Consider the following 72,089-nt stretch of genomic DNA (forward strand, 5'->3'; position numbering starts at 1 on the left):
AAAATACTTTTGTCAAAAAAAAAAAAAAAAAAAAAACTTCATTAGAAAAATATTTCATTTTTCATTTGCCCCATGAAAAAAATTTTTCCACTTTCTTTTGAAGGCTCAAAATTAGTGCCAAAAATAAAAAATAATGTTTCAATGAAAGTTTTGTCCCAAAATACAATGATTTTCCTTTTTGTACTGTAATTTTCAAATCAAATATCCAATTTGTTCAGTTTGAAAAAGCTCACTCGTCTTAGGCATTTCACTTCTCCCCACATTCCCCTACTACTGAATAACTACACCATTGAAATAGTTTTATAATCGATACACATAAAAGACAAATCATAAATTCAAAAGCTGAGTATTAGAAGGATCAACAGTCGAGGCCCATTCCTTTTGAATAATCTAGGAACCCGGTAAAATTTGAATGTACCCCGAATTCAGGCAGCGAAAACGCTACCTGCATTTGTCGCAAGCTGTGTCGCATGCAAGCAGCCTGCGATACGATCCCGAACTGACAGCATGGAGACTGGCTGTTGATATGGTGGATTTTGATTGTTGTCATGTATTTTGTGACCCTCCCAAGGATAAGACAAATCAATTGACGTAAGAATCATCAAAATTGTCTAAAGCGCTTAGCTTCTACAACGCCACATAGGAACATACATGCATACATACAGTCAAACACATTACTCTCATTTGCGTCGCGCACGCGCAGTCGGGAAAAATAAATGAAGTACGGGAAATACATCAATAGTAGGAATTCTACCAAAATTATAAATTGTCAGTATACCCTCAAATTTACTAATTATTTTTAACAGACATTTGAAACTATTAATTAATCCGTACTTTAATTAAGATAGCCCAATATTATGTTCCCACTAATCATTAAAATAACTGATTGTTTACACAATTAACAAAATTATAAATTTGATACTAAATTGTCCTCGATTTTTAAATATATATATATTTTTTAAATTTCCGTGAACAAGATTATATATATATATATATATATATATATATATATATATATATATATATATATATATATATATATATATATATATATATATGAGTAAAATAGTTGGAACTTAGCTGGGCCATTGTTTATGGTTACTTCTATTAGGCAACACTTTCATGTAAGAATGGAAAAAAAAAGAAAGAAAACAAAAGGTTTAAAAAGAAAAATATTTGCGTTCTAAATTTACGTTTTCTATGGTCCTTATATAAAAAAATAATAATATACCCAACATAATGTTTCTTTTTCTTTTCCTTATATAAGTCCGAACGAATTTGAAGTCATTTTTTTTCTTGAGAAGATGACAAAGTACTTAATTTAAAAAAAAAAACAAATACTGTTGAACCGAAGTATTTTTAAAGTTGCAGCTGAATTATTAACTAATTAAAAGCGTATTTTTGACATTAAACAATTTTTCTATAAGTAGGGCTTGCCAGATTTCTGAAATGCTAAACCGGGACACCGGAATTTCTCCCTCACCCACCCCCTCCGCCACAGTGTCGAGAGTATTCATTTTTGGCTGGTTTTTAGAATGTAGTTTTTTCTCAATGCTATTAAAAAATGGTCCTAATATTGAACTTACATTAGGAAATCATAAATGACACGAGCATATAAATTTAAACATTAATTTTTCGGACGACAATATTTACAAATTACTTAAACAAGAAAATGCAATTAAAATGAGGGGGGGGAATATCAATATTTACAAGTATTTTTCATTGGATACAACTTTTTTCAGAAATTGTTTCTTTCTTTTTTTTTTTTTAATTTACTCTTATTGTAAAAATCGACCCAATCCAATCCGATAGTATATTTACATGTCATTATGCCTTGAACCGTACATTCCTTCATGAAACCTCTATGATCAGACCATGCGTTGTTTATAAAAGAAAATACTCTCTCAACTGGTGCAGCCTTTTTTTATCTCTATCATAAACGACTGACGCCGAGACATGCGTTCTCATTTTTTATACAGTGCAACGAAAAAATATAAAGTAATTATTCCAAATAATCCTTCTTAGTTATTATTTTTTTTAATTTTAGTCGTATATAATCAGATAATTTTTTCCAGGACGCCAAGTAAACCGAACGGGACACAGATATTTTGTCTGAATTCCTGGACTGTCCCGGTCAAACGGGGACGTCTGGCAGGCCTGTCTATGAGGTATTTGCCCAAACATCACATGTAAAAATTTAGGTCGCGTTAGTATTAAACGAAAACCATTACAACTAAATGATGCGTTATTTTCATTCTTAGCAACATTAATGATTTTCTTTTGAGATATTTTGTATGCACGTTATCAAAATCATTAAATAAACTGTAAAGAGCATTGTGCAGGATCAATTTATTTTTTAAAGCCAAGAAGAAAACATAGCTTTTTTTCGAAGAGAGCAGATTAAAAAAAAAGGAATTTTTATGCTGTTAAATGCTGATGAAATGTTTCTCAAAGCAAAATGTAAAATTCAAAAATATGTATGTTATAAATGCCAATGTTAACAATGCATTTCCTCAGACCTCTTAAAGTAATTGAGAAAATATAACTCGATTATTGTTCTAAAAGAAATTTTAGAGGAAAACATATTACACTGCTTGCAGTTGAATATAATAAAACTATTAAATGAAAAGTTTCGCATATCTTATCTGTAAAATATTCCTAACAATTTAATTGTAAAATAATTCTTTTATAAAGTAACCTTGTACAAATGAATAAACTGCTATTGACGTAATAAAAAAAAAAGAACTTTTAAGAATTGTTATTAAAGAAGAGTCTTACAAAATACTTGAAGTTTTAATCTGAGTTTCAAAACAAACTTGAATTTAATTTACGGTTCACGTAAACGTAAGTACAGCTATATTCTCTAAAATACTATTTTCAAATACTATAATAGTAATTTCTTTCCTTTGCGTTTTTGGTCATTTCTAAGCATTTTGAAAAAAAAAAAAAAAAAAACTCTTAAAAACTTGCATTTTAAATCATTACATCAAGTTGACTCAACCGTGATTTATCAACTTGACCCAATCGTGATTTATCAACTTGACCCAAGCAATGCCATTGCTTGAATCAACGCCATTACATTCAAAAACCGTTTAACTTCAGCTTCGCATATAAGAAGCTTTTCATTAGGCAAAATCATCGTTTTTATTTCAGGATCATACTAGTATCTTTTCTAATATGATATAATGATTTAAGCATCCTATACGACAGTCCAAAGTTTTTTTTTTTTTTTGGTTTTTTTTGAACAAAAACATAGTTTTGGGAATAACTATCAAAAAAAAAAAAAAAAAAACGCATGCGTTGGTCAAAGCACAAAAGTCAGTTGCTCACACGCAGGTGAAAATTAAAGCAATTGTATTAACTTAATCCTGTATCAACGGTACTCTGCCTACCCTAATATTAAAGGAGAGGATTAAGTAAGTTATAAGGTAAGGAATACGTCTTTAGAAATTAATGTTTAAATACGCTTTTGTTACCTATGGAAAGTTTTTAAATTCTGTATTTTTCCCTTACACCAAGTTCTTCCAGTAGCAATTCTCGTATACGCATAATACCATGCCTGCTTGGGAAAACTGTATGATTTAATCAGAGGAAAAAATGTTGTCATCCCAGAGAGGTCTGAATTACTATTAAAATAATTTTTAACAAATGGGGAGAGAGATCGTACGCTGTACTGTTATTCCTAATGAAATCCTCTAGACCAGCAACATAGAAGTAGTATCTTGTCACATTTATGACTAATACAATTTAAGTTACAAAAGGTTGCTTATGTTTTTTGAACGCTTCTTAAACCGTAATTTTAAGTTAAAATGTTTTAAAATTATATATATATATATATATATATATATATATATATATATATATATATATATATATATATATATATATATACGTGTTCTTTTTACAAAGTACTATTACAAGTTTTTTTTTCTTTTTTGCTTTTTGCAGTTATTGATTTTTATTGTGCAAAATTGTTCAAGGTAGTTGGATTTTCTATTTTTAGAAAATTAATTAGAAAGAATGCATCGCATTCAGAAGAACCTCGAATGATGCTTAGGTATTACGATGTATGAAAGTATTTTTTTTTTTTAGTTTTGTTTCTCAAACTGTTTTTCGAGAATATTAATTGCAAGAATTAACAACTGAAGAAACACCGTGAAAATAATTACAAAAAAAAAATATTATGGCTCATGAATTAAAAGGACAAAGTTAGCGAGTCTTTCACTAAATCCCCTAACAAAGACGTGTTTAGTGTACTATATAATTATATTTGCATTTGTTAGCAGCACATGCATATGAATTTTGTCCTTAAATATTTCTATTAAAATTCTAGAATCTTTTGTACTAAATTCTTTCTCCACAGTTTTTGCTGAAATGGTCAAAAAATTTCGAATTTTGAATCCAAATTGTAACCTAAACCTAATTTTGATTTAGGCACAAATTCAAGTTCGCACCCTCTATCCTTATGCTGATTACGCACATCTTTCAATAGTAAATATAACTACCACATGTCACCCAAGTTTTATCATGCGTTTAAAGCTTCTATTTTAGCATATATTACTGCCTTAAAGTTTAATTTTTAACCCAGTAAAAGATCGTTTTTAAAAAAAATGTGCATAATTTGTTTGTCAAAATTTCCTAACCTGTTTTTTACTCTATCTATTAACGTGGGTGTGACATATGTGCGCATAAATTTGCTATTTCAAGCGTTAGCTTTAATTATTTTGATTCATTGTATCATCCAACTAAGTAGTATCCCGAATCTAACTTCCTATAAAGAAAAAAGTTTGAAAAACAATAATGCTCGTGTTTTAAGTGTGAAGCAGAAATTCACACCAGTAACAAGCACAAATTAACAATTTTAAAAAGAAATGTTTGATTGTTTATTTTCTGAAATATAAAGAATTCTTCATCTTTCAATATATAAAATAAACATTTCTTTAAGAGCAATTATAATAAGTTTCATACCCACAGCAAAGGATTCAATATTCAATAAACGTGTTTACTCAGCACATAAGATCGCATGTTCCTTTTTGGATGCATTTTGGGTTTCAATGATACTGAAGAAATGTTTTTAATAAAACATTTTTTTCTTTCAAATTGACGAAAACAAAATTAAGAAAATAACTAAAATACATTAATTCAATTCAGGATGAGATAATTTTTGATTAACGAATTAGCTACACCAGTGCTTATAAATTAAATTCGATTTTGTTCAAGATCTATCCAAACCTAATTCGTAAAAGTACATTTCTCAAAATTGATATTGTTTAGCCGAATGCCCACAATTAACTGCTTGTTTAAATATATATTTTACGTGTCAAAATTGTACCTCTATCATTGCTATATTCAGTAAATGACAACTAAAATCCCATTATTTATTTTATAGACACACATTCAGCAGTAGAAAAGAAAACAATTGAATAAGTTTTGAATTCTAAAACTTTTCTTGAAGGATTTTATACAAAGAGGGAGAAATATTTGATCCATAGATCAATAAATACGAGTTATGCAAATCCGTCTTTCAAACCCGCCCTAAAGGCAAAATCAATAACCCATCACTACCCGCCTACTTGTCTTTAATCATTGCCAATAGCTGACACATTTACCACCTGCTATCTGCTGCAGAACGTCAAGTAATGAAAAATTTATTATATTCTGAGGATGACGAAGAATAACGGAAAGTGAGTGGATTTTTTTTTTCGAGCATGTATTTCAACCAATCATGTGTCCTCCCCTTTAAGAATATTTTAGTGTTTTTTGGAGAAACTTGGTACGAATCCATTAGATGTATATTCCTTGTTTCCTAAATCTAAAATTAAACTCTACTATTCGTCCTTTGGAAAATAAAAATACATATAAATTTTTTAATAATTAATCGTTATATGTCATTCAGGGTAGTTTAAGTTTCAATTTCTCTATTTTTAATATCCCCATTCATATTTTGTTGGTTTTATTTCCCTTATTGGCATCATCTCGGGAAAAAATTACAAAAATATCTTATTAGATTAGTATAAACTAAAGTTTTAAATTAATTATACAATCTGTATAATACGCACCATTAACGTGGTTCACAGTTAAACCCAGTTTCTCTATTTTTAGCTGTCGCACTCATATTTTGATAGTTTTATCTGCCCTATTGGCAAAAACTGAAAAAACAAACGCCAAACGTATTGTAATCTGAAATTAAAAATGGTGTATATTAAAATAGTTGGATTCGCACTATTACCCCGGATTCATGAATATAGTGCACGGTTTCCTTTTTAAAAACTTTTAATATCGTTAAGAAATGTAGAATTATACTGATACACGTAATCATCTTAGTGAACATGCGTGACTTTTTACGGTTCTGCGTCAGGATTTTTTGGAAGTTGAAATGAAACAACTGCATCAAACCAGTGAATGAACCTATGCCTATATATCTCAGAAAAAGAGTTTTGAATTTTTTTTTTAAATAGCAAAAGTGTTGTTTATTTCAGGGGGTATTTATTCACTTATCATATATATATATATATATATATGCTAATCGACATTGAAAATGCAACACCAAGAAGGAGTGGTCAGAAAGTGATGAAATTTGGAAAAAAAGAGAGACAGCAAGGAATAATAAATAATCTTAATTTCAAAATGATATGCAGAATACAGAGCGAGAACGGCGTCGGCTCAGTAGTAGGTAGGACCAGCGATACACGAAGAAACACCTCTAGGCATAGAGTCAATAATGGTGCGGATGGTGTCCAGAGGGAAGGCTCTCCATTCCATTGCCACAGTTCGTCTTCTGAACGAGGCAGGGACAGAGTCTGCAAATGGCGTCCAATCACATCCCACACATGTTCGATTGGTGACAGGTCAGAAGAGTATGGTGGCCAGGGAAGCATTTGTGTGCCTTGGAGAGCATGTTGGCAGATGCGAGCACTGTGTGGTCAACGTTAATCTGCTGAAAAATTGCATTAGGTACTCCTTGAAGGTAAGGGATTGCCACTGGCCGCAGCACATTATTCAAGTATTGTTGGGCCGTCATAGTACCCTGAATACGCACTAGAGGCAATATGGAATTGTACGCAATTGCGCCCCAAACCATTATGCCACGGTGTCGTGCGGTGGGACATTCCACAGTTACTGCCGGATTAGATCTGTCTCCACGTTGACGTCACACACGTATGCGGCGACTATCACTGGATAAACAGAAGCGGGATTCAACTGAGAACACGACATTTTGCCATTCTGTCATCCACGTGTCTCTAAAGGCAAAATCAATAACCCATCACAACCGGCCTACTTGTCTTAATTCATTGCCAATAGCTGACTCCGGCACCATACTAAACGTTGCTGGCTACGTTGTGGGGTCAATGGCAGTCTTCTTAGCGGACGCCGTGATTGCAGATCACGTGCTACCAAACAACGGGAAATTGTTCTGGTTGAGACGGGAACATTCAGGGTATTTTGCACCTGTTACAGAATCAAAGAACAAGTGACTTGTGGGTCTGCTACAGCTTGTCGGTGCATGCGTCGATCCACGCGTTCTGACGTCACTCTGGCTGCCCCTGCACCCCTCAATCTTGCCACATTTCGTTGTTCCAACCATCTTCGGCACATCCGATGCACCGTGCTCGCATCCATGTAGGTATGAGCTGCGATTTGACGTACGGACCAACCTCCCTTCTCAGTCCGATCACCATACCCCTCGTAAAATCGCCTATCTGCTGGAAGTGCCTTCGTTGACGGCTGCCTGGCATTCTCTCAAGTTACACTTATCCACCAAGACAAAAACAAAATTTCTTTGATAATTTTCCAGTCAGAAATAACGACACGAATATTGCCCATTCTGCAAGTTCCTTCCATTATATATTACTTCACGTGCGTCGGAGAGCTGCGCATTTCACATCATTTACATAACTCAGTGATGTACGTCTACTCTAAAATGTGCATAAATTTCTGAATACTCCTTCTTGGTGTTGCATTTTCAATGTCGAGCAGTATATATATATATATATATATATATTATTATTATTATTATTATTGCCTCCAAGAATTAAGGTACGACCTGTTTTTTGCGTCTAATTTACCAATAAATGAATGTATAGAAACATCGAAATTTCAGGAAATGCGCATTAAATTGATATTTATTGAATATTCTATGATTCACAATAGAAAACACACGGTTTTTAAAAGTACTGAGTTGGAATTTAAAAACAAAAATGAACAAGTAAAAGATAGCGTGTTCGCCTTGTGCAAATAATTATTGTTAAGAAATCATTTCGAAAGATGCTCTTGGGGTAAAAAGGACACAGTCACCCAGCTAAAAATAATCTTCAGAAAAATTTGCTGTATTTTTCAAGATCTCTGCAGATTTTTAAAAGACAAAAAAAATCAGCATTTTGTCTACATTATAATCTGCAGAAAATAAGCACAAAAGGTTTTCTTTTTAGTTTTCTATTCTAAAGATTTTTTGAAAATAAAAAAAATCTGTAAATTGTCTTCAGGTAGATCTGCAGAAAATCTTCAAAAAAAATTATCTTACAGTTTTCTCTAAATAGTTTGCAGATATTTTATGGTCATCAAAAAAAAAATCTGTATTTCAATTTAAATTGTTTTTAAAATTTTAATTACACAGCATAAAAGTTGACTGTTCTATTTTTTTTTTTTTCAATATTGAAACTGATATTTTTTATCTGTATTTCCTCTTTAAGAACATGTTTTACAACATTCTCTCATTACAGCTTTTTTTTAATGGATGTGAAAGAAAACTAGTTACTTAACAAGAAGAAATTCATTCTCATGCTGTGTATAACAATATTTATTTATTATTTATTTATTTAATTATTTATTTTCATTTCTTTACTTTAAAAAATGTAGGTATATGTGGATAAACGTGTTCGTAAGGTAAGAAAATCATACTAATAAATGGAAAAATTAAAGTTCAACAGATTAAAAATATTAATTTTTGTCTCGATTAATTTTTACTGCTTCAATATTTTTTCACAATTTACATTTTTTTAAAAACATTTTCAGAGTTTACAGAAAAATTAAAGAAATTGCTTTGTTTTTCTAATTTAAATCAGTAATAAATAACTTAAACTTTTTTTTCCAGGAAATTTGATTTATATTCTGATAACTTAAATTAAAATTTAAAAGCATTTCAACACGTCTAAAACATTTAAGAAATAAAAAATGTCTGTTTATTGTATTATACAAATAATATGACATGAAAATAAATTTTAATATAAGTGAATGATTCAAATCAAAAGAAAGTGAAATAACAATACAGCATTATTTTGTTGAAAACAAAACGATATTGAATAACGCAAGTTATTACATGGTATGAAAGGGTTTCAAAAATGTCAATTTCAAGAAGGATACGGATCTGAAAAGAGTCAAATTTGTCTCATTTGGAAAAAAATCAGGAAATTGAAATTAAATAGGAACAAATATGACTTGAACTAATGTTCGCGAACGGCATTCCGCCTAGTACAAACGCACCGAACGCCAATCCTCTTACCATCCGTTCCACACTATGCGGGTGCCACAGGGCTACGAGAGCAGATGACCGCTCGACCAGGTGACGCGCATTGTTTTTGCTCCTTTACGGAAACAAATAAGTAGGGCAATTTCACGTTTCATCATTAGAAACCAATGAAAAAATATTGGATTCATGCCCCGGTTTACAAAAAGGTAAGACACTTTAAAATTCAACACTTATTATTTGATTAAATTAACTTTTACTTAATAAGTGTATAGTAGTTTAGGGTTAGTTTGAAAAATTTATACCTAATCAGAGGTTTTTAATTTTTGAAATATTTACTTTTTCACCGATTGACTTAACATTTTGAACAAACATTTACGTTGTCAATATCTATTAATAAAAAAAATGTGTTACGATGCCTCAATAATAACCAGCCTAATTAACTTAATTACTTTCCACCACGTGGTCGATTTAGGAGAATTTTGCGAAATTTTTAATTCTTACAAATAGTTCTATTTATTATTTCGTCTTGAAACTTCATACTAATTTTACAATCATAGCGATGTATTTTTGTGACAATTTTGGTTTGATTATTTCAATTTGCATAAGCTCAAAATTAATAAATTTAAATTTTCATTTCGGAGGAGTAGTCCAAGTTTTAATGATATTTTTTTATTAAACGCACATGAAACACCACTCTGTAGTGAATTTACTCAGTTTTATTAAAGAAATGTCGAAACTTAAAATTAAAAATGTTTTCGGATTTTTATTGCATTACTTTTATTTGTTATTAGTTATCTACTAGTTTTAATTTGCTGGGTACATTTTTTGCAGTTTATTTACAGATTTTCTGCAGAATATTTTCAAAAAGCATATGCGGAAAATTTGAACATATTTTAAGAGTTCTTTCTTTAGAAAATCTGCAGATACAGATCTGCAGAATATTTAAGTATATTTGAAACATACTTTCTTCACAAAATCTGCAGGAAAAAATCTGCAGAGAATTTGAGCATATTTGGAACATTCTTTCTGCAAAAAATCTACAGATAAAAACTGCAGATTTTCTTTAGAAAGCATGTTCCAAATATGCTTAAATTTTCTGCAGATTTTTTAAAAGATTTTCTGCAGATTTTTTTAGCTGGGCACTGTCGCTTCTTGTACCATTTTTAAAAACAACAATATCATGATTAATAGTAGCACCTTTTACTACATTAGAGAATGTTATTTTTTGAATGTGTCCAGCCTATTTGACATTTTTTTTCATCATAAAATCAACCTATCTAGAAGAAAGACAAATAAACGAATACAGTAAACAAGTCTAGATAGCAATAATACGTTGATGGGGATGTCAAACTCCAAATATTTTAAATAAGCAGCAAAAAGCTTTTTTAATCCCTCACATAGAATGCAATGTTTGTTTTTGATAATTTTCTTCAAAGTGTGAAAAAAGAAATGAACACAAAAGCTCAAAAGAGTACAAAAACTTCAACTGTTTTTCTATTAAAATGTCATAGTTTCCTACGGCAAAAGGTAGTTCTCTTTGGCTCTAGCTATAACAGAACTCTACTGAAATAAATGAAAAGAGGCATAAAGGCAGTTTCAAAGAATAAACATCCAAATATTAACAATAGAATCATGAAAGTTTTTTAAATTCAGTATATAAAATGCATGTACTGGATTTATCTAAAATCTGTTTTTCATCAAACATTTTCTTATTATGGTTAATATATTGCATAGTGGGGGAAAAGTGGGTACAGTGAGAGAGGGAGAGTTTTCTATTTGGGTATTTCCACCATCGTAAAACTTTTGAAAAGTCAGGTAGACATACTATAAAAAATATCATTAAAACGAGTAAAATATCTCCATTCTTTGTTTTATTGTTTCTAAATTGTTAGATACACTTTACAGACTGGTGTTCTTAATCTTACATTAGCCCATTAACTAAGGGGCAGTTTAGCAGTAGAATGATGTCGGTTATTTTGCTTGTCTGAGACTACCAGCTATTGAGTTTATATTTTGCAATGAGAGAAGACTGAGACAGGAACAGTGAGACACCATTTATTCATTGCTCTCTGCTCCCATGGCACTTTTACGTTAAAAGTGGAGAAATAATACATAGAATTAAACTTAATTACAACTAGCCTGTTTATGTAAATAATAATAATAAAATAAGTTTGAAAGCCCTGCACCAACAAAATACGGATGCTTGATTGAAATTACGACTTTATAGCTATACAATACCACATAAAATTTTCCATTTCGTACATATTCTATTTACATTATTTTTTATTGTTTCATTACAATATGATAAATGTAATACCTAATATTTTTCCACATTTCAAAATTTCAACATGCCTAGAAAATCAGGAAGGCATATGAGCTATTTTGAAGATTTCCTGAAACAGACAAGAAATATGCTGTTATACTAGTAATAGAAAAAGGCTATACTGAAAGCGCTCCTTCCTTTCTAATGCAACATCACAAGATGACACTTTAGGTGAATTTACTAATTTAGGATCATTTGAATTATTATATCTTAGTCCCAAACAAATGCGTGGTAGATGTCGCTACTGTGTATTAAGATGACATGAAATTTCCTTTTCCAAAGGCAATAGCTCATACTAGAGACCCTACATATACCAGGCCGAACTGTCCGCCATTTTGGATCAAAAGTCGGAGAAATATTACCACACTAGATGTGTTTTCGCTTCCTTTCAGCTTCATTTTATGTTAGCGTAATGCATTCGTTTTTGTCCCAGATTGACATTAGAACAACAGTGTCATATTTTGAAAAAAATAAACAAACCAGAAAACGTAAGAGTGAAGGCTTTCACGGCCGGTGTCAATATTATGAAAGGATTCCGGGCTGTTGTGCCGTGGTCTGAGTGTATATTCTCCAAACGTTTCGGCTGCATCTGCGGCAGCCATCCTCAGTGGTTCCGAGTTCGTAACTTCCAGGGAAGAGACTTCTTGGCAACTGATGCAAGTGTCGAAGTGCTGTCAACATTTATAGGGCATGGGTCCTCTTGGTTCTGGACTGGGATTGGCTGGTGAACGTCTGTCTTCATCGCTTCCTGATTGGAGCTTAGGCTCTCCTTTTCCTGCTCGGGGATTGGCTGCTGGGGATTCAGCTGAAGGTCCATCCTTGTTTCTGATTGGCTGGAGGTTCTTGTTGTTTTGATCCTTTTCAGTATGGGATGCCAGAGCTTGTTCATCTTTATTCCTTCTTCTTTTTTGTTGCAATTATTTGGATGTTTGAATATCTCGATGGCTTCTCTGTTCAATCTCGCATAATAATGGCAAGTCCTTGAAAGTATTTTTGTCTCTTTGAATTTGATGTCATGGTTCCCCTCACTAAAAGAGTGTTCTGCGACTGCTGACTTCTGAGTGTGGCCTAGTCGGCAATTTCTTTGATGTTCTTTGATTCTAGTGTTGACGCTTCTCTTAGTAGTTCCAATATAGGTAGATCCGCAGGAACAGGGAATCTTGTGAACACCTGCGACGGACAAGGGATCTCTTGCATCTTTCACAGATCGTAATAAGTCGCTGGTTCGGTGGGTGGGTTTGAAAACAGTCTTGATATTGTGGCGTCGCAGAAGTCTTTCGATTCTATCAGTGACGTCCTCAACGTAGGGAAGGTAGGCTGTGGACTTGATCGGATCTTCTTTAAGTGGCTGTTTTTTTATTTTGGGGTGGAAGGCTCTTTTGATCTCTTGCTTTGAAAAACCGTTGGCTTGGAAAACATTTGTGAGGTGGGAAATTTCATGCTCGATAGCAGTCGGTTCGCAGATTCTGTTGGCTCTCACGAATAAAGTTTTCATTACACCTCTCTTCTGTCGAGGATGGTGATTAGAGTCCTTGTGTAGATAGCGATCAGTATGTGTAGGTTTGCGATAAACACGATGGCCTAGGGATCCGTCATCTCTGCGACTGACCAAGACATCCAGGAAAGGCAACTTCCCGTCGTTTTCGGTTTCCATCGTAAATTGGACATTCTCATGTTGGTTGTTTATGTGAGTCAAGAATCGGTGAAGTTCGTCTTTTCCATGGCTCCATATCACGAAAGTGTCGTCGACGTATCTGAGCCAGCAAGTCGGTTGTTTTCCCGCAGGGCTGAGGGCAACTTCTTCAAATTTCTCCATGTAGAAGTTGGCAATTAAAGGGCTCAATGGACTCCCCATGGCTACACCGTCTATCTGCTCATAGATGTCATTGTTCCACTGGAAATACGTGGTCGTTAAGACATGCTGGAATAAATCAGCGATATCTGGTGAAAATATTTCCCGTACGTTCTCCATGGCTTCCTTGATTGGAACTCTCGTAAAGAGAGAAACGACGTCGAAGCTTACCAAGATATCTGTTGACTGGAGACTGTAGGTTTTGAGCTTCTCTATGAAGTGGGACGAATCTCTAACAAAAGATTCCGTTGCCCCGACATGGGGTTTCAGCAAACTGGCAAGATGTTTAGAGAGGAGGTGAGTAGGAGAGTTTATGGCACTGACAATAGGTCTCAACGGCAACTCTTCTTTGTGGATTTTTGGCAATCCATATAATCTGGGGATGAGCGCTTCAGATGATGAAATTGTCTCCTTTGTTTTCTCAGGTAGTGTTGATTTCATAATTAGTGAGTTGGTCTTCTTCAAGATCCTGGATGTAGGGTCACGACGGAGTTTTACGTAGATCGTAGGGTCCAACAGATCCCTAATCTTTCTTCGGTAGTAGCCGAAGACCTGCCCTAGACATTTCCCGAGTGGTTGTAAACAAATCTAACCGAGTCTTGACAACCGCTGAAACGTCAATTTTCGCCAAAGGCGGCAACTTTGCTATCAGCATGAACTCCATTCCGACGGAGGACATTATTGCTAACATCGAATCAAGCCTAAGACAACTACCGCAAGCAGAGGCTGAAGAAATTCGGAGAGAAGCGTCCCGCATCCTGCACAAAGCCAAGCCACCAAGAAGTAATGTCAGCAATGCAGAGAGAAAAGCCATAAAAAGTCTCAATGAAGACAAAATGATTGTTATCCTACCGGCAGACAAAGGCAACGCTACGACTGTTCTCAACACCGAAGACTACCGAAGAAAGATTAGGGATCTGTTGGACCCTACGATCTACGTAAAACTCCGTCGTGACCCTACATCCAGGATCTTGAAGAAGACCAACTCACTAATTATGAAATCAACACTACCTGAGAAAACAAAGGAGACAATTTCATCATCTGAAGCGCTCATCCCCAGATTATATGGATTGCCGAAAAACCACAAAGAAGAGTTGCCGTTGAGACCTATTGTCAGTGCCATAAACTCTCCTACTCACCTCCTCTCTAAACATCTTGCCAGTTTGCTGAAACCCCATGTCGGGAAAACGGAATCTTTTGTTAGAGATTCGTCCCACTTCATAGAGAAGCTCAAAACCTTCAGTCTCCAGTCAACAGATATCTTGGTAAGCTTCGACGTCGTTTCTCTCTTTACGAGAGTTCCAATCAAGGAAGCCATGGAGAACGTACGGGAAATATTTTCACCAGATATCGCTGATTTATTCCAGCATGTCTTAACGACCACGTATTTCCAGTGGAACAATGACATCTATGAGCAGATAGACGGTGTAGCCATGGGGAGTCCATTGAGCCCTGTAATTGCCAACTTCTACATGGAGAAATTTGAAGAAGTTGCTCTCAGCACTGCGGAAAAACAACCGACTTGCTGGCTCAGATACGTCGACGACACTTTCGTGATATGGAGCCATGGAAAAGATGAACTTCACCGCTTCTTGACTCACATAAACAGCCAACATGAGAATATCCAATTTACGATGGAAACCGAAAACGACGGGAAGTTGCCTTTCCTGGATGTCTTGGTCAGTCGCAGAGATGACGGATCCCTAGGCCATCGTGTTTATCGCAAACCTACACATACTGATCGCTATCTACACAAGGACTCTAATCACCATCCTCGACAGAAGAGAGGTGTAATGAAAACTTTATTCGTGAGAGCCAACAGAATCTGCGAACCGACTGCTATCGAGCATGAAATTTCCCACCTCACAAATGTTTTCCAAGCCAACGGTTTTTCAAAGCAAGAGATCAAAAGAGCCTTCCACCCCAAAATAAAAAAACAGCCACTTAAAGAAGATCCGATCAAGTCCACAGCCTACCTTCCCTACGTTGAGGACGTCACTGATAGAATCGAAAGACTTCTGCGATGCCACAATATCAAGACTGTTTTCAAACCCACCCACCGAACCAGCGACTTATTACGATCTGTGAAAGATGCAAGAGATCCCTTGTCCGCCGCAGGTGTTTACAAGATTCCCTGTTCCTGCGGATCTACCTATATTGGAACTACTAAGAGAAGCGTCAACACTAGAATCAAAGAACATCAAAGAAATTGCCGACTAGGCCACACTCAGAAGTCAGCAGTCGCAGAACACTCTTTTCGTGAGGGGAACCATGACATCAAATTCAAGGAGATAAAAATACTTTCAAGGACTTGCCATTATTATGCGAGATTGAACAGAGAAGCCATCGAGATATTCAAACATCCAAATAATTTCAACAAAAAAGAAGAAGGAATAAAGATAAACAAGCTCTGGCATCCCATACTGAAAAGGATCAAAACAACAAGAACCTCCAGCCAATCAGAAACAAGGATGGACCTTCAGCTGAATCCCCAGCAGCCAATCCCCGAGCAGGAAAAGGAGAGCCTAAGCTCCAATCAGGAAGCGATGAAGACAGACGTTCACCAGCCAATCCCAGTCCAGAACCAAGAGGACCCATGCCCTATAAATGTTGACAGCACTTCGACACTTGCATCAGTTGCCAAGAAGTCTCTTCCCTGGAAGTTACGAACTCGGAACCACTGAGGATGGCTGCCGCAGATGCAGCCGAAACGTTTGGAGAATATACACTCAGACCACGGCACAACAGCCCGGAATCCTTTCATAATATAAACCACAAAACATCAAGAAATCGAAAACATTTCAATTGGTGAAATATAACATATATTATTATTATTCGGTTATTTGTGTGATTAATTATCTTGCTAAATAATTATGAAACTAGTATTACTTTACATTATTAATGCTCTTAGTAGTATTAGTGCAACTATATATTTTTATGTGCTAATACTATATACTTGAATTTCCATTAAGTGAATTTGTCCTATTTTTGGCAGCATTGCATTTTTGGATCTTAGCAATTAATTTATCAACTGATTTAAAAATGAAACAGTTGTATGAAAAAAAAAAGCATATTTCTTCAAACTAAATTACTCCATAGCGATAAAAATAGTACCGAGAATTTACATAACAATGTTTATTGCTATCGCACTGCCGCGTTTTAGCTTCGGATTTTCAGCAAATCGTCAATAAAATTGATTTTTTATCTTGGGTTATTAATTTTGAAATTTAAAGAAACAAAATCCTTTCTGTGAACTATTAGCACAGTACACTGCGGCACAATCACTTATTTTTACGATCTTAACATTCTTTCTTGCGTCTTTTAATAATTCACCCTATGGCAATGGCTCAAGAACAGACGGTCACTTTGATCCAAAATGGCGGATGCGTCGGCTCCCTAGTTATAGAGGCCTTAACTCATACCAAAATCAAACGACGACAATCATTATATGTCTACGTTAATTTAGATTCTTTCAAAAGCTGTTAATTCAAAAAATATGTATCTTACAGTTCCCTTTTATTGGGGGAATAGTCAGAAAAAATTGCATTTTGTCATAAATTTTTTCTTGTTTGTGTGATTTCGTAGTTTTTTCTAGATCCACTTTTATCGCACCTGTTACAGTGATAAACATTGTACCATTTGGAAGAATTTAATTTCCGTGTTTTTTTAATAATCAAAAATGCAATTGAGTTTTCGTGTCTCACTGTGCCCACTCTTCGCCAAGGTGTTAAAACCTAATTAACACCTGCATCGTGGTATGTTTCTCAATTAATGATTAATGTTACTTTTTTAAGATTCTTTTAGAAATAATACTTTTGCTTATTAGAAAACTCTTGATTTCAATCTCCCTCTCGTTTGAAAAAGAATATTCCTCAAGCATTTAAAACTAATGTACGAGGGTCACTTGATATACTATAAAATAATAGTAGCTAATACTGGACTATTTTTAAAGTACACTGCTCAAAACAATTAGGGGAGTAAGCAAAAAAGTGAGGAAAAGCGCTCGAGACAGCCACATATTGGCATACAATGGATAGTACACGCGTATCAATACGCAATACAGAAAAAAAAGTTAAAAAAATTTGGAATTCAGCTTTAATTCTTTAAAAATATGGAAAAAACATGAAAATATGGTTTGGGGCAACAATTTGGTTACTAGTAAACGATAAAAAATGTACTGTTTAGACATGATGCATGAGTTTTAATAGGGCGTGTAGTCTCCTCGAACAGCTAAGACTGCTGCACACCTGTTTGCCATGGATGCGATGAGGTTATCGATCTAACTTCGGGGAATACTGTTCCACTCCTCAAGATGTGCAATCTCCAAGTCTCGAACAGTAGCAGGCGGCCTTGGTCGCGCAGCAATGCGTCGTCCCGAGCATGTCCCAAACATGCTCGTTTGGCTTCAGGTAAGGAGAGCACGCTGGCCATTCCATACACTCTATTGTTTTAGCTTTAAGCATGTTCTCCACCAGACGAGCTCTATACGTTCGGGCATAATCATCCAATGTCTCCAACGTAAGGGGTGACATGAGGTTTCAGTATCTCGTCTGCATGCCTTCCGCCCGTCAAAGTGCCATTGCGAATGATATGCAGGTCCGTACTGCCGTGTGCAAGTAAAGGGCAGTAACTGCAAATTTTTCATTCTTCATTTTTTTTGCATTTTTGTCATCTACTGTACGTTATCTTTATTGTACATGCTCGCTTATTTTGTTTCCGCTGAAAAAAAAGCGGAAAAAAGACGTCTAATTCCAACATTTCTCTAGTATTAGCATTGAATCCAAAACGCGTTTCTTCAAATATCTCGAAAACTCATTTCTGCAGATACTGTCGTTTACCTGCACACGGCAGCGTGCAACCGCCTTAGCTGATTCCACCACAAACCATCCAACCAGCTCGCCGGTTTTGTGACATTTTACGAATGAATGCGGGGTTATTTCGAATGTCCCTGTCCTTCCATACCAGAACACGTCAGATGTCACACTACAGACTAATTTGGGACTCGTCTGTAAACAGCACTGAGCTCCAATCATGTTGCTCCCAATCTTGATGTTCAGCAGTCCATTTTCTTCCGGCCGCACGGTGGCGTGGGGTCAACGGAATGCAGACCATTGGCCTATGTGCATAGAGCCCTCCCTCATGAAGCCGATTACGTATGATTGGATGGACACTCTTCGACCTGTAGCCAAACGCAACTGTCTTTGCAGCTGCGTAGCATTCGCTGTTTCGTTTCGACGGGCTGTTAATCGTATATACCGGTCATCAGTTGATGTAGTGGAGCATGGCGACCTTGCCGTGGTCGATGTCTAACATTTCCTTTTTCTTGGAATCGATTCCACAGCCATGTAACAGCACTTCTGGTGACTCCAACAGCGTCCGCAACACTACGTGTGTTTGCCCGGATTCCAGTCTGCCTATAACAGCCATGCCATGGATTCCGGTAAATCACGTTGTTAAGACATTCTCAAGTAACCTTATCTCAAAAACAAATACTGCGCAATCGAATTTCACAGTCACAGCAATAAAACAGACGTTTTTGCAACATCCCAAAATCTGCCCTCTTTCTTTTTTCTGGTTTTTGACGTCATGAACTTTGATTTACATATAAAGTTTTCTTAGTCCGTTTCCTGGTAATTTCCTGGTAATTATGGATGATTCATTTTTTGTTACTTATTGGTATACATCTTTGCGTAATTTTGTTAAAACATGTGCTTCCCTAATTGTTTTAAACAGTGTATTTAAAATTAAAATAGTGATTAGTAGGTGGAAAATGCTTTAAATAAAATGCCTAATAGTGATGAAAAAATATTGACTGTTTGGCAGAATATTCAGCATGGCATAACATTGGTGAAATAATCTGGTCAAATGTTCGGCCATACCCAATAAAGGCGCAAAAGGATTAAGTTGAGTAATTGAACAAGTAACAATGGTAAGAATATAAAAAAATAATAGTTTAAAAAACTAATAAAACACGTTTTAGTAGCAAAATGAACTAAAAAGTTAAAAATAATCTTTGGATGACAAGTATATAAAGTAATTGACCAAACACTTAATTTTACTGTAATAAAAAGAAGCGTGGGGGGCTGTCTATTTACATTTTTGCATGGATAACAAGTTGAAGAAATTTAAGACAACTGATAAAAAGCCACCCACGCTTTTTTTTTTCATAACAGTAAAATTAAACGTTTGGTCAATTACTTTATATACTTGTCATCCAAACATTACTTTTAACTTTTTAGTTCATTTTGCTACTGAAGCGTGTTTTTTTAGTTTTTTAAACTATTATTTTACTTTTTAGTTCATTCTGCTACAAAAGCGTGTTGTATTTAGTTTTTTAAAAAACGGATTTTATTATAATGGAATGTATCTTAGTATTATATTGCATTGTTTGCATCAGACATTTTGAATGCTTTCTGGTAAGTTCATGTGCAAAAATTGTTACACTCCGCAGCTCTGATTTGTACATTGTAAGTAATTCTAATAAGCCCCTGGCTATTTGTCCAAAGGAAAGTTGGACCCACAAACATACAAGTTAAGCTAATAAAAGCGTGTTAATTAGAATAAACTAATAACTTATCGTTCATAAATTAATTTGATTATAGAATATTGCATTGTCATCGGGTCTGAGGTTGCATTCTAAATTTTAAAAGAATCAGATTACAAAAAGTGGGTGAAAATTGAGTTGCAAGATTATAAATTTAATCAGTGTAGACTGGTTAAGAACGCACTCTCAATGATTTCCGGAGGTGGACGTCAGCCCTTAGACCGCTCTTCCACGAACACTCATAAAGAGGTGGAATGTACTAACAGTAATAAGCAACTAGCTCTTAGTCCAAAGGAGAGTTACTCACAAACATACAAGTGAAACTAATAAAAGCGTGGTAATAAATTCGTAGGTATTAATCATTTCTGTATGAATTTTTGTTGTGTGTCAGCTAGGCTGGCAATTTGAAGTGCGCTGCTTCTTTTTTCCAACTGTACCGTAATTTGGTGTGAAGTCTGACTTGTACAGTACACATATGCCATAAGGACCCGTTTACAGGGTAAGCAACCATTCACAGCACAACAACACATTTACACAAAGAAAGGACAACGACAGGAGAAAAAAAGTACGTCCATGACTGAGCGGGGATTTGAACCCAGACCTTCCTGTCTCAGTCAGACTTCTGTGATCACTAGACAAGGGATTCGGCTTTTAAACGGTGTCCCAAAATTAAAACCGTTTACCCGCCAATGTTCCAAAAATGGAACATCATATTTAAGTGAAAATTTTCCCAAGAAATAACGTTAAAATAAACAAGTTTTTTTTAACACAGTTTAGTCTTATTTCAAAGTATTTTTTGATTTCCTGCTTGATTGTTTATATGTTTTCAATTATTTATTGCGATTTTTCAAAGATGAGTGTTTTTTTTAGCTTTTTGCAACTTTTTCTTATAAAATTTACCAAAAATTGACTTTTTCAGAAAATGTGATGATATTTATTATAGTTGAGAAAAATACTTCAATGTACGATTTTAAAATGCTTGTAGAAATGTACATTGATATTTCCGAAAGGTGTGCCCCTTCAAAATAGCATGTTCCAATTTTGGAACATTGGCGCTTTTAGGGAGTCAAATTTCCAAGAAGTAAATCGTACGACTTCCAAGGGGAAATTTCATTTTTCGTAATATATGTTTCTTTTTTTTTTCATTTTGAATGTACTCTGATGTAGATGTTGGCAAAACCAAGTTTATATTTTGAAAGGATATGACGTTTCGTTAGCAAAGAAAATAATAAGTCTTCTGTTTGACGGACTATACGGCTCCGAATCCACACCTGCTCGGACAGCTGCATTGTCACGTGATAATAAAAAATAATATTAGTGAGCGTTTTATTCTTCATATTTTAAATGCAGTTCAATAATTCGCTAGCTTTGTTTTCGAGCGAAACAAAATTCTGTTTGACGTATACTAACTGTTCATAAATGTTACAAAAATGTCTACAAGATTTCTTACTGTAGAACAAGCTGTGGCTTATTTAGAGACATTGTCAGATTCGGATTTGTCAGATGTAGATATATGCCAATTACCCCTGATAAACTAGGCAATATCACTGAGGAAGAATAGATGTTGACAGAGATGAAATCCTACAATTTTTTGGTTTGTTGCTTTTGAGTGGGTACCATTCTGTTCCTTCTGAAGATATGTATTGGAGCAGTGCAGAAGATACATCTGTGCTAATTGTACCAACAGTTATGCCTCAAAATCGTTTTCGAAAAATAAAAAACAACTTTCATTTGATGGACAACCATGAATTAAAACAAAATGATAAACTAAGAAAAGTTTTCCCTATTTACGAAGAATTGTGTAAAAACCCTCAACAATTTGGTGTATTTTATGAAAAATCGAGCATAGATGAATCTATGGTTTCCTATTACGGACGGCATTCATGTAAAATGTTTATTAGATGAAAACCAATAAGATTCGTCTTCAAAATTTGGATGCTGTGCTCTTCAAGTGGATACCCATATTCCATGGAGATTTATTCAGGCAAAAAAGAAAGATCCCCTGATGTGCAATTAGGATCCATGTACGAGCAACAGGAACAATTCGTGAAAACCGAACTGGCCATTGTCCACGGAAATTCAAAAAAGCCCTTTCTAAAGAAGATCGAGGAAATTTTGACTATCGATCTGATGGATCAGTGTACATGTGCAGCTGGAATAATAATGCAGTGGTTACAGTAGCATCTAATTGTTATACACATGAGCCACTTGCATCTGTAAAATGTTACTCAAATGCGCAGAAATGCAAGATAGATGTGCCACAACCTCATCTTATCAAGAGATACAATGAAGGATTGGGGGGTGTGGACGTCTAGGATAAACTTTTAGGCAGCTACAGACGTCATTTGAGGAGTAAAAAATGGTGGTGGAATCTTTTTAGTAATGTTCTGAATGTTTCAGTTGTAGCTAGTTGGTTACTTCATTGTGAGTTACACGAAGTCAAGATGAAGCATTTAGAGTTCCGAAGAGGAATAACAACTAACCTCCTAAAAAGAGAAGTACTAGTAGAAAGTCATCCAGGGCCTCGTTGTCATTTACATAAACGGTCAAGAATGTCTGACGGACATTATATTGTATCTGCATCCCAAGGACGTTGCGCGGTGTGCAAAAAGATACGACTAAGAAATGTGACAAACGACTTCACCAGCAATGCTTCCTTTCATATCATGGGCATTAGATATTTCTGTATTGGATTTTCTGAATTCTGATATGTACATAAATGCAATTTAAAATATTATTTTTTCCGTAATAATGTATGCTAAGATAAAAACCGCATTCAAAACCTCTTAGTTTAAAAAAATTCTCTGAAAAAAAAACTTCATGTAAAGCGCCAATGTTTCAAAAATGGAACACACTGAAAAACATAGTAAAAATTTTTTTTCTGGAAATTTTATTTTATTTCTGTATTTACTATACATAAATAGACATAATTTCAAAAAATTACTCAAATTTGATCATCCGTCAATAGTTCGGCGGTTAAACGGTTAACGCAAGATTTGAATTTGCCACAATTTTTGCTGTAAATTGTTGGCAGCCACGGAAAAAGAACAATTTGACAGCTGGGAGTTTAGGGTTAGTAAAAATGGAGTGTTATGCTATTATAAAGCCAGCGAAACAATTCAATCACTGCATAAGGAATTTCCTGTTCGTGTACTCTCTCGTTTCGGTGATACGAATTGTACCCTAGATCATGTGATTTTACATCATTAGACTTCTTTCTATGGGGTTATTTGAAGTCAAACGTCTATGTCAGCAATCCCACAACCACCCGCGCATTACCTAATTGTGAAATCGAGCGCCAATAACAGTAAACCGCTTGACCCGCCCAAACTTTCATTATTTTTCAAATAATTGTTCGATAATGAAAACGCATTATATAATCGAAAGCGCTCCATTTGTAATAACCCTAGATCCTCAGCTGCCAAATTGTTCTTTTTTCAAGATTGCCCACAATTTATTGCAAAAATGGCGGCAAATTCATATCTTGCGTTAATTTTCGGACACACTTTATATGAAGTGCAACCATTTTTATACTTTAATAGTTTTAAGTTACTTACTAATATGTGTTCTTTAATATAATTTTATATGTACTTAAATTTTATATGTAATGTAATTTTATATGTAACTTAAAAGTAATAATAAGTTTAAAATTGTAACTTACATAAGATTTCTTGAACTGTTTTTAGTGTAGAGCTAAAAGTCAGTGTTCTATTCAGATACAAAGTAAAACTACAATATCTCAACATTTTTTGCTTCAGTTTTTTTTTTTTTTTTTTTCAAGTCATAGTAAAAGCTTAAAGTTTACAATGTACAACACTACATTATACTTTTGTTCACTACAATATACTTCTCATATTTGGGTTCTGAAGAGCAATTAACGTCATTTATAGTTCAAAGCTTGAAGTTTTTATTTATTATTTATTTCTTTTTAATTATTATTATTAAATGATGAGCAGAAAACTATATATATAAATTATATTCTTAAATCACAGATGTGTAACTATATATACCGTAAGAAAAACACTAATTTATTTGAAGTCCTAAAATATTGTTAAATTTTACCGACTAGTCATATTCAATGGGAAAGGAGGCTGATAGGCTTATATCCCTTTCCAAAAATTTAAAAATATACACATTTGTGAACATTACATTGACTTATTTTGAATATCTAGAGCTTGGTTAAATACCTTCCATTACAAAGAGAGAATTTTGAGAACTTCTCACATTGTGCCTAAAATATCAGCTAAATGTTAAGCTTCAGCCTATGTACTATTTTTTACATCAATAACGTTGCTTCTGATTAAAATACTAAGTGTACACTGTTAAAACTACAGGTTGCATTCGGCACCTTTCAGAGGTGAAACGCTTGTTCACCAGCGGCACCCAATACGGAGCCGAAATTTCACCTCTAACTAGGGTGAAAAACAGGCACCTTTCAAAAAGTAGGCAGCCGGGGTGAAAAGAATGAACCTTCGGAGAGAGAAATGGCACCCTTACTGTAGATCCTCTCCCCCTCCCCCGTATTGTGTGCGTTTTTGAATACAGTTGTGTATTTTTCATTTTTTAATAGTTTTGTTTTGATTCATGATAGTCTACGTTTTGCACACTTTTCACATTGCATGAATTCTATACTGGAAATGATTAAAACTTGTAATTACAGCATTTGACCATATTTCAGAGTTTTCAACATAGTTAAGAAGTGCTCATTGCTTTAATTCATCTGATCGTTCTCTACATCCGTGTTTCTCAACCTCTTTTGACCCACGGGTCGGTAAAAACAAATGAAAAACATTCGGGACCTGTGAAATTTTTATCCTTTTCTTAAAAATAAATAAAATAAATAATAATAATTATAATAACTCTCGGGGCGGTAAAAAACTTGTGAAAAAATTCTGCGTACTAATGAGTTTTTTTTTTGTTTTTTTTTTGTTTTACAAAATAATATTAAAGATGAATAAAATAATAAATATCTACAGACTTTATTTGGTATCAAAGAGTTGTCACAAATATATTTAAAGTTAAAGACGAGTAATTATTTGAATAATCATAGTTAAGTTAATGATCATTTGTGAGAAATAACCGCACCGAAAGTAAAGTGTAGATGTACTTATGAATTATTTACATGAACAGCCAAAACTATTCTGGGATATTAAAGTTACGATAAAACAAAATCGTTTCTCAAACGTTCAACATTTCAATCAAAATAACAATAAAATAAAGTGCGCATAAAATTTTTCGACAGTTAAAAATTTAAAGAAACTCCTAACACTATCGAATAACCGCTAACAGGAAATGATTCAAACACTTGAACGAAAAAGCAAAAGAAAAAGATATACGGAGAGAGATTTCTGTTTTATTTTTTGCGCTCGCTACACGAAGAACAAGAATCATTTTTATTTAGGTTCTCACTTGTTGGTTATTGAAAATATCATTGCGGTTACTATTTCGGTGATTAAATGTTGCTTATCGAGTACTCAAGAAAATAATGATAGATACATTTAGTAGCGTTTTGTGTGAATGATGGAATTTTCACGATAGTAACGGTAACCTGAAAATAAACAACTAACGGTACTACGGTATCGTAACGGACTAACGGTAAATGAAAAGCATTAAACGTACTTTTAACTATGTTTGAAAGCCCTAAAAGCTACAAAGTGATCAAAAGCTGTACTTACTTGTTATTTTAAAGAATTATCCTACAAAAGTTGAGATTTAATCCAATAGTGTACTTCATTCAATGTGAAAGACGTAGAAGCCACGCGTAGTGCAACCTATCATTCGTCCGCCATATTGAAGTGGTTGAATGGTGAATGTATGCCGGAAGCGCATGCGCCAGCAAGTCATTTAGCGATTGCTTGCTGTTTTGGCACCCCTGTCTACGACTGTCTGCTACTTTCGCACCTCTGCTTTACTTCCTGGCCAGTATGGCACCCTTGGTCACCATGCTTTCACCTTAGGGGGAATATATTCACTCGTCTGGAACCTCTGGTTATAACAGTGTAATGAATAAATCAACGTTGCTGCAATACAGTATAAAGAAGAATAATGAATCTACATTAGCCATGACGCTTTTTGAACAATCACATCGCTTATTGTTTTCATTTTGGCCTTTGAATGGTGTTTCAATGATTTTATCCCCCCTCCCCGCCTTATTCCTCTGCAACAGCACCGTCGACCGGCCCCTACCGATGCTGCTCTTCTAGTGAAAACAGTCTACAGGTTGTGTCCATATCCTACACACACACGCATACATTCACGCACATACCCACACAATCATGCCTGCACACAGACACTAACACACACACACACACCTACAAACACACACGCATACACGCACACACACACTCGTGATTGCGAAAAACATAATTTGAATTCAAGATGTCAAAATTCAAATATTTTTTTCTTCTTACTCTATTTCTTAGGTTTTTTTTTTATTTTTTAAGTTCATTTATTTATTTTTTTATTTATTCATTCATTTATTTATTTACTTATTTATATAATTTATTCATTTATTTATTTTTATTTATTTATTTTTTATTTATTTATTTATTTATTTTTTTTTTTTTTGCACATTGTGAAAATTAAATTGTTTATTACCCTTAGTATTTCGCAGTTTATTTACATATTAACACGTATTCAGCTAAATCTTATTTATTTATAACTATGCAGCAATCCTTTTGAGCTAGGGCTCGTTTTCTAACGAAAGAAATTTAGGAGCACTATAGTCCCTTGAATTTATTTTAATGCATGAATAGAAAATGTGAAAAACTACATTAGACTAAATGGAATTGCAGAACCTTGGTTCTCTAAGCTTCTATCCAAAGCCCTGCATTAAGCTACTCTTTTACACTTTTTTACACTTCGCACTAGTATCCTAAAAAAAATCCTTCCCACAGGGAAAAAAAAACGCAGAATAAAAAGTTCTTGTGATGATGGACTTAAGAAGTAAGATTTCGCAGCAGCAAATGCAAATTCAAGAGTGTCATGGATAGGATAGCTAGAAAACAGTTATAAACAACGATCTGACAATTGTTGAAGATATTTAATCACACATGATTATACAATACCAATACCATTGCAAGAAAAAAGGGGGGGGGAGAAAAATATTGTAAAAAAAGTTCATAAAGTTTCACAAAATGAATAAAAACAAAACGAGGCATCGTAAGTATAAAAGTTAAATCGAAGGTCATGGTTGAATAAAAAACGCAATAAATGTCCAATATTAAGTCTAACTTGAGATAAGAACATGTTAAAAATATGTGCTGCAAAAATTTGAAATTGTAGCTTCATGCATGAGTATGTTAAAGAGGTTTTTTTTTAAGTTAATGCTCAATAAAACTCCTACTCATCTTACGCCTGATAGGTTGTATTTACGTCATTGGAAAATAATTTTTCAATTTTACAATAACTTGTTAAAATATAGATGTCGCCACATGACCACAGACAATGCATACATTGTCAAAAGAACCGCGATTCACTTTCAGCGCATTTTTACTGAGATTGAAACTAATTGTTTATTTATATTATTTTATTACTTTTTTTATTTCTACAAATGTTTAATTTCACCTGAGTTCATAGCATATAGCTATTTAAGACCGTTAGAGTTTTTGTTATATATAAATATCGTTTGGTATAAATGCAATCATTGCTACTTCGTCTGCATTTTTTCTTCCCCTTTTTTAAAATAAGTTAACCATTTGATTTACACTACCGTTGGAAATTTTAAACATTGTTTGTAAGACTACATTCTGCTTATAGACAAAATCGGCATTAAAAGCCTAAATAAATAATAGTTGTATTATATTAAACAAACACTAGATGGCAGCACATTCCTTATAAGAAATAATCTTTGTTAAGATGTTAAAGATCGTCTATAAATTATTTTTTTCCCTTGGGAAGTGGGAGAGGGGGGGGGGGAGGTTTGGAGAGTACAAAAAGAGAGGGGGATACAAAGTGAAGAGATCATAATACAAAAGTGGGACGTCAATTTTGGTTTCAAGAAAACATTCAAAAGTGTTAGATTAAATTAATTAAGATATAAATCTTAACTATGTTTGTATTTTATTTTATTATTGTTATTATTTTTTAATATTTATTTTCCTTTTGTATATTCCAAAGAAAATCATTTATAAAATACAAAAATATTGTTTTTATTCATATGATTTTTTTTTTTTTTTTCTAATCTCAATGATTCCATTTTGTAACGAAAAACATCGATGCAGATAAAAGTTTAAAATTAAGCCCAAAAGAAAAGTTAAAGTTTAGAAGCTGAAATCATCCTGATCATGAGTTATTTTTATGTTCATTCAGTAAGTATTAGGATTTAATTGAAATTAGAACATCAAATTAAATTTCATATTCTGTAATCAAGGCATCGGTGAATCATATGCAGGGGGGATGGCGCATGTAAATGACATTCCATCTTTTTTCCTAATTTTTAATTTTTATTATTATTTATTTATTTATTTATTTTTTGTGCTAGTGGGGTTTTTTTTTTGTTTGTTTCTTTAGTTACGTATTTCTTAATTTGATAAAATTTATTTATAGTTATTGCAGTGAAAGTGTGCTCCAAATTATAACACCACTTGAGTTTGCATCGAAATTAACAATGATTTCCCCCAAAAAAGGGGCAAAAGTCATTTTAGAAACAACCGATTGCAATCAAAAAGAGAGGTGCACAACTAGACCCCACTCGGAGTCTAGGTACCAAATTTCAACTTTCTAGGACATACCATTCTTGAGTTATGCGACATACGTACGCACATACATACATACGTACATACAGACGTCACGAGAAAATTCGTTGTAATTAACTCTGAAATCGTTATTATGGATATTTCGCGTGTCTATACGTTCTTAGGCACTTATCCACGTGTGGTGGAGTCGAAAAAAAAAACTCAATATTCATTCGGGGGTGAGTAAAATGGAAATTAAGGTCGATTTTTGAGTGAAAATTTTTTCGCGAATACAATACTTCCTTTATTGTAAAAGGAAGTAGAAAGAAATAACAGCGTTAAATTGCTCAAATTGTAGATTACTGCAGAGACGTGTTTCGGAGTTACAAGGAAGCCTCTTTCAATGCAAAATTAGTGAGCTGATAGATGAAAAGACTTTCGAAAAGGCTTTTTTCGGATGTCTTTTCATCCTTTTCATCCATAAGGGCTTTCAACCTAAGCGAACGCATCCATGAAATATGAAACGGCAATCACCACGGTGCCATTTGCAATTGCCTGATTGCAAATGCAGTATTTTGACGTTAACGTAACAGTATTAAGTAAGAAGTAAATCATGCATAAGTAAACACAGACGGGAGATTTTATTTTGCTAAAAAAAATAAGACAAAAAAGGTGTCCCAACAAACAAATATTCAAGATTTTACATCTACTCAAGCTTTTACATTACAAGCTTTTACTGTTTTTAAAGATTTTTTTTCATGTCGGCAAACATCATGTGACTCGTTTATTTTTCAAATAAAGCGTTTTTCTTTTTTTCCCCCCAAAGAATGACGTTTTTTAAGTTTGTTGATGTATTAAGAAAAATATGGCGTGCCCATAAAAAAATACATTTAAAAATAATATATATGTGATTTGGGGGGGAGGTGTCGTCATTGCGCAGACTGCGCCATTAAAATTTTTATGGGCGGTTGTTTTGAGGGCTATTTTCCCTTTTTTTTGGGGGGGGGGGGACTCAGGCTTTTGGGGAGGGGTGGTCTTCGTGATATTTAAGGGGTGCGTCCTTGCTCTTAGGGGGGGCACCCCTGCGTTTTGTCATGTTAAAAAATTTGAAAATTGTTGGAAATTTGGATCTGGAATCAGCTAAGGTAAATTAATCATTCAAATAGTACATTTTCCGACCCATGGGAGAATCAATCCTTTCGCATTATTAGCAGGACGCTCTTACCAACTGAGCTACTTGGTATCATCTCGAGATGCAATACACTAACGCAATGTATAATAAAGAAACAAAATAAATTGAAATTGGCGCTTTTACTTTGTTAAAATATTTTAAGAAGGTTGAACTTCGGTTAACCATGTTCAATACAATGTCTTACTTCCTGATTCAAATGAAACATAAATGTAGCTATATATATTTTAATATATCAAAGGTTAAATATTTATCAAAGTATATCAAAAAATTTGATAAATATTTAGACTTTGATTGCAATTGTGCTAATTTTTCTAATTCCATCTTCTGCAACTCTGATTTTGGTCATATTCTGACCGGAGATTTAAATTTTTTACGAAACAAAAAACTCATTAAACTTTTTAGTTTGGGTACTAAATATCGACCTAATTTTCGTATTAATTTCTTGAAAGCTTATAATAAGCTTGCATTTATATGTATATATATATATATATATATATATATATATATATATATATATATATATATATATATTTTTTTTTTTTTTTTTTTTTTTTTTTTCAGTTTTCGACAGTGTATTAGCCATTGTTTTGATTTGGAGAAGAAGGGAGCATTATATATTAGTCCGGACAATTTAGACATCCGAGGTTACAAAATTTTGCACCCAGCTGAAAATTGGTTGGATTGTTCAAAGCACCATCATAAATAAAATCTAAAAATTCCTCATAGATCCGACAAGAGAAAAAACATTTACTCGGGGTCAAAGGTCACAAAAACCGTTTTTTTTTTTGTGATTTTCAGCGAAACGGCAAGTTTTATCATAAAATTATCCCAGAAGAAAAATTGTAGAACTATAGAAAAAACTCAGAACTTTCTTTTCTTAGACACCGTTTTTGAGATATAACGATTCAAAAAGTTGTAAGAGTTGTAATCGTCATAATATGCACATTGCACACGTTTACACGCCACCTTTGAGGTAGTGTACGAGTTTTTTAACGTGGTTTCCCCAGTAAGCTTATTCCACAGATCAGTTGTGATTCTGTTAAATTTGAAGCTATTGAATAATTAAACCCCTAACATCATCAAAGATGGACTATATTTTTTAACTTTGATTCCAAAACCTTTCCGTCAAACTTTTAACTCACCGCTTTAAAAAATAAGATAGCTAATTCCGTTGATGATAACTTCTTGTGGAGTTGAATTACATTTTTTAAAGACTTCAGCATATTGAACTAAATCTTGTTTTTCAAACATTTTAAAATCAGTTGTTTTCCCCAACCCCTCCTTTGTACTTCCCCCTTAGAAGTTATCATCAACGGAATTAGCTATCTTTTCTCTATGTATAGAGCTACTAAAAAAACGACGCGTTTAGATAAGTTTCGAAATGCATGTTTCGCTAAAAATACTCGAAATAAAAAACAAGTGCAATTAGCTTGTCTTCCTCTAAACTCAGCGGCTGGTCATCGACATCGTTTTCGGGTATATTACCAAGTTCATGTGTGGTTTGGTTATCAGCTAAAAACAAAAGACTATGGTTTGAAGTTGGTCGACAATTAATGAGAACCAGTTGAAACTTGAATCCCACCTACGCCGGTAAAATTCCTAAAACATACATCCCACCTGCGACGGAAAAATTCATAAACACAATTTTTTGCAACTGTAAAAAGGGATGCAGTGCTAAATGTAATTGCAAAAAAGTTAGGCTGTTTTGTTCGGTAGCACGTATTAATTGTCAAGACCAGTCGTGCTCAGTGGTTGGAAGAACTATGTTTTTTTTTCGTAGCGAACTACAACTACTTTATTACAAAAGTGGTTAACTACAACCTTTTTTTTTCAAAATGTAGCAACTACAAACTACTTTTGAAATGTAGTCACTACTTCGCTACTTTTTAAAACATAATTAAATGAAAAGCATACACATGCACACCGTTTGAACGAAAAAATATAAAAAGTGGTTTATATTAATACATTTGCTCATTTGAACATGGAATATTACAAAGCATTATTTATTTTTCCTTAACTTTACTGAATCAATTTATCATTCCAAACATTTGTTTACGTTTTTTACAAAAATTTGCTGCAAGAAATTAAAAGTTGAAAGTTGGATTTAAAAAAAATAAAATGGTTGAAATAATTCAGTCTTAAAATTTTTAATCCTTTCTTGAAAGTGAATATTTAACTCAAGAAGTACAACTTAACTACTTGAAAGTGTAAAATTGATTTTGATGATGAAAGCCATATTTTAAACAAGAGAGGAAAAACTTTAATTTCCATTATAGGAGTTGATTTTATAGGAACTTATATTTTGTAGAAGCTAATTAATTGATTTTGAGCTACAAGTTACGGGTCTAGACGTGGACAACATCTCCTTTCTTAAGCCACTGGATAAAATGAAGCAAAAGCATTTTTCAATTTTACCGAATAACATCAAAAACTTACAATATTTAATAATTGACATTTATTATGTTAATATGTTAAAACTCAATTAGTAAAAATGAAAAGAAAATAAAGAAATAGGAAAAATATCCCAAACTGTACTAGTATTAAAAATCAAATATCAATAAGTATCTAAAATATGATACATAACTAAGAATGTTTTATTCAGTAAATTACTACCCTTTAGCCAGGGCTAAGGCAGAATTACATGAAAAACACCGCTAGCTCAGTCATTTCCAGTCAAGGACTGCAGTTTCGTGTTGTCGTGCATGAAACTGAAGTCCTCGGCTGGAATTGACTAAGCTGCCGGTGTTTTTCATGTAAGAATGTTTTCTTCACTTCTATGTGCAGTTTTAAACTACATTGGATTCGCGCTGAAATGCTGCTCGAAAAACGCGAAATAGTTATATAGCGAGTTTTTTATGAAGAACAAATTTTGGAGTTAACGCGAATTCCTCACCCACAACACGAAAGTTTTCGGAAGTGAACCACGGGCTTAAGTATAACCTTCTTTATTGGGTACTAAATATTAGTATCGTGAATGGACTTTTTCTTTAGCATCACTAAAAGTGGAAGTTCCTCACACCGTACTAGTCGAAACATAGCTTTCTTAAGCACAAATCGCCACTATGTATATTATTCATTCTAACTATGACGTTGATGAAACATAATTTCACATATGTAGGCTGTTTATCTAAAGTTTGAAAATGAAAGGAGAAATAGAACGTTTCTCACAACTATACAAATTAGAAGATTTTCGAAATGCTTGAACAACTAAAAATGCGTCGAATATAATTACTGCATCAATTGAACAGTTTATATTGTATTTTGTTATTGCATTTTATTATTGCTACATACTATACACACCGTACTGTTTCATTTTATGCCATTCTCTCCCATTAATTATGTGCATCCTAACAGTATTTTTATTCAATAACACAGCTTTTCTAACCGATGCGATAAATCTTGAAACGCACCCCTCGCGTAAATTGATCTAAGCTACATTTCTGTTTTATTTGAATCAGGAAGTAAGACATTGTATTGAACATGGTTAACCGAAGTTCAACCTTCTTAAAATATTTTAACAAAGTATAAGCGCCAATTTTTATTTATTTTGTTACTTTATTATACATTGCGTTAGTGTATTGCATCTCGAGATGAGACCCAGTAGCTCAGTTGGTAAGAGCGTCCTGCTAATAATGCGAAAGGATTGATTCTCCCATGGGTCGGAAAATGTACTATTTGAATGATTAATTTACCTTAGCTGATTCCAGATCCAAATTTCCATGAACAAAAATCTTAACTCATCAGAGCAGGATTCAAAACCACATTTGTGATGTTGCATTGAAATAAAAAAAAAAAGTTGATTTTAACATGACAAAACGCAGGGGTGCCCCCCCCCCTAAGAGCAAGGACGCACCCCTTAAATATCACGAAGACCACCCCTCCCAAAAGCCTGAGTCCCCCCCCCAAAAAAAGGGAAAATAGCCCTCAAAACAACCGCCCATAAAAATTTTAATGGCGCAGTCTGCGCAATGACACCTCCCCCCCAAATCACATATATATTATTTTTAAATGTATTTTTTATGGGCACGCCATATTTTTCTTAATACATCAACAAACTTAAAAAACGTCATTCTTTGGGGGGAAAAAAAGAAAAACGCTTTATTTGAAAAATAAACGAGTCACATGATGTTTGCCGACATGAAAAAAAAAAAAAAATCTTTAAAAACAGTAAAAGCTTGTAATGTAAAAGCTTGAGTAGATGTAAAATCTTGAATATTTGTTTGTTGGGACACCTTTTTTGTCTTATTTTTTTTTAGCAAAATAAAATCTCCGTCTGTGTTTACTTATGCATGATTTCCTTCTACTTAATACTGTTACGTTAACGTCAAAATGCTGCATTTGCAATCAGGCAATTGCAAATAGCACCGTGATGATTGCCATTTCATATTTCATAGATGCGTTCGCTTAGGTTCAAAGCGCTTATGGATGAATAGACATCCGACAAAAGCCTTTTCGGATGTCTTTTCATCTATCAGCTCACTAAGTTTGCATTGAAAGGGGCTTCCTTGTAACTCCGAAACACGTCTCTGCAATAATCTACAATTTGAGCAATTTAACGCTGTTAGTTCTTTTTACTTCCTTTCACAATAAATGAAGTATTGTATTCGCGAAAAAATTTTCACTCAAAAATCGACCTTAATTTCCATTTTACTCACCCCCGAATGAATATTGAGTTTTTTTTTCGACTCCACCACACGTGGATAAGTGCCTAAGAACGTATAGACACGCGAAATATCCATAATAACGATTTCAGAGTTAATTACAACGAATTTTCTCGTGAAGTCTGTATGTACGTATGTATGTGCTTACGTATGTCGAATAACTCAAGAATGGTATGTCCTAGAAAGTTGAAATTTGGTACCTAGACTCCTAGTGGGGTCTAGTTGTGCACTTCTCCTTTTGATTGCAATCGGTTGTTTCTAAAGTGACTTTTGCCCCTTTTTTGGGGGAAATCATTGTTTTCGATGCAAACTCAAGTGGTGTTATAATTTGGCGGACACTTGGCGATATATCGCCAGTCTTTTTGTCACCAAGTTATAATAGCCAACTTGTCGACAAATTTGGCAATTTTTTTTTACTTTATTTATTTATTTTTTAAAATCTGGTTTTAATTTAGCCACTGTTGGTTATATTTAGAGAGTAAACTATTGAGTCACATTAAAATTGACAATAATGGGGAAATAACATTAAGTTGGTGTAAAAGGAAGTCATGTGATGCCAACTTTGATCTCTGAATTGTTTTTTTTTTTAATTTACTTTTTTACAAATGCAAGATTATGCCCTAGCATTCTCAAGGAATACTAGGGCAACCGCCCCCCCAGTAAGGTAAATGGTTCTCCCCCCCCCCCACCCCAAGGGATACTGGGAGGCTGGGCAGTTCCCTTAAAAGGTTATAATTTTAGTAACTTTGTTAGTTATGTCATTAGTAATGCTGTGCCGATGCAAAAAAGCCAGAATTTTTTTCAAACGTTAATTCAATTATTTACTGAAATTCGGTACACCATTTTCACTCACCGTTTGAATTGATACTTTTCATAATGTTTTGGTATTTGGGTATTTCAGGTGAACAATCCATGCAATATAGCAGAATAAACTACTAGTATCGCTTGTGGTCAAAATTCGACTAGTTGAGTTTTGAGTCTCTAGATCTTTGGCTCTTTGCATTTTGAATTGACCCGATTCCGTTCCTTTTGGAGGCATAGCACAAATACATTTTAGATAAAAATGTAAGCATTTACTTTTAAACAAACATTTGGACTTACGCACCATTTTAAAGCGTGATAAGATTTTTTTCCCTCTCCAAATTAGGGAATTTCTGTAATCGTTTCGGTTACAAATGAAATTTTTAAAAAAATGATCAAATTTTTAGAAAAATCCTATGATCTTTATGTACACACCATCGTTGTGCTAGTAAATGTTGAGCCCAATTTCATGAATCTAGTGGTTCAAAATAAAAGTCAGTCAAATTGACGGATATTATAAAACAAGAAATAAAATCGGAAAAAGTGTGATAAAAAGTACACTGAATGCGTTTTTGTTACGAGTATAAAATCCCTACTGTTGAAATTACTCAATTCTAAATAAGAAGTTAAATGTCACTCACGCAAAATTCAGCGCCTTATGAGTCAACCAGTGAAGAACTAACAGTATGGTTTGATCATTCAATACCAAGTAAAGTAAAATGAAATTTCAAATAATTTCGAAGACCGAACAGTAATAATAAAAACTCTTTTGATCATCAAAACTAAACATATTGGAACAAATCATTCAAATTACAATGGAGCATACTGATGAGTAAGACAAAAGTAAAAAAATCACACAACACCTTCTAAAAATTAACAGAATTTAATAGAGAAACAAAATGAACTTCAAGTAAAAAAAGTAGATAAGGCGTTCAAAGGTTCTCAGAAATGCCTGGGAAACTAGTGCAAACATTTTTCGAAAAAATATTTTGACCAGTTTCTATGATCAAAAATCCTATGAATTTTGATTCATCACAGAACAAAAATTTTAAAAGACATTAACTTGCCGAGCACAGTCGTTGTGTATACTAATAACTTGACAGCAGCTTGATTGGTTATTCCATCAGGGGCACACCAGATGGGAGGTCACATTTACCTCTAGAAAAATTTCCTTGTTCCGAAATTTAACTGACGATTCGGCAAATTTGGAGACAACATTGCAACAGTGAGGTTATTTTTATTATTTTTCTTTTTCAAAAATTGCTTGTTAGTAATGCTTAATGCCTCTTCTCATTAGATGCAAGTATATACGCATGATTGTATTCCATCATTCGGAGAAATTTAAATTTCAATCAGCAAATTGAGAATTTTCCTCCGCCCAAAAATGTTAGTTTAGAGATCCCGTCTTAAATGCAGTGCCGAACCATCATATTTAGTACTAGCTTACTACCCGGCGTTGCCCGGGTGCTTCACAATGTAACATATCTTTTAGATAATTAAGTGGATGAATTCTATCTAAATGAGGGTAAAAAATTGCACTCTCACCACTTCTTGGCTTAAATACTCAAGACTCTAAATAGCGCAGCAATGCGAGCATTTGCAAAAAAAATAACATCTAGTAAAAACGGAAAAGCATGAGGCATGTTGTAGGGGTTCTGTCGTGTCCACTGGCACGTTGTTTGCGGCTGAATCAAACGGACGGTACATCCAATGGCTTAATGAAAGACAAATGAGTGTCTTTTGCACATTTTGTGGGACAACCTTTTACGTGCTGCTTCGAATACAAAACCTTAGCTTAGAAAGCTACCTTAGAAGTTTTTGTTTACCCCAAGACATCAAAGCATGCTATTATGTACTCAACATTTCTTCACATACATTTCATTCTGGAAAAAAATCATAAAATGTCTTCCTAGAAAGAGTCATGAATAAAATTCAATGGCTTTTATCATGCACAAATATATGCAAAGTATGCTTATTGGACACCGTTACAACATTTTCAGATTAATTAAAAATCATCCTCAATGGCCCAAAAGCTTAGCAGATAGTCCACCGTACAGAAAATAAAGAATTCAATCATTGTTAAAAAAAATACGTTAAATTCCGTTTTACGGATTTTCTGGCGGTGATTTTTGTATCAAGGTATCACGTGTTAGGTAGACTAATTTTACAAATTTTTGTAAGTGTTCAGGTATGCAAGCACATTTTGTAGAAAACGTTTGCTTAGTATAAATAACTTTACAAAATGTGTCTGCTCGCACTTTCTATAGCGATTTAGTACCATCCCATGGATAAAATTGGATAAAATTCTCATTAAAAGATGTACGTCAGCTAGATTTTATTTTCTTATATTTATGCAAATTTCTATTTTTGTTGGTAGGAAAGACAGTAAGAAAGTAATATCACTGTCTATCACTGTCTTGTAACGATGGGGAATTTGTCTAGATTTAAAGTCTATTTCAAATTTTTAAAACCTGATACTTGCCATAAATGTTGTACATGATAACGAATTATATAAAAACCGTTAATTGAACTACGTTATAGAGAAAGAAGTAGGCATGTACATTTTGGTCACTATCCGCAGCAGTTTTTTTTTAAATTATTAGTAGGCCATGGAATTTAAAAAAGAGGTCTTGTTTGTATTTACAACTATGTAATAGACATTTCTTTTGTTTATATTTTACTAAACATTGTTGCCCATTTTGTTCCCCTTATCCGCAGCTTCAAATCGAAGGAAATGTATATCCGTTGTCTGAAACGTAATCGTAGAACTAAAAAGTTAAATGATTCAAAATTTTCTAATTCGTAAATTTAACTCAAAACTTGCTCCTAAATACTGTTCTTAGCCCCCCTTCCAGCAGAATTTGAGTGAACCCAGCCTTAAGCATGCAACAAAAAGCTATCTATATGGGAAATAGGTAAATTTCAGATATATTTAAAGCACTTAGTCGCCTTCCCTTATGATTCATTGATCGTGATGGAGAACGGAAGTCTCACTGGAGATTGTAATTTCTTGAAGTTTAAAGATTGATCTATTGCGATTTGCGGCTATTCATGAGATACAATATGTTTAACCTTACCCTCCGCTGTTTAGAGAGTTGTTCGGATTACACTGATACATGTCTATTCTTCTTAATTTACAGCATTTCTTCAATGACAGTTGAAATGCTTAGTGGTAGTTACAAACTTTCAATATTTTTCGATTGTTTACAGTAAAAGTCATCGGACTGAGCCTCTTAACTGGGAATGGAGATTTGTTCAACTTCGCGATGAAGACAGAAAAGAAAAAAAATTCATAATGTGGCGCAATATTTCATCATGCCCTTTTCAGTAGCAGTATTCGTTTCAAAAGTTGCATCATATCCGCTAAATGGTTTAAAGTTCTTCCTATTCGGCGAAAATACTCCATCAGGTGTACCATTGCTCGAGCGTTAAAGTAATATACAATTTTAAACGGTTGAGAAATTTCTTTATGTAAAAAATTGAACAATTTTATGCATTTTAAGTTTAAATTTAAATTAATATTTCTTCGCATTTTTTTCAAACTTTAAACTCTTACCCTTCCAAAACTATATGAATTCTTCTTATATTATTATTATTACGACGTATTAAACTTCCGTGTGGTTTTGCGGGTTTAAAAGTGCACAGCCTTTTATTTTACCACACATTGGCAATCCTAGTATGGCAGTTTATGTACATGTAATAAACGCCATGACTATCCCTCTCCTCCTTGAAAGATAAATTCCAGCTCTGCTACTATGCACAAAAATGATTATTTAGCAATTCATTACGCGTATTAGCATTTTTACCCCTGATCTTTGATAATCTGGAGCGATTTCTGTTAAACTTAGTTGAACCGAATCGGGTAAGTCGTGGAGTAGTATATAGAGCACATACATATTGCATTGATTTGTTTAAGGCTAATACAATATTAAATTGAATTTCTGTTTCAAGGATGTCGTTTTAGTAAAAATTTAGTATTCTAATGCTAAATTTGTTTACGATTGTACATCGATAATGAAAGCATTACCGACACCAATCTCATTTTGGTATTTTCTGTGCAGTTCATGTAGAAAATACTGATCAAAAATTTCGTTTATTGTTACGGTACTATTACTTGAAAACTTATTAGCGACAGGTAGCAGGGTGCAAGTTAAGAAACACTGAGCAGCAGCATTTTATTCCGTTCGGCTTTCTCGCCATCATGTTTAACGCTCGTCGCTAAACGGCATTGACGGCCATAGTTAAGGATACGTTTTGGGTTGATTACATTTCAAATATCCCCTGGTGGTTATATGTTGATAACCGTTTTTATTTGCTTTGAACCAAGTTTAACAAATTTAACGATTAAAGTTAATCTTTGAAGAAACTTCAGCAAGGGCAGTTTTTTTACGGGCTTTTCATTTCGACTAAATTCATAACTATACAAAAATTCGTGCAGAAAAGAGCAATTTTATGACTCAAAATATGAATTTAGACCTCTTTGGGTCTTTTTAAAATTCCAAAATCCCACTTATATAAACTATTGAGCAACAATTTACCTTTGTGCCAAATTTAGAAGAAATCCGACGAAAACTGTGGATTTGTATAAGGAACATACACACACACCCACACACACAAACACACCCACAAACATACTTCCATTTTTATATACGTATATAGAGCTTAAGGTTTTGAAGGGCTTCCAATCATTCTTCGCACTCTGCCAACGCATTAACTAGCATCATTATTTAGGAAAGATTTTCCACCATAGTGACGCAGAAAAGACGAGCCAATTCATTCCCGGTTGATACAATTTCATATTAGTTTTGGTATTTTCATTTTTTAGGATTAATGTAATCCCATAAGTCAATACTGTGTTTAGAAATCATACATTCTGGAACCAAAAGCTGTAAAATGAAACGTTTTATGATTTCAGACAAAAAAAAAGGGCTTCCACCTTGCTTTGAAAGCTACTAACACACAGTGATGTGGTCCTGTCAAAAAAAAAAAAAAAAAAAAAAAGACGTTTACGGAAACAAAGTATTAATACAAAGGGGGGAGGGGGGGAAGAGACACTCGGGTTTAAAGTTCAAAAAGTGGGTGGATAATTGTAAAAATCTTATAAAGTAGATGAAAGTTGTACCTCGACTATAACCCTGATTTTAAGACTTCTTCCCCCAAACTTTTAGTACTTTTCATTCGAATAAGACTATAAATATCTACGCCTACTGTCACTCAAGTCGAAAAAGTCAAGTACTTGTTCCAGATTACCAATCAAGCCTGCAAATTCCATTAAAATGTATTTCCATGTCCATTGAAATTCAAAACAAACAAACTCCAGTGTTCGTTCTCGACTACTCGCCGCTGCAGGATGTAATTTCTAAGCAATTGTATGAGTCATCAAAACTTATTTTTATTTAGAAATATCCTGAATTCTACCAATTACAAAAATTCGCGTCTATTGGAGAAGATGTGCGGGAGCTGAGCTCCTGTGAGCTCACATGCGAATTTAGTCCTGTTCGGGGGGGGGGGGAGGGGGATTTAAGAAATTTTGATCACAAGTTCTTCTCGACATAAGGGTCACAGTTCACGTTGTTCAGTACTCTAATTTTTAATAGTGTTCTAAAACGCGATTTTCTGATGTATGTGCATTTAATTAAAAAAATGTACAGGAATCAGATGAGCAAAAGGTAAGAGACGATCTTCCAGTATTAATTGGTAATCTTCAGCGTTCTATCTTCCATTACGAAATGCCACTCCTGCTTTACCATGCTGAAAGAGTTATTTATCTTTACTGGAACATTTTTTTTTAACTGAGTTAAATTATGATTGAAAAAATGAAAAAAAAAAATGAGTCTATAATTTTGTCCAGCGGTGCATTTCTATGTTTCTCATAAATTTCCAAAAACAAAACTTTTAGCAATCACTGATGGCAACATTTATTCATTCTATTGCGTTAAATTAACATTTTTGAACGAAACTTTCAAAAAACCTTTGAGTTTATACTTTTGTCCAGATTTCACGTAATGATAAAATATTAAATTTGCAAATTTTCTAATTTTATGAATTTTTTAATTTAACTGATAAGATGTACTAATTTTAGAACTATTTCTTCAACTATTCATCTTTACTTCAATGAAAATAATTTAAACTGAGTCATGTTGTAATTGGAACAAAATAAAAAGAAATTGAGTCTATAATTTTGTCCATCACTGTAAATCTATCAAAAAAATTATACTGGTTTCAAAGACGAATTTTTTTCGTTAGAAAGAAATCAATCGAAACTTAGATTCTTGTTCAAAGTTGTTATAAAAGTGTAAATGAAACTTTTTCATGAAATCGTTTCATGAGACACTAGATGGCAGCATCTGTTATACGAAAGAGATTAAGGGAAAAAACTTGTCCGTTATAACTCGCTTAATTCAGGGAACGGTGAATATTTTTTTTTAAATTTCCAGAAACTTAGAAAACGGCATAGAGTATGAAGTTAATTTGCTTATAAATTCAACTTATTTCTCTAATTGTATTTGAATACGTTTTGCACTTGTTTGTATGAAATGGTGTTCTGTTTAGGCATACGACAGCATAAAACAATATATAAAATTTGAAAAAAAAAATAAGTTTTTCCAGACAGGGAGCTCTCCTATTCACAGAGAACAGGTGCAGCGGTTTAAGAATTATAATTAGCACAGCTGAAAAACTTTTTTTTTTCAAGTTGCAGTAGAAACTTCTTACACAAAGACAAACTACACTGGCCTCAATAAGTTAAGCTACAACTGTTTTTTTGCGTCTAATTTGCAAATGAATGAATTTAGAAACAAGAAATTTGGAGGATATATGCATTAAATGGTTTTTTTTTATTGAATGCATCATAGGGATTTGTATAAGTGTATAGCAAAAACGATTTATAACAAAAAAAAAGCAATCTTTGCGTAAAAGTCCATTCTTGAAGAAAACAGAACATCACAGTGTTATGTAGTAAAATGTCAGAGAAACAATACAAAAATGAGTTCTAATAAGTTCCGATTCCGAGTCAGATCTGACTACAACTGTATTTATGTCGAGGGCTGCATACTAAGTGCCTTGCCTCCATTATTTTATATACCGGTAGATGGCAGCACCATCACCGGATCGAACAGTTAATGAGAATTTAGAACTAGTCCAGGAGCTAATAGCTACCTGGTGCTGGCACCCCCAGAGGTATCGTTTCACTTGGAGGACATTGATTCTAATAAGTTATGTGTCCCCCTCTAACTTGAATTCACTGACGGCATAGATTTTCCATGTTGTTTATTAAGTTGTCGGACACCGGAATCAGAAGCGAAGACCAGACATAGAGGATGCCTTGTTCCAGCTCATGTAACGACCTGGGACGAGGATTTAAAGCATCAACCTGTCTGCTAAGATAGTCCCAAAGATGTTCTATTGGATCCAGGTCTGGAGATCGAGCTGACTATTCCATTCGTCCCACACCTTGATCCTCAAGATACTCCTCAAAAATCCGAGCTCGGTGAGGTAGTGCATTATAATCCACCAGAATGCAGTCATTACCAATAGCACCAACATATAGGCGGACATATGGCTCAAGGATTTCATCCCGATGTCTCAGACCAGTCAGAGTTCCTCCATGGAACCAGACCCGCGCCAAGCCAGATCGGCGCCGTAGTACAAATGTCTTCTGAGCGCCCTTATGCACTGGCGTTCGAGGAAAATATAGTAAACACATGGAATGAGGTTTTGTAGACAAAAATAAAGTGGAAAACAATAAGTTTAGCATTTAATTTATTCAAAAAATACTGTGTGAATGTTCAAATTTGGAATATGGTGTACGATTTTACTTCGTATCTCGAAATTATTTCGAGTTCAGCAGCTCCTCTTATGATATGCTAATAATGCGTTTCGGAAAAAGATAATATTTTAACTCTCAAGTTAACGCCACTTTGAATATCTAGAATCTCTAAGTGATGAAGAATTGATAAAATTTTTATACCTATCAAAACATGACAAAAGAAGCAGATGCGCAACTAGAAAATAGTTTAGGGGGGGGCACAGTGAAAAAAATTCCCCTTTAAAAAGAGGGTCCGGAGTTTCCGGAGGGGTCCGAAAAAAATTTGAAACTTTTAATCTTGAAAAGGCAATTTTAGATGGTCTGTGGTGGTGCAATGGGGGAAAAGGCCACGAGGGGAAATTTGTAGAAGTTGAAGCTAACGTGACTAGAGGCCATATATATTCACGTTGGAATAAGCGATGTAACTCTGGTAACTCTCCCCGATCTTTGTTTTTTCTTTTGAAAAATGTATAGAAATCAATTTATCTTTACTCCCCTCCAATTTTTCGAAATTTAACTTTCAAAAACGACATTGTAGACAACTTTGAAGATTTTACGAGAAGGGGATTGTGGAACTCCCCCCTGGATTATTTTTCAAAATTTAAGTCATAAAACCTTAAGCAATATTCTAAGATATTAGTAAGATAGGTTCAGAGGCTATTCCACTTAAATTTTTCTTAAGTCATGTTTAAAAAACCTAATTAAAAGAAAGCCGTTCAGAGGAACCTTGCCCGAATATTTTCTGAAATTGAAGTTTAAAAAACGCGATTGTAAGACCATATTTAGTAACATTAGGGCTGGCAATCTTTCGAAATTGAAGCTCCAACAACGCAATTTTGGGTGATTTTCGAACGCAGTTTCAAGCGACGTTGTTTGGTAGGGGGCTTTCCCTTTAAATTTTGTGCTGTGTTGTTAAATTTTGTTTTTGTGGCGGGGGAGGGGAGAGAAGGATATTCAGAGGAGTAGCCTTTGGAAGACTTTCTAAATTTCAGAAAGCTAGAAAAAAGCAAAATAATGAGGGAAAAAGAAAAGAAATAGGACGGGCGGGGGGGGGAGTAGCAGATCAGATAGCTATTTCTACTGAAAATTTTTAATTCAAAAGATTACTTTGTTAAAGAAATTTAAGTTTTCCCCAATACCCCAACAGCGCTCGGCGCCTTTTTCACTCTGGCGCCCTCGTGCGTCACACGACCTTGCACATAGGGAAAGCGCGGCCCGGCATGGAACACATGCAGGTCAGTGTGACCACCGAGCGAGAGATCCCTGCCCAAACCATAATTCCACCACTTCTATAACTGTGGTCTTTCAACAGTTTTGGATTGATCGTATTAATTGCGCTGCTCCAGTTGATCAGTAGACGCCCTGAACCACTCTCCAATGTAAATCTGGACGTCTGTGAACCCAGAAGCCCAATGCTGCTGGGTCCAGAAAACATGTTTCCTTTCCCAGGATAAGCGGATCTTTTGCTGTGTTCCGTTTAGGGGAACACACACAACTGGTCATCTTGCATAGAGACTTGCATTATGAAGACGATTTCCCACCGTATAGTAGCTGAGATTCTTCTTCCTGTTGCTACAAAGCGGTTTGCAACAAGCTGCGGCACAGTACTGGTTCTTCTCTTTAGGGCCGAAAGAACTAGAAAACGGTCTTCTGCAAGTGTTGTAGCTCGTGGTCGGACTGGAACGGGTCTTCCGGACACAGAATCTTCGTGTCCAGAATCAAAATCCTAAAGTCACTGAGCAACACTACGAGACACATTGAAACGCCTAGCAGAATCAGCTTGCGACAATCCCCTTTCCATCCAACAGCCCTCCACCTTAATGAATCGGGAAAACGACATCTCTGAGACATTTTCTAAACTCTATCGCCTATTGTCATCGAAGCTGCAATCAATAGTTGAAAATTAACACAACTTACACACAAAAGTACGAAAGCCCGATATTTGCATATTTTTTCTCACTCGTAAAAATATGTTCTTTTCTATGAAATAAAAGTGTTAGCAACTTTTTATTCAGAAATGGATGTAAAGTTCGTTATTATCGCTCATGCAAACGATGTATTTTATTGTTACTGCCATTTTTTTAATGGTGAACTTCTAAAAACATGTTGTACCTTAACTTTTTGAGGTCAGTGTACTTCGTTACGTTACAGATGTATTAAACCATAACTACAGCTATTTCATTACAAATGTAGTGAACTACATACTACTATGCAACTACATACTACTATGTAGTTGACAAATGTATTTTTTATGTATATGAAATTAGAGTAGAACTTCGATTATCCGGCCCTCGTTCATCCGGATCAAATTTTTTGGAAAAAAAAATATTTTTATCTTTGCATAAATAACAGTTTTAAATTGTAAGTACAATATGCCAAAAAATTATTTTTCATGTTTTGAATGTAAAGCTGGTAACGTTATGGAGTCGGGGGCTCCTCATGGTTTTTTTTCTTTTCTCAAAAATGCAAATTTTGCCTATCTTTAATAATGTTAGTTAATAGGAACGTTTCGTGGGTTCTTTCTCTTCGGAAAATTTTCAACATTAAATTCTTTAAACCGCAGTTTTAGACTATGTTAGGAAAAAGTAAGATGTTCCCGATTGAATTTTTTTTCGAGACTGAATACAATTTTAGGTTCTTTAGGCTTTGGAAGCGGGACACGGAAAGGTCTAAAGACCAAATTTCAAGTTTGCTTTGGTGATATTAAGGGAAAGTAAAAGGTATGGAGGCTTTCTCCCTCTCTATGTTTCTTCAAAAATGTTCCGTCATTGAAGACTTGAAAAGGCAGTTCTCGACACTTCAAGAAAGTGGAGAATTAGAAGGGTTAGTCTTTCTCTGGACCATTTTCAACGTTGAAGTTAGAAAAGCACAATTGTAGGCTTTCACATAGGGAGATACCCTAAAGTCACTAAAATTAAAGTAAAATGCCTGTCCTCCGCAAATTCTTTCAACTGAAGTCCAAAAACTGTTACGTTAGGTTTTATTTGGTAACAAAAGGGAAATAAAAGCAGATGTTCAGGTTCTCTTTCTAAAACCTGTTTTAAAATTGTACGAAGTCATTTTTGGGTTGAAGTTACCCATCTCCTTCTACAAGAAAGTTTTCAAAAATGATACTTTTAAAATACATTTTTAGGCCGTCTCTGGAAACTTAAATAATAGGGGGGATTTAAATATCTTCCTTGGAGAATTTTCAAAACTGAAATATTAAAAACACACTTTTAGGGTACTTTTGGTAGTAACGTGTTAGAATCTGTGGGGGTTGGGAGCCCTCCCCCAGAAAGGTTACTTAATTGGAGTCCTATAAATGATTTTCTGGGTATCTTTGACTTAGAAAGCTCAGGATTTAGAGGCTGTCCGCAGAAACATTTTGACAGGTTAAAAAATGCATTTTTGGTCTACATATTAAGATGATGTGGTATAATAGAAAAAAAAAGCTAAGGAATGAGACTTACTAATATAACTGCGATACGATGATAAGAAATGGCAATGTCAAGCACTTAAGAAAGAAATCCGTTAAAAAATAAAATGCAAAGAAGGTTGCTGAACATTTTTTCCAGTCATATATAAAACTTATGTTTGGAAAAAAAATGTGTAATGAGTGTTCTAAAGAGATGCTTTTTTGAGGATTCACTGTTTGGTTGGGTCCCCATAACTAGTCATTTACCCTGCTAATTCTCTCTCTCCTTTTTTTTTTTCATAACAATAGATTGGAGGTTTTTTTTTTTTTTTTCAAGTTTTCCCGTGGTCGAAAAAAAAAATCCTATCTGATACCACATATTAAAAATATATTTTTCATTTTTAAATTTTTGCAACCGATAAAACTGTTTGCGCTTTATTTTTTCACACTCATTTCCAAAAGTTAAGCACTGATCGGTAAACTTTCAATCTACCTCTGCAGCAAATTGCAGCTTCTCCATCAGTGGCGGGTGTTAAGGCTTGAGGACCCATCACAATAGTCCGGGCTGAGAACGAACCAGTTCTGAGAAAAGTCAGATAAACCTTTTTTTAGATGTGAAATCCCCAAGAGTGATCGAACAGCATGATCTGGAAAAAATATGTTCTATAAAAATTGCTGTCAACTGTTAAAAATAAGTTTTTGAAACAGGTCCGTTTTGGAGTTTCTATGTTGCCAATTCAGATTGACTTCCGGAAATTAAAATGGTTCTTTCTGTGCACAGTTTTTGGAAGTGAGCATATTTTTTTTACATAAGTTATTTACTTTTTAAAATCTTATAGACTATCCACAAAAAGCTACACGTCATAATTATCATTAATGATTTCGTTTGTTTTCCTTTGCAAATTATGACAACTTTTTTGACTATGCAAGTATGTTTTATTTAATATTACTACCATGCACATCTTGGAATAATTCATTTTTTATGATTACTTTACGTATTATGGTATAACTTTCAAAGTGTTCTGACTTACATGTATTAATGACCTTTAGCGTGGTATTAGTGTGAATAGAAAATCCAAAAAAAAAAAAAAAAATGAAATAATGCAAATCTATAACTTTTAGAAATTTGAAGTAAGAAAAAAAACTTTAAAAATAAAAAGAACAGTTCCTTCAAAACTGATATCCTTAATTGCAGAAACTTCTCTTTGTTAGAGATAAATTCATTTTGTTTTCTTAAATTATTTGGAACTGACTTTCATTCTACTGAAAACCAGACCTTTTCCCCGCAAGTGACAGCTCACATATGTCATTAAAAATAATAAGTTAAAACGTGAATCGACTATTTTTTGTTGCTTAAGAAATCACAAATGCATGTGTAATTTTTCAAGCAAATGTGTATTACTTATTTTTGTGTAGGAAAATGACTTCCTTGATGTGCAGAGACGGTTTGAAAGATGTTCCGATTGATAAAAGAGGGAGATTGATATGCAGTATGCATCTGAATGAAACATTTTTAGAAGTTCGCCATGTCCGATAATGTTAATTTTGCAGTTTCGCGGTGGTATTAGAAACTCCTCCCTTTCCCCCACCCCCATTAAACTCACGCTACTTTTATATTAATAACATTGAAAAAAAAAAAAAACGGCCAATTCATGGTAGGAGTTATAAAAAGCCTTTCAAGGGCTTTAGGTATTCAACATAATGTTTTGAACTTATGTTTACAATTTGAAAAAATGAAAAAAGGCTGAGAAATTCTGGAAATTCAAAAGTTTGGACCCCGGTGCTCTTTATTTATTTATTTTATTCAGCTAAGATTTTGATCACTTAACTTAGTTGAGAAAATGTGCCTTTTTGGCATTATTGCTTAAGATTTTATACATTTTCAAGAATTTAATTGTAAATTATTTTTCAAAAGTTCCCACAATATCATTTTCAGAACTATATGCAGCAAATGCAAAACACACCATACTTCGCAAAAATACATTGGAATTTATATATATATATATATATATATATATATATATATATATATATATATATATATATATATATATATATATATATATATATATATATATATATATATATATATATATATATATATATATATATATATATATATATATATATATATATATATATATATATATTACATTGAAACACATTTTACTTAACGGCTATTTGTTTGAAAATATGTACTTCCTTATTACACCTCTGCGCAAGTTCCGAGTTCAAACGAAAATATATTTCAAGTACTCGAAAACTCATTGGTGCTCTAAAAGAAAATATTAGAATGATAATGTTAAATTATAAATAAAAATCAAAAGTTTCTTGAATAAATAAACACTTAGTGGCAAATGATTGGCTTTCTAAAATGAAAACAAATGGGCTCATTTTGTAATGATGATGTGCAGCCATTACAACGACCATCAGGGAAGAAACTAAAGTTTATTTATGCAAATTTTCCGCCATTACTATTTTCTCAACCGACAATTTCTTTTTCACAAAACATACATTATACAGAAGCCTCAATTTAAAATGATCGCGAACCACCACAACATAAAATGCTAAAATGCTAACTACTTAGTTAAATTTCAATCACGATTATCCTATTCTTCACGTTGAAAAGAACTCGATACCTATCGTAACTACATTAAAAGTACTTCATTGAAGGCAACTGCTTTGGGGAGATGTCTTTACTTGAACTCAGAAACTTATTTTAATGATGTTTAGACGCACTAACTGTTCTCAAATGAACGAATTTGGGAGACGCTGGGTAGCTAATGCAATCCATCACCATCCTAATGTTTTTAGAAAATGCAATGTGTATGCCAAGATTTTCGTTTAACGTAACTGTTTTTAGAGATTGTTTTTGCTCTAAATTCCATATTGTTTGAAATTTTGAATCTTAGAGATTCATGCTGCAATTTTCTCAGGACGAGTATTATTGAAAAAAAAAAAAAAAAAAAAGAAAAACATGAAAGCTGTTAGGAGTTTTTTTTTTTTTTTTTTTTTAAAGAGTAAATTTAACCTCCGCTAGTAGCATTATCCACATCAATACTGTAAGTGCTTTCAATAGCGCCAATTGCAAACGTAACTTACTCTAAATTTTCAATTAATTTTGTTAATTAATTTTTTTTTTAAATTTTCAATTTATATATTGTAGCATGTCAATATCAATTACATTTATCTTCCATCTTTAAAGATGCATTAACGTTTGCTCTCTAAAACAAACTGCAAAATTCAAACACATTTAATTCAAATCCTAAAAAATACTCATTTTTTTAATTTCATCTAATTACATCACCACTTTTCAACAGTATAAATATCGTTAAATACGTGTGCTAAAAATGCAAATTTTAAAAGTTAACACTTCAAAGTTACCTATATATTCAAAGTTACCAAAGTTCAATATGCCTATAAACTCATTACTCTTAAGTTTTTATATTATATTTAAAGGTATTCCTACTAAAAGGTATCTTTCATTTGAAAAATATTTAACAGATAATGTGAAAATTTCTAAGTAAAATAACATAGTAAAGTTTATTTTTTAAAATTTTCTTTACTGCTATTGATCGTGAAACTTAATTTCAAACAATTATAACAAACAAAATATGTATTATATATATGTATATATTTCTAAAGCTTAATGTATGTTTTCAAATATTAAAGAATACTTTCACATATTGGATCAATATTTCGCTAGTTGCGTTTGAATAATTTGTATCAAAAGAAATTTTTTCTGTGAATGTAATATTAGTTTCAGATGTATTTTTATTCAGATATATTTACTTTAATTTATAGTAAATGTATCGATATTTCTAATATTGCAATCTGAGCTTCTGAACCACAAGCTTAAAAATACGTTTGATTTTTAAGTTCACAAGCTAAAACGCATTAATTAGGACAAACAAGTTAACATTTTCAACTTAAGTACGCAGTTGTTTCTTAAACCATCAGAAATATATGCAAATATATCGTTTGATTAATGGATCTTTTAAGAAGATAAACATTTCACGTTTCTTATTCAAAACCACATTTAAAAATGTTTGTGAACCACGACATATGTTAAGAGTCTGCTCTTCTCCTAACTTCGTCACTCCTAATTTCGTCATTACCTCAAACGCGAATCTATTTTATGTTGTTACTTCTCAAAAAAGATAGAGTAAAAATGATAAGAGTGCTCTTCCGAATGAAAGATAAATACATTGGAATAAATGTTATTTTGAATTTAAATTAAAGTTGCAAGTTATCTCTCGGAATTGAAAAAACAGTTAATTGACGCCGCTGCATACATAAATAATGTGAAAATACTTCAATTTGAGTTTGGCTTCAAATTGGATATTGTAAGAAAATAAATTTTTAACTAACTGAGCCTACCAGAAAGAAAAAAAAGTTAATTTGTTTAGGTTTTCGAAATTAAGGACTGTAGCCAGACTTTGAAACATTGTCCTGGTATTATTTTTGATTTTTTTTTTATAATTTTTTTTGGAAACATTTTGTTTTTTTTTTTCTTCTCAAAATTCTTTGCTCTATACACGAAGCTGGACTAGAATATTTGACTAAACAAAAAGGACGAGTTTTGCGCCGAATATGCGTCTTATGCGGAATTTTTAGAACTGCTTTTTGCTTTAAAAAAACTATATATTTGCGGAGATTAGCCAACCATATAATATCGCCGTTATAATGTTTTGACCTAAATCTTTAAGTATAGTTTATGAGGGAACTCCGTGATGGTAGGTCAACCTTAGTTTGGTCTTAGACCATCAAAGATGGCCTTTCTATCGTCAAATTTTAGCCACCCTACCAGGCTGCTTTGAGCAGGAATCATAAAATTTACAACATGGTTCAATTTAGGTACTGCAATGCTATAATTTTAAGAATGTCTTTTGCTGATGCTCAGTGCACAGAGATAATCCTTTTTTAAAAAATGTCGGTTTGAGAAAAACATTTAAGTCGGGACCAACTTTCGGAATTACCGAGGGTCACAAGAAAAGTTTTTAGAAGATTTTTTGAAATCTTTAAAGAATGTACTACTCAAATTTCATAAAACTCAAAAATGGTGTGTATCTTGACCCCCCATTTCAGCCTAATTCTCATACAAGTTGCCTCTTAAGACGTTGTTAAAAATAATTACAAATTAAAGTACTTTGAGTTTAAAAGCAAGTTAATCTAAAAGTAATTTTATTTTAAGAACTACTAGCATTCTGCCGTGAGCAGGTAAACGGCAGCATCTGCAGAAATGGATTTTCGAGATATTTCAAAAAATGTGTGTACTAACAATAGGAAAATGTTGGAATTAGACTTTTTTTCGCGTCTTTTTTTTAGCGGAAACAAAATAATAAAGATTGTACAATAAAGCTAACGTACATTAGATGTCAAAAATGAAAAATATGAAAAATGACCCTTTACCTGCCCAGGGCGCATATAAACAACCTTTACTCAGCTAGGGACTATGTAATACTTTTGAGACTCTTGATTGGCCAGTCGATTGAAATGTGTGTGCCATGTTTTTTCCTCGTCCAACGTATTGATCAAATTTCGTGCCTTGCAAGTTCTGGATTCACGTTTGAATGTTTTTAATTCTCTCCCACCCAACGAAATAAAGTCTAGAAGACATGTCTTGTTTCAAAATGAAACGATGCAAAATAAGCTATACTAGAGATGGATGACGTTTACACGTGGTAGCCAATCAGTTGTCTCCAAATTTTTACATGATTTCTAGCAGAGTAAAGATTGTTTATATGCTCCCAGGGCAGTATTATGCAGTGTTCCAAAATTTACTGGCGGTACGTAAAATCATAAAGCAAAAGAAATACCCTCATAATTCTGCGATACCTGCACTTGGAACTGTTGCCTACGGTGACGTAAAAGGTATATTGTCTACTTAGTAAATAAAAAAATAAATTAAAATGAAGGAAAACAACGTCGGTTAAGCGAGGTTTCGGTTTAAAAAAGTTTTGGAGAATCGAATTGCTACTGTTATGTCAGAATGATTCGCTGATATGTAATTTTTTCCCCCCAAGATTTGCAATACTTCTGGCAGATGGCGAGACTGTGACTTTCTATTTCTGTGGAACTAAAATCTAAGGATATGATTTAAAAAAAAAAATAACAATGAAATAACGTGCGAGGGAAAAAATATGTCACTAGTCTAAAATTTTTCTTGTCTCCTGAACAAATATTCGTATTTTTAATTTGCCTCGCCAAAGCTCTATAACGAATTCTAATATCTGTACTTCAGAGCCAGACCAACGTAAGTCACATGAACACTGCTTTGCAGGAGAGAGGGAAAACGTTAATCCTGATATTGTAGAAAATTTTCCAAATTAGAAGTGTTTAAATTTACCACACTGCAAAAAATAATTGTTGTTTTTATAGTAATATACTGTTATCTCCTACAGTTTAATACTGCTCTGATAAATAACAGAAAAACTGTAAATCTGTTTTAGATTCCGCAAAAGACGTTTCCTTTTATACAGGAAGTTTCAAAGAAAAACTAATGAATTCAAGGTATCATCAGCCATGTTTGTTGATATTTCGGGTGCGCTGAGGCAGGACTGATCACCCGTAATTCAAATTTAATGTAAGTGCTAGTTATAATATTCATTCCATTTTCCTCAAGATGTCGTTTTCTTTATCGTCAATAATGTATGTAAAAAAAAATTACATTTTGAAATCATAATTCGCATCCCAATATTCGTTGATGTTGACTTTGCAATTTATTTTAGTTGCTAAGTTGTAGCGATTGCTTTATAGCAGAAATCCTAGAAGTTTTTATTATTCTGAACACTTTACTGTGCGTATGATAATTTTTAAACATTTTCTGAAACTCAAATTAGATTTGAAAATAAATCAATACCTTTCTTGATCGTTTTTATAGTTATTAGAACATTAGACTTTGGTTACAATTATATGTTGTGCTACATAAGATACCAGTACTTAACATTTAAATCCTTACGTTTTCTAGTAAATTTTAAGCGTATCGCGATTGACTTCTTTCTAGTGTAATTTTTTTTCTTTCTTTTGTTAAGTTTTAAATTCTTTAACAGTTTGCATTTTACCATTATAATGATAAACTTTACGTTGAAGCGTCAATAACTTTTATATACTGTACTGTACATAATTCTATGAATAAAATGTAAATAAATAAAATTACAACGTGACCGAGAGAAATGCAACAATATCATGTTTACTGATATATTTTGCGGAAGAATTTGCCACTCTGGAAATATAATATTATGATGTCTAAACGACTAAAAATTCTCTGAATTCTGGAGTCAGCTTTCATACTTATCGATCAAAACTATAATAATAATAAAAAATCATCAATGAAGCACTCCAAAAAACCTGATAAAAAATAAGCATCTTAAGATACAAATACAAAACGCTTGTCTTTTAAAAGTTTTATTATTGCGTCAGCAGGAAATTGAAGTTTTTTTTTCAGGAAAAATGCACTTGGAGCATTGAAACTTGTGAACATAAAAATACTTTTAGAAACTATATTCAAAGACACTTGATGGGAGGTCACGGGAAGTCTCTCACGGGAAAATTGCCATATTGGGAAGATTTTGTCTGGCGATTCGATAAATTTGGAGACATAATTGTAATGTTGCAATTTTTGAATTCTCGAATGCCCAAGCTTCATTAGATATTGTATTTAATTGTGCGTACTTAATGTGTGCATGCACCAGTATTTCATTAATCGGTAAATATGTAAGTTCCATTCGACAAAATGAGATTATTCGCCTTCCCAAAATATTTAAGTTCGGGCCGTGCTTGGCTATATTTTAAAATTTTCAGTTTTTCATTTATGATCTGGCATTGTTGCGTTCTCGTCAAAATTACAGCTTTTTAATTTAAAGTAGAATCTTTACATTATTATGCATTATTTGTCATATTCTATTCGCCTTGAAGGACATGCTCATTTAGAAAAGTAGATGCTCGAGAACTACAGTAGAACTTTAATTATTTGAAACTCTTGTAACCTTGAACTCGTCAATTTCCTTACATTTCAACTTTTAAATTATTGGTACAAAAAGAGGATTACTTAGTTTAATGTGCGTCGTGTGTATTTCTCAACCATCGTTCCTCCTAAACCACAGCCCATCGAGCTCTTTGAGTCTTGGAAGTTTGGCACCAACGTGTTTATGATGGAGACAAAAACTATATTATAAATACTAAAAGTGGGATTCTGTACTTCACTGTCTTTCACTGCATATAAAAAATAAAAATGTCAGATTGTAGCGAAAAATCGGAGAATTCCTTTTAAACCTGTAACGGTGATTGAAGCCAAAGCCGAGTAAGATCTTCTGCATTTAAATGCGATGGGTTCCTTAGCAGTTGAGTCCTTTAGAGGGGGGGGGGGATTATTTTTTCACAATAATAGACTATTTTTGAAGAAAGTCTTCGGTTTATTTATTCTTCTACAGAGATATTTGCGAGAAAGAAAATAAAAACAAACCGATCCGATAACGGAAATTTACCTAAACGACCAAGGCATAAGAATAAAAAAAACCAAATCCTCCAGTTAACAAAGTAGCGTCATAGAACACTATAACTCAACATTAAAGAACGCAATTAGGACACTTTCAAATGAATCGGTTTGCCTCAACAGTTTAGAGCCAAAGCAGCTACTATATGCTTCCACTACTTACGGAATGGAGCTATTTTAAAAGGAAAAACCAAAACCTCTTTTGAGCTATTTGGTCGAAGAAAGCCATCTATTAAACACTTCCGTGACTTTTGGCTGTATTTCGTATATGGGTCATTCCATACGAAATGCGCAAAATTCACAAAAAAGTTGTGGCCGCATTGTAACAGATTTTTATGAAATTTGGTATACAGATTCATTTTATGCCTATATAAAAAATATTTTTGCTTAATATTTTTTATTTGAATAGTTACATGCGATTGAAAGTTGGTCAAATTGACCAGCATTCTCATAAGTGCTAAATGTTGCTTTTTTGAAGGCTTATATCTTAGTAACTATTTAATAAAAACATAAAAGTTAAATGTTGTTGCAATTTATGCAGTAGGGAAATTAATCTGATATCAGTAAAATTTTCAAAGTTAGTATAGTTAACTTTTCACCGAGTTTCAAAAACCGAAAATATTCAGTTTTCTCATTATTAAGCATTTTATTTTTTTAACTAAATTTTTAAGGAATGCAATAGCTTCGCTGATATTAATACCCAATAATGTGCTAAGTATCATAAAAGAAATACCTTACTTTTGCAGTTGTATTTTAATACGTTTGTCTTCAAAATCAGTTTTAAACTTAATGACATTTTGTAAAATGATGATTTTCTAATTCACATAGACACAAAAATTCAAATGAGGGAAAATTCAGACAGCTTTAAAATTTCGCAAGAATATAGAGCTGTGTTTCTACTATTTGCTTGAAGAAACTCGAAAATGGTATTCGATTTCCAAATGTAAAATAAAATTCAGAAAAATAGCATTTTCTTTGTGTTTTATGGGTCAATACATATAGGTTCAACGGATTGGTGCGCTCGACCATTTTTAAATTTTTTCCAATTCATATCCCTAAAAGCTGCACATGAAAGACGTTTAAAACCACTTTTATTTTTTTCTCTCAACTGGACCTTTGATATTTTAGAGGTCATCCAAAGTGATTTTCGTAGTCAAAAATGGGAGTTTTAGACCTTTGCATTTTGGCCAAAATCTATTTGAATTACATTTATGAGAGTTAATTTAACAATTTGATGTTAAAGTGTATAAGTTGATAGTCTTACATGGTGAGTTACGTAGCTGTAAGTTAATAATTAAAATAATGGCAACAGGTAAAATTTCAAGGTCAAATGTAAAAATTTTACTCATTTCAAAGGGGGATAACTCGCGTAGGGGACGGAAACACAAAATGACATACGGTAAAAACTAATCACTGGAACCATGCTAAAAAGAATATGTAACTGTTGATGTGTGTTTGTGTACCCTTTATAGATTACAGTCCCTCAAAAATATAGAAAATGACAAAAATGACATTTTTATACCCCCGTAAACCAAAAAGGGATGAAATTAAAAATAAAATTTCTTGGCCAATTGAATACTCCGTTCAAGTACTATACACGTTATATGTATTGTTTTTTGTACTTGGTTTGTAAAAAAGATACAGCTCTTTAAAATTGAGCAGTTTTGTTAGTCAATTCACACACTAAAACAGAAATAAAAGTGTGAAAACTTCATTGCACCTTCTTAAATTACGTGTATTGTGCCCTATATAGTACATTATGCTGAAAAAACATATTGTAATTTTCAAAATAATTATTTTAATTTGATAACATAGAAATATTTGTACATGAATGAGTAATTTATACTGTATGTAACCTGTATGGATTGAACCTTATGTAAAATTACAAGAATTCAAAGACTAAATGATGCAAAAGCAAGTATATCTAACATTTATTTCAATTTTTGAAAAAAATGTACTGGTATAATGGGAATTTTATTTAAAAAAATTGCGATAAAAATTATATATCAAGCAATACTAATACATAATAATATTAACTTCAACAAATGCATCAAAATTAATGTTTTTTTTTTTCTTTTTGCTCTCCACAAAAAATCTTTCAATCTGGCTAAAAATTTATGGCTTATTTTTTGTAGAAATATCCAGTTGAAAACATTAATAGTGCTTTCATTAATATATTTTTAGTAGTTTCAGACAAATATCATCTTAAATCGGTCATGTATACTATACGGTGGATTCAGTAACTTAAGGAAATCACTTATCTGAAAAAAATACCGATGCATAAAATCAATGTGTAGAAGAAGATTACCTAGTCACAAATAGTTACTATACATATATACAAACAAATGAAATTATTGATGTTGGATTTAGGCCTAATCTCTAAACTATTTATCTTCAAACATTTCACTGAGGACTGAAATAAACGTGAGACGAGTTCAATTGTTATATGAGATGAAATTATGATAATTTCATATTTCCAAGACAGCTATGGGTGTTTCAATAAATTGTTATTGAACCTAACTTTCAAGTTAGATAAGTTTTAATGAAAAGACAAAAAAAAAAAAAAAAAAAAGCTATTTGCGATTGTAGCAGGCAGAAGAAGAAAATATCTTGCAGTTATAAGCGGATTATTGTATGTCGTATGCATATTTGTTCTGACGGATAATAGTTTCATAGTTTATCAATGCCATAATAAACACTTTTGCTATTGATAGTAGAAAGACAATTCAGCTGCTTTCCATTGAAAATTATATTCATTGTGGCAAATGTTATTTAACTGAGATTTTTTATTTTGGAAGGAAAAGCTATAACTAAAATAGAGACGAGTTTCGTTACCAAAGAAATCCTTTTGTTTCAAAGAACGTCGCTGGAGGGCGGATGAAATAAATGTGTGTATTTCGTCAAATATATTTATTCATTGATAAAACAAGTTTCCTAAAACTCATAGTCCAATCTCAAATGCTATTATGAATTAGACGATATAGTCCTCTGCCCATATCTTTAAACTCAGTATGTTTTTTAAGAGCTATTTTTTTTTCCTATATAACGAATAGAGAGGAAAATTCAACACAATAATTAAGAAATCATTTCAGCAAGTACTTCATAAACATGCTTTTGAGAAAATGAAACACGAAAGAAATGGTTAGTTTTGCTAAACTTACAATAAAAATAAGTAACTACTGAAATTTTACCTTAGTTCAAGTTACTCTAGTAAAAAAAAAAATTCGCTGATTCCAATAATTAAAATTTAGTAGCATCTAAAAGACACTGCAATATGTTACGTAAGAAAAATTGAGTAAATTTAGAGCATTCCCTTATCTTCAAAAAAAGCATCTAAAATAGAGAAAAAAATGAAAATTTCGGAAAGTTTTGATCTTTTAAAGTACGATTTCGTCATCAAGAAATTCATAAACAATTATTAAAAAAGAGCAGTTAGTTAGTTATAGATAGTTATTCAATCTGAATCATTTTTACTGTTATTTTTTCATTAAAAGAGCTAGAAGAGTGATTTAAGATCTGAAGAAAATTGGCGAAATTTCAATCTTTGTTAATATTCAAAAAGAGGTCCGAATAAATTTTACTTTGCTCTTTCCCAATAGAGATTTGTTTATAGAATGCGGAAATATTTATTTTTTAAGTGTACTTTTATAACTTATGGAGTTATTGAGCCACAAACTGGCTGCAATGAACTATGAAACATTAGGCTTAGCATAAGCACCCACTTCTAATTTCAATAGCAAAGCAGCAAAAAGTTTTTAAACTTCCATACTTTGAATTCCCTCATAGATATGCTTGGTTTACCTACATAAAAATTTTCATTGAAATCTGTGACATGTAAGCCACAGCTGATTTGCTCATTTCGCATGGAATGACACATATTAGACTTCCAAAAGAGAAAATAAACAAATTGGATATGAGAGATAAACAGGAACTCATGGTAAGATATGCATTTCATACATAAGGTTATGAAATTTGGGATCCTGAAAATCACGAAGTGACAGAAACGCTGAATGTTAAATTCGATGAAATAAGTTCTGGGCGAAAGAAAAAAAAATGCCCAGGAACGGGAAATAGGGATACAGTTATTTCACCACTGAGTAAATCTGAAGTAGAGGAAGAAATACAAGAATATCCTGAAAATCATAAAATATCATGTAGGGAAATTAAACGGGTTAAAGAAATGACAAGGCAAACTAGAGAATGCATGGATATGTATTATTCTATTTTCGTAACGGTTCTAAAGTCCGAATTCGTTCAATCGCAAAGCCGAGGTTTATTGTTCTGAAAATAACGTTGAATATGGCCCAAAATATTTTGATTTCACTTGTGATGATAATTCGAGAAAAGTATCAGATTCTGATGAAGAAAGGGGGGATAATTCAAGTAAGCTAGAAGCTAACATTTCCGAAATTGTAATTCCTTTGAATTTGAAACAAAGTTTGAGAGCGCCAGAAAGTGAAGATTGGCAAAACGCAATGGCTCAAGAAATTTAAGTGACCTGAGAAAGAAACGTTAACGAATCGGGTTCCACTGCCCGAAACTTTTAGAAAGGAAAAAGGGTTTAGATGTTTTTTTTTTAATTTAAAAACAAATGAGCAGAATGAAATAATGCGCTTGCCAGACTGGTGATTTTAAGTAACCACCAGATATGGGGGATACTTTTTGCAGGTGTTCTCTCCATTAACTTTCTTTCCTTTGATTGAGAGTTTCTTTGCAATTTTTGTGTAAAAGCTACATTGGGTCCTTTTCCAAGTAGATGTTTGCAATGCGCTTCTATATGCGGATTAAAAAGAGGAGATTTATGAAACAACCTGAAAGGTTTGTCGATCCCTGAAATCTAAATTTAGTTTATAAATCGAATAAATCAATGTACGGATTGCTCCAATTCGGCCGTAATTGGTTCCGTGAAATTGACGGAGTTTGTGAGAAATTACAATTCAAGAAGTTTAATAGATGCAATTGTATTTGTGTGTACAAAAGTACAGTTTGCTTTAGTTAATTGGATACTTAAAATGTACCAAAGACTATAAACTAAATTTAGGGGACATAGAAAATGTCACAAAAAATGCCTATTTTGATTCAGATTACGCCTCAAATCACGACGACCAGATTTCATTGGTGGAGGGGGGGGGGACCTTGTAGTGTTTTTGGATAGGATACGAATAATATGGTGTACATTCAAACAAAAATGCGTAGAACTGTCAACGATGGAAGCAGAGTATATTTCAATTAGTGAAAATCTAAGGAAGTTATATGGATCAAAAAAAATTTAATTGAATTGGCCACGAAAATAATTTAGATTTTTAGACTGATTAATAGTACTCTGTACTGTGACGATCTAGTTGCGATCGCTTTTTCAAGTTCTGCAATAAGAAATTGCAGAACTAAGCAGATATTGATGTGGGGTACCATTTTCTAAAGGATTTGATTGATGAAAATGAATTCGTAATTAAATTTGTTGAAAGTAAAAATAATTTAGCTGATTGTGTTTTGCGAAACCTTTCTCTAGGGAAAATTTACGTAAAGCTTGTAATTCTTTAGAATTGCAGTGGCATATTTTTCTAGAGTGCTAAAACTAAACTATAAATTTCATTCTAGCCGCCTGCATTTACCTTTTTTGAATTAATTCAATAATGCAATATTATTTCTTTGAGTTTAGTGGTATGCAAATGTTAAGAACTACGTAACTGGTGACCTGGATATAACCTGAATTGAATGGAATAATGGGTGGCTCGTTCAAGATGGCAGTTGGCGGTTGTGTTCAGCGTGGAATTTCAAAGAAGCTTCAATCTGGTCTCTTTTCATTGATATTTTTGTGTTTTCGGATGTAATTTGTAATCGCAAATGCTTATGAGTTTTAGAGCGTTCTTAGCCACTTATGCTTATCCTACGGTCTGCCTGCCATATTGCGCCCCTGAAGCTGATTTTTGTGGCCCGTTTTCAGGTTCTATGTTACAATCAAGAGCTATGTATTGGAACAAGAGAAACTAAATTTTATTTCGTTTTGTTTGAAATGTGATCGGTCTTACGATTCATTTAAGTCTGAGTTTTTTAAATTTGTAATTCAATATTAGTTTTTACGGGCAGTTGAATATTATCACTTTAAGAATCACCGGAATATAGAAATTTCTGTTGCTAGTGCTAATTAGTTGTACATTTCATTCATTTATTTTTTTTTAAATTTTCCAGTAAATTTTGGAACTCTGATTCTTTGTTTTTACATGTCATTAAAAGCGAAGGAGTCAAAACAGAATTCTGAGTACTTTATTATTTATTGTACGTATTTTTGTAAAAATTAAAAGAACAAAATTCAAAGCCAACTTCATAATGAGAGAGAGCAACAGTAAAGATTAAATTTTAAAGTACGATGTAATGCAGCGTATGAAACTTTCTTCGCACATTCAGACTTTTGTGACATTTATCAATGTGTGAGTTTTATCTTTATACTTCCCTTACGAATGTGTGTGTGTGTGTGTTTTTTTTTTTTTTTTTTTTGTCTTAAAAAGCACCAATTTTAGAAGGAGTGTCAACTACTATTGCAATGTCATTTACTGTTTGTTTTATCTTAATGTTAAAATTTTTTGAACCGTTAACACAAATTACTCTTAATATACCGAAATTTAAGAAAAAAAAATATTTTTTGTACAAACTCTTCATTACGAGTTCTTTTTTTTTATTAGTGACGTTTGTTCGAAGAAAAAACAGTGGCTCTAATTTTTTATGTGGCTTGAATTTTTCCTTCGTTTTTAAACTTGAAAAATATCTATATATATAAAAATCTCGTGTCACGATGTTTGTTCGGGGTAAACTCCCAAACTACTCAACCGATTTTTCTCAAATTTCATATCAATGTGTCATTTGGTCCAACTTAAAAGATAGGACAGTTTTTATAATTTTTTACTGCAAATTTCATATTAATTATGCAATATTAGTGTGAATTAATTGTTTAGTTCTAAAAATTCTTAATAGATGGCGGTGTAAGTTAATTAATCGATATAACTCTAACATCGTATGACTTACTGCTAAAAACACCTTGATAAAAAAAGCTCAGAGATGTTGCTTAGAATTTCCATATAACGTTTCGGGATATTACAGGTTATTATTTACTTCCTGAGAAAATCAACTATATTTTTCAAAACGTTTCCTTGAATTGCTACAAATTGCAGATTTCACACCGTTGTGAAAAGTATTTTTCTCCACCAGTATCAAGATTAACTAAACGTATTTAATAGGTGTATCGGTTTCGGAGTGATTGCAGTTTGTCCAGATTGACTCAACACCCAATGAGTGCAAAAAGTTATCTGGATCACGAAGCTTCGCAAGAGTTGCAGAGGAACTACATTCGAGCTACTTGCTTGAGAGTCTGTCTTCGCGTTGGCAATGCGTGTATTAATGCTTTGAGAGCTTTCTTAGAAAAGCAGGAAGGTTCCAGGCTATTATATTAATCCTGCGTTAGGCTTCTCTGCAGGTGCCAGAATCATAACTGCCTTTTTAACCAAGAAGACTACTGAATTCTTCAAAAATATTCCAGGTTTATTTCAGGAAAGTTAATGAATTTAAGCGGAAAACAATTATTTTCTTTATTTTGTTCCCCAGGAAATTTTTAATATCATTAATTCTTGCAAAGATACATTCGCAACAGAAAATTGCAGTGACAATTGCATCGTCAGGCATTGCTGCTACTTTTTTTAGATGGTACACGAACAGCACATTCAGCTTTAAAGTTGCCTATTAGATATTCATAACAAACAAAACACAATGTGTACAATAAAGAAAAAAAAGACGTGGTATGGCTGTAGTGTTGCAAGAGAGTGAAATTATAATTTGGGATGAGTGTACTATGGCTCATGAGTAAAAGCATTCATTCGAAGCACATCATAGGATTATGCAAGATTTGAATGGCAACGATAAACTTTTAGGCGAAATTGTCTGAATACTGTCTGGGGACTTCCGGCAGACATTACCAGTTATTCCGATGAAATCAACGCATGTTTAAAAAAAACGTTTTTTATAGCGTAATGACGAGATAATGCGATTGGCCATGAACATGCGAGTATAAACGCAAAATAATCTAATCGCATAAGTATTTTCTAAGCAATTGCTGAGTATTGGAAACGGTGAAATTGAACTGTATCAAAATATACAGTACAACAAATAGCCAGACAATTTCTGCACTGCCGTTGAGACGAAAAGTGAACTAATTGAGAGTCTATTTCCAGATAAATTTAATTTTTTAAAAATCATAATGGCCTCTGTAATCGCGCTGGTTTTGTAGCAATTTTGTTTTCGGTAAACATTCCCGAACAGACAGGAATATTTGTGGATCGTCAATTGTCGACTGTCAAATACATATCCTGATGCATGTAGCAAGTTGTATTTATTGGTAGCACAAAGTCATTGGGAGTTGTCACTTTCTAATGCAGGTTTGACATAAAGAGAAACAGTATTCGTCAACTGTTTAAAACAATTTTGACGACATACTATCCAACACAATCATTATTTTTTAAGGAGAAACTATATTACTTTCACGTTTGAAGACGTATTTCATAAAGTTTAACAAACACACAAATGTCCAAATCCAGATTTTACACCAGAGATGAATATGAAGCTTTAGTTTTAACTGAAGGTTTTTGCGTTTCAATTTCAAATTTGCCACTTAGTTATTATGATATGCCGTCACTTGATAGTTGGGCCACCGACTTAATTAACACTGATTTGCAACGTATAACAACAGAGCAATGACTCTGTCTTAGCTACAATTATTGCGAATAATGAGCCATTACTGACGGCTTTAAAAAAAAAGCTCTCCATTGATGCTGAACAAGTTGTCGATGAAAACAAAGCAGTAAACACTCCAAATGAATTTTTAAATTCCCTGGATACACCAGGAATGCGTCTACACGATTTCCGGTTGAAAATTGGGTCAACAATTTATTCTTTTTCGCGATTTAAACCCACCTAAATTACGCAACGGTACACATTTCTGCATTAAAAGTCAACAATATTTGTCGGAAAAGTTTAAAGGAGAAATGTTTGTGTTGCCACGTAATCCATTATTAGCGTCCTAATTTTCAAACACATTTGAAAGGCTTCAATTTTTTATTCGTTTAGCTTTTGCAAAGACCATAAATCGATTTAAAGAACAAAAAATGTCTTCTTTCGCTTTGTTCTTGAAACATAAATATTTCTCTTATGGGCAACGAAATATTGCCTACTCACACGTGGAAAGTTATCATACTTTTCGTATTAGCAAAAGACTGGTTGATCAAGAACATTGTGCACAACTTAGTGATTAGACAGTTTTCAGTTTTCAAATAATAGAAACAATAGTTCGAAGTCAATGTTATCTACTTCATTGAAAAAATTTAATTTTTATACATTTTTAATTTAGTTAGTGTATTTTGTAAAGAAGTTATTGATTACAAACTATAGAGAAAGCTAATGTGAATAAAATGTAGTGTAGAATCTAAAAGTGTATGGTGGTTTACGCTTAGTTTCTACATTCGGTTATTTTACAATCAGTTTCGATATTTACTATCACTTTCAAGTTGTTTTTTTTTTTTTTTTTTTTTGCGGAAGTTATACTTACAAAATTTACTAAGCGTAAGTATAGTGCTTTTTCCATAGAAAATTTAGTTAGTACTTATTGAATTCAATAAGTACTTTCTTCAGCTTGCACGGTAAAAAAAAAAAAAAAAAAAAAAAAAAAAAAAAAAACAAATCCGAAACGTTACTGAGTAAAAATTTTCGATAATTGCTTGCTGTTCTGGCTAAGCTTTGGCTATGTTTGCATTACTGCTTATAAAAGTTCCTTAATAAATCAGAAAGGTACTAAGCTTTTTTTTTTTTTTGTATCCCTTCCTAAGTTTACATTAAAGTTCCAGAAACACGACTAACTTCAAACGGGAAGATCTTCGAATTTTTCAAGAGGCTTCCGAAATGATTTCAGGAAGGTTATTAACTTTTATCGGAAAACTTTCCGGGTTTTAGCTTGACATGATACTGTCAGAAATTGGCCACATCAGCTGCTCATAATTTTCCAGGAACATTTAGGAATCGTTTTTAAATTGAATAACGCCCATTATCAATCTCATATGTTATAAAATCGGCTATACTATTTTAAGCTCTATTAAAAATATTTATTTGATTCTATCAAAATAATGAGTTCAAGTTTATTTTAATCCAACTTCTTTGCCACAGCAACGCGTGGCTGGGTCAGCTAGTATATATATATGGGACTAAGGACTGAAATGTTCTGGCAAAGAAAAAAAAAGAGTTATCGTATTCAGAATATTCAATTTAGAGTTATTAGGAAGAGGGCAGACCACCTGCCTCACTTTTTTCAGCTTAAGCACATATTTTCATAATTTTTTAAAAATATTTCTTTGATTTATCACACATATGTATATTTTTAACCGATAGTTTACAAGAATAGTTCGTGAACCATCTTAAGGATTTTCTTACTTTTACTGGAATGTAGGCTAAAAATTGAGTAGAAGTAACATCGAACTGCAAAGTAATTGACCTTTTTTTTCACATGGAGCAGTATGGACTGCTTGGAAAAGCTTTAATAAGTAATAAACTAGCATAAAAACCCATACACACAAAAAATACCTACCAAAAAAAAAAAAAAAAAATCAGTGAAGCATACGCTGTAACGTGAAAAATATTCCTAAATCCTTTAAATCTTCCTCGTGCCTGTTTCGTCTCGAAAAATTATTTCCATCACAAAAAGTGAATTTGGCAAGTTCTGAAAAGGGCTTAAGTTGACACTTTTGCATTTTTTCTTCAGAAAAATGTTTTTATGAACTAAAAAGAATATACAATATTAATTTCATTGTTAATTTTAAAAAATATAAGCTTTTCTTTAATTCCTTTTCCCCTGTATTTTCGAGACTAATTTCATAATCATTTCCGGGCTTATAGCCTTTTCAAATTAAACCTCCTTTTGTATTTTTTAAACAAAATTTATCCATACTCAAATTTTATCTTGTTTTAGTTTATTCATTTTTTTTTCATCTCACTCTTTTATTTTTTGTTTATTTATTTATTTATTTATTTTTTGCATTTGATGATAGCGTTTTGAATTCCAAGAAATCAATTTCACTCCTATTCTTAAAGAGTACCCGTTTCAGTAGTAACTTTTAGTGGACCATAGAAAACAAACAAAGAATGCCAAAAAAAAAAAAAAAAAGAAAGTGCTGCTTTGCTCCCAGATTTACCTTACAGGGTAAACTACCTCTAAGGCGCGGGTAGTTACCGATTACTGAATGAGCACCCGAGAACTAAAAAATATATCTTACATTGACATTTTATTTCTTTAAATACTTTTTGAATTATTCTGTGCAGCCCAAATAGTTGGCTCCACAATAAGATTCTAAATCCAGCGTCAGAAGGCATGAAATTTTTAAAAAAAGTGCCCGAAAGAGAGAGAGAAAGAAAGAAAACAAACTTGGCTTCGTATGTCAAAATTCATTTTTAAGTTGTTTAAGTGCTAGTTATTTTTTACCAGTTGGTAATTATTTTTTAAACCCTCCTTCAAACGCATTTAAATTATTTTTTTCAGTGTTGAGAAATGTGCTTTACAATTTACGAAAGAAGTCATTTTTGCTTTCATGTTCATCTTTTATAACCGCTACATATTTACGCTATATAAGAAGCGTAAACCAATAACAATCCTTTGGTAAGACTGTTAATACTTTAAACTAATAAAAATTAGCTAGCGCAGATCAGTTGTTAAAAAATTCATTTTGATAAATCAATTTTCCGAATCGTAAAATACTAAAATAATGCTACCTATAACTTTTGATAGCCCACGAGCAATAAAATAGGGTTACAAATACAACTCTAAACATTCTCATACAAACAAAAACTTAAATTGCGAGTAAAAAATAATAAAAACAAAATGACAGCATCCATAAACATAAGCAGCTACTTTACTAGATCAAATCTACTGCGCTCGCAACAAATTGGATCATGTTTTATATTTCAAGTCTTACGAATGCTCTCCGCAGTGATATGGAATTGCTTATTAGATTCAGCTATAGAACTCGCGGAACGAAGTTAAAAATCATCACTGTGTTAAAGCACTTTGTGTAAACTGAGATAAAGTACAAAGAAGATTACAAATACACACTCAGAAATTGCATATACTTAGAAATGCAGAAAGTATGCAAGGAAGAGATGATATACGCAGTGAAATGAAAATTTTAAACTTAATCCTTTTAAAATTGGATAGGGTAGATGCATTGTAATCCGTAAGGTAACATAAAAGTTAGAAATCCTCTCTTGAAATCGGAATTGATACTGCGGAGAAAGCTTTCTGATATAAACGGAAAGTTGGCGTCTGTGTTACCCTGAGTGTTACTGAAACAAAGCCGTGACATAATTTGTGTTTTGTGGAAAATGTCAGCATACTCTGTAGTTAATGTTTTCTTCTTCACAGATTTAATACCTTCAAGCAAAGAAAACATTTCCTTCAGGCTTTGAAGTTATGTGTCTCTTCACATTCATTATTAAAGATGTTTCTTCATTTGTCGACAGATTGCAAGGGAATTAATCGGATTATATTAAATGCTTTGTTTGAAATGAATTAAACTTCAACTTTGACATAGGAACAGACATTTATGATTTATTACGTCTATTAAAATGCTTAAGTTATTGAGGAAAAATTTGCAACGTCATAAATTAAGGAAAATGGTTTAAATATTATTTTTAACGATTGATATTCATTTTTATATTTATTTTCCCGATAGTAAAGGGCTTGAAAAAAGAAAATTTGTGCAAAAGTGCAAAGGTTTTTTTTAAACTTATTAACGAAATGGAAAAATATAAACTTAAAGAAGTACAAATAAAATGCTTAGTATCAAAATTAGCTCAATTTATTCTTTAAAATTTTACAGGAGAGACGAAAAAAATAGTCGAGCCCGCTAAATGGAATAGGCAATTTGCCAGGAAAATTTTTTCTATTAAGCGGGATATTCCATTATCCGGGATAAAAATCACACACATCAACGGTGTAGTACATGGGAATTTTATTACATTAAGCGGGATATTCAATTATCCGATATTCCATTAAGCGGGCTCGACTGTATCAACTTTTTATCCAAAAAAAAAACGATTTTTTTCACTGCAGTGTTTGACTTAATTCGACTGATTACGCTACACATTTCTTTGCAAAATGATTATAAACACCAAGAAAAATCTTTTTTTTTTTTTTTTTTCATGTATGGATTGAGCAAGTTTTAATATTGAACGACTGAAATTAAGCAATCCAGAAACCTACATGAACTTTTTTATGTAAATACTAATGTTTTTATGGAAATGGATAAGCCATGCATTACTTAATGATTTATTTTTAAACAAAAGATTAGAGAAAAAAAATAATAAAATCAATAGCAGCCATGATGATATATATTTTTTAAAAGTTTAAACAAACTCTTAATTTTTCAAATCATATGCATTTTGTAATGCTCATGGTTGATTATCCGAAGCACTTGACAATAACCTCAACGCAACTAATTTTCAATATATTTTTTTTCAAATAAGGGAGTGCAATTGTTCCTTATAACGATAGTGTCATATTACATCTTCTTCTGTTGAGCTCAAGTTTCTCAAAACAAATCATTTTTGCAATCAAATACATATTTTATTGATAAAACTTCTTCTTTTGAGACAAAATCTATTAATGTAATTAAAATCAGCCTTTTAGCGATCAAAGATTACTAACTTACTTTCAACGAAAGCTCGGTTAATGAGTGCTAATATCGGTTGGGTTAACAAAAAGTCGTGTGAAGATATGTTTTTGGATATCAAGCATGGGGATGAGAATTCAACTTTATGCCAAGTCTATTGTGCGGATTATTTGAGTAATAAAGGGTGTCCCAAAATTAACGTAAGATTTGAATTTGCCGCCATTTTTGCAATAAATGGTTGGCAACCCTGAGAAAAGAACAATTTGACGGCTAAGAGTTTAGGGTAATCAAAAATGGAGCGTTATACGATACAGTAACGCGCTTTCATTATTGAACAATTGTTTCAAAAATAATAAAAGTTGAGGCTGGTCAAGCAGTTACTGTTATCGGCGCTCGGTATCGCAACATGGTAATGCACGGGTGGTTGTGGGCTTGTTGACATAGACCTTTGAATTCAAATAACCCGTAAGAAGAAATTTAATAATGTTAAATCACACGATCTAGGGTGCCAATTCTGATCACCGAAATGAGAGAGTACGCGACTAGGAAATGCCTTATGCAGTAATTGAAATGTTTCACTCTCTCTAGCTGTATGGTACAATAACACCCCATTTTTACTAACCCTAAACTCTCAACTGTCAAATTGTTCTTTTTTCATGGCTGCCAACAATTTATGGAAAAAATGGTGGCAAATTCAAATCTTGCGTTAATTTTGGGACACCCTTTACAGCATATTTACCGCTTAGATTGCTTGGATTTCATTTAAGTTTTGCAGTTTTTCACTTCGTATCTTCTTGAAAAATGTCAAGACAAAACATTTTTTTTATCTAATTCTCAACGTCTTAATATGCTTTTAAAATTTCATTTCCTACACATTTTACTGATGCAAACGGCTAAACTCCCTGGAATTCCATCAAAAGCTTTCATGATTTAAGTATTCAAATTTTGTGCGATAACTTGTAGACTTAAAAATACAAATACGATATTATTAAAACAAGAACCTTAACGTGGATTGGATAAGTTTATTGCAGTTCAAAGCCATAGATTTTAATGTATTGGCATCTATCTGAAATCGAGTAGAGGTAGTTTTATAATGTATAACAACAATGTCAATCATAAACGAATATGCATTTAAAAAAGCACATTTTAGCATTTAAAAGTTAACTATTTCTTCTCTTGAAAAAAAACTTATGTTTCCTTTTGACGTAAAAACTGATTTAAATGCGCTAAATTTTAAATCAGTTTAATTGTAATGTTCGATCGCTAGGAAATATAAAATTCATGTGAACTTTAAGAATAGAAAGTAGTTTTCAGAAACTTCTGAAGTGTATTTACAGTTTGGAAAAATTATACATAAATTCTGGAGATCGAAAATGTTTACCAAACTAAGTGAAGCGGGATATTAATTTAGTTAATGGAATTTTCGAAAGTTGGATTCATCTAATTAAATTAAAGTTTCCTTAGCATCTCATTTTAAATATCGATTTCCTGCATGCTAAGATTAAATGCTTAAAAGTTCAAATGTTTATACAACTGAATGTAAAAATACGACTACTTTTCTGCCATTCTGCTTGAATGAAACTAGTCGAGTTGATATGACAATTTTGATTTTTGAAGGATAACAAATTTCAAAACTGGTTCTTTGGACCGCATGACATTTCTTAATTTTGCTCCTGATAATTTTTAGTTTGTTTGGTTTCCAACATTGGATTGCTTCTACTAAAAACGAATTCCAAATCTATTTATCGTACAATTGTGATGTGGGTAAAACCTGACCATTTGAATGAGTGTGACATCTAAAAATGCCTTGTTGCTATTAAATGCGTATGAGTGTCGTCATTTTATAAATATTTTTGCCTTCCTCCATACTAGTGAAATACACATAAATACTTCTTATAGTTGGGCCGTAGGAACTTGAACTTCCATGATTTTTTTTAACCTGGTTCTTCGAGGGTTTTTGGCATCTTTCTCGTTTTCCTAGATATACGCGAGTGGCGTACTATAAGCATATAATGGTATATTGCGGTGTTAGACTCGGTAGTTGCTTATACGAAGATTATGAATTGTCACTGGTAGTCTTCCAGTAGTCACTGGTCATTTTCTTAAATAGCGAATTAGTCTTCAATATATCACACTAAATTTGGTGTGAATGTATGAAGTAGTACCAAATTTTGTTTCAATATATGAAAAGGTGCATTAAAAGCGTCAGGGTCTTGTCCGTTACACTGAGCCTCAGTTGTTGAAATATACCATAGTATGCTATATTTCAATGACGTATTTCTCCAAAACGGGAAATTAACGAAAAAAAAAAAGATCACGGAGAAAACCGGATTTAGCCTCATCGATATATGTAAGAGTCATTTTTCAAGTTTTTTTCTGGAAGAACAAGTTCAAACCGTTCCTTTGTTAACCTAAATAGTTTCTGCCACTTTAGTACGAAAAAATATTGCACAGCTAACGCCAAACGTTGCTTAAAAAATCATGAGATTTCAAAATTTATTTTGAAAATTATTTTTTTCAAATTTGTCTAAAAAATAACGATTCTAGATAAATCGTATTTAGTGGTTTTCATTCAGTTAAAAAGCATTTCACTTGTTGTAACGAATTTTTTTCAATAATGACGCAAATTTTTCAGAAGCAACCTAAACAAGTCTTACGATAAATCCAATCTTCTTCAATAGAGTCTTTACAGATGATGCAAGGAATCACTTCGTCTTTTACACTTAAAATAAATCGAATTTCTCAAAATTGGTTTAATGTTTTTATGTATTTCTTAATTAGGAAAAAATATTTTACTTTTATTTTCGAACCAGAAAACGTTCATTCTCTTCACCTAATGATTATCTAATTGATTTTTCCTTTTTTTCTTACTTTCTATATGTTCTCTTATCCCCTCACGCAGACGTAATTGACGGATCTTATTCTGAAAAACCGAAACCGTACCGTGAGTATGGGAAAACTGTCAACCTTAAAAATTGTGTTCGTTTCAACCCATAAAACCACTGACCGGTCCAACCCGAAAATCGTGTTTTTAAGAGATCAGAAGCTAAAGTCGTTTTTTTTTTCTTCTTTAAAGTAATGTGTCTTTAAGAAGTTTTAAAATTTAATCAATGATGTAACTTTCCTCATTTTCAACACATTTTTCAATGTGGTGATAAGCCCATAATGAACACAATTTCAGTC

At 32.9% G+C, this 72,089-nt stretch overlaps 2 protein-coding genes across 2 annotated transcripts; one reads left to right on the forward strand and one right to left on the reverse strand.

Moving 5' to 3' along the window:
• Positions 1-11,818: 11,818 nt before the first annotated feature.
• On the reverse strand, positions 11,819-14,082 carry LOC129218203 (uncharacterized). The gene is made up of 2 exons (XM_054852419.1): positions 12,960-14,082; positions 11,819-11,859 (listed from the first exon to the last, which is right to left on the reverse strand). The coding sequence occupies exons 1-2, from the start codon at positions 14,080-14,082 to the stop codon at positions 11,819-11,821; spliced, it is 1,164 nt and encodes a 387-aa protein (XP_054708394.1).
• Positions 14,083-14,294: 212 nt separating this feature from the next.
• Positions 14,295-48,255, forward strand: LOC129218204 (uncharacterized). The gene is made up of 2 exons (XM_054852420.1): positions 14,295-15,874; positions 48,135-48,255. Exons 1-2 carry the CDS (start codon positions 14,295-14,297, stop codon positions 48,253-48,255), a joined length of 1,701 nt encoding a protein of 566 aa, XP_054708395.1.
• Positions 48,256-72,089: the final 23,834 nt, after the last annotated feature.

The sequence above is a fragment of the Uloborus diversus genome, chromosome 3, assembly GCF_026930045.1.
Source record: "Uloborus diversus isolate 005 chromosome 3, Udiv.v.3.1, whole genome shotgun sequence".
NCBI lineage: Eukaryota > Metazoa > Arthropoda > Arachnida > Araneae > Uloboridae > Uloborus > Uloborus diversus.

Bases quoted from the DNA above. Each gene is read 5' to 3' on its own strand.
- LOC129218203 (XM_054852419.1), bottom strand. From the start codon at position 14,082: ATGAAATCAACACTACCTGAGAAAACAAAGGAGACAATTTCATCATCT. The intron at 11,860-12,959 runs GTGTTCACAAGA...TGTCTGTTTCAG, and splicing joins AGATCCCTTGTCCGTCGCAG to GAAATCTTCAAAATAGCTCA.
- LOC129218204 (XM_054852420.1), top strand. From the start codon at position 14,295: ATGAACTCCATTCCGACGGAGGACATTATTGCTAACATCGAATCAAGC. The intron at 15,875-48,134 runs GTCAGCAGTCGC...ATTTTTGTGTAG, and splicing joins CGACTAGGCCACACTCAGAA to GAAAATGACTTCCTTGATGT.